Source organism: Cinclus cinclus, chromosome 10 (assembly GCF_963662255.1).
Source record: "Cinclus cinclus chromosome 10, bCinCin1.1, whole genome shotgun sequence".
In the NCBI taxonomy this organism is placed as follows: Eukaryota; Metazoa; Chordata; class Aves; order Passeriformes; family Cinclidae; genus Cinclus; species Cinclus cinclus.
The window spans coordinates 4,178,938-4,250,563 of NC_085055.1; the positions used below are offsets into that span (position 1 = coordinate 4,178,938).

The window sequence follows — 71,626 nt, forward strand, 5'->3', positions numbered from 1 at the left end:
ACCCCTGTTTGTGAACATGTCCCGGGCTGGGCTCTCCTGGCCCAAGACTTCTCAACGCCCACAGCAGTTCAATGAGAACGTGGAATGGGAATATTTGATAATCTCTGTCCTGTGAAAATGGAGAAATCTTTAAGGATGTTAAGCACCAATTACAGCGGTTAGGCTGGGCTAACTCACATGCTCTGACATCAGTATTTTAGTTGATGTGCTGCCAATTCAGTTGTTATTTCACCACTTAAGGCTGTTGAACGACAGAGAAAATATTCCAGGGCACTATGACAGCATCCCTGTAATCTGGTGAGAAGGGATGGCCTTCTCTTCCTAAAAAGCAAATCTTTCCCTTTTTTTTACATCAGTCATGAGGGAAGAGGTAACAACAGGATTATCCCCTCAAAAAACAGGATGACAAGAGTGACGTGGCTGCACTAGACTGTAAACATGAGCAGCACTTTTCAGTAGACTCAGACTGTGCTGTGAACATGTGATATATCATGACAGCCAGGCCCAGCTGTGCCCTGCTAGCTGCTCTGTCCCTCTCTTCCCTGCCACACTTCTGAACAGGTGTCCTGCTCCTGCCTGTCAGAGCCCTGTTTCTGCTTCCTGCAGCATGTCATGGACAGCACAGGGCAGGCTTAGCTTTTGGAGTTTAAAAATAATAGACGCCTTCCCCTTTCTATCCAGTTAAATGGCCTGTGACCATCTGCCGAGTGCTCAGTGTCACACTTGTTTATATCTACCCTTCCCTGGGGCAAGGTTAGGAACAGAACCAATTTTGGAACAAAATAGTTTAAGTTGCATCCCACACAGCATCCATCGGAGAGAGATTAATGTGGATTTTTGGACTTTGCCTCATTGTGACTCCTTAATCCGGCATATATTCCAAAGAAATAATGCCATTAGAGGATTAGTGCCACAAGTTCATTTGAAAAAAAGGATTTGCAAACACTGAAATCCTATATTCTATGTGCTTAACCACTGAGTATCATTTTGGGGATTTCCTCTCCCTTTAGTAGTGTCTCTTTCCATGAAACCCAAACAAATCAGCAACTCTGTTTTGGATGGCCCTTATTATCCACTAAAGGAAAACAAACCCCCAGGCATCTGGTTAAAATAATACAGAGTTTAAACACGCTGGACTAAACCCATCCTTGCTGTCATACAATCGCAGTTACATCAGGGAGGCACTCTGCTCAATATTTATATAAAATGTAATGATTTGGGATATTTATCTCTTAGAGATTTTTGATAATCTGAGTCCTGCAGCACTTAATAACACTGTGACCCCTCCATGGCAGTTCCCTTCCCCAGCTTTGCCTCTGCAGGATTCTCTTGCTTGGCCCAATTTGTTGGGGGCTGTTGCATGGAGCAAGAAATTGGTGGGGCTGGAAAAATGTTCATTGCCCCATGGTTGAGTATGGCAATTCCGGGTGTCACACTCCAGGGCTCAGAACACATGTGCCAGGAGCTGCTGCCAAGGAAGGGTAAAGGAAGAGTGGCCTGGTCCAGCATCAGGTTTGCTGCCCTCATCTTTCCCAGCCACATTCATCAAACCATGCTCTCCACAGCTCTCTCCATCCTCTCTTTCCTGCTCTGTCCCTTCCATTCATCCTCAGACTTTGACCCCTCATAACTGAGGCAGGGGAATTCAGCCTTGCCCACACAGCTGGGAGTCCCTCAGCTGGCACTGATGCTGTGCTGCTTGTTCCAAACATCTGTGTCATCCAAGAATTTGATGTTGACTTTCTTTATAGCCAGGTGATCCACAGAGCTACAGGGATTGGCCTTAGGGCCAGACAAAATCCTGCAGAAGAGACTGCACACACAATGGGCTGGAAGGACCGTTCCCCAGGGAATGCCTGCCTGACCTGGAGGGACTGCATACTTGGAAGGACAAGGCCAGGTTCAAGGCCAGGTTGGATGGGGCTTGGAGCAACCTGGGAGAGTGAAGGGTGTTCCTGTCCATGGCAGGGGGTTGGAACTGAATGAGATTTAAAGTCCATTTAAAGTCCCAAACTATTCTAGGATTCTGTGGCAGTCTTGCAAGGACTAGTGCTGGATGAACTGGTTGTGTGCAGAGCTGTGTGACAGCCCTTGATGTCACTGATTTATTACAGCTGTAAGAATTCCAAATTTTGTATATTCCAGCATGAGCAGCTAAACACAAACTGTAGAATTATAAACCATATTCTTTTTTTTTGAAAGCCAGAATTTACATTACCTCCAATTAAATAGCAGTGACAATAAGTAGATTTCTCGAACTACTAGGTCATATTGAATATGCATTTTGAATTCCATAAAAAGACAGACTTATAGATCTATTGCAGCAAATGTTCATTTATACATACAGTACAGATACTTTTAACACTCAAGATACCAAGTTACTCCTTTTAAAATGGAGCTACACAAATGCAAACTTTCAGTCTCTATTACAACAAACTAGACTGATAGAGAAGATTTTCAGTCTGGAAAATTCTTTTTGGTTGAACTTCTGCCAGGATTAATCCCCTTTCAGTTAATCATTTACATGAATGGGCAATCTGCAGAGTTCATGCAAGGCCTGCAGCAAACTATATTAATTACTAGAAACCTAATTCCAAATCAACAGAGTCATAGGATCAGTGTTACCTCCATACGGTACCATCTGGTACAATGGGGCTGGATATTCCAGCAAAACTCCCCATTTCATTCTGTGGAACCTCAGCCTGAATGTGTGCTACCAGAGAGAGCAAGTTTATGCAGATATAGGAGCTGGTTATAAAGCATTTTTAGGGTCATCCTTAATGACAGCATCCAATCCCTGTACTCTAGCTGCTCTTTCAAAAGTTACTTCAAGAAAGAGTATTTATTCAACATTTTCTTTTTGAATGTGATACCAATGCTGTCATAGCTTGCCTTTCCACATCCAAAAATAACCTAAATCCATACAAAAGGTAATGAAAAAAATCACAAAGCAAGTAAATATGAAAACATGTCTATCGTAAAATGCTTTCATTAAAGGTATTATGTGTATTGTGATTTGCTTCACTACTTATTGCTCCGGTTTAAAAGCTATGTCCAGAAATTCCATAAATTACAGGAACATGGCACCATGCAGCTTCCATTAAAATTTAATCTTACCAATACATTTGCTTTTTCAGCAAATGGCCAGTTTGAAAGTCGCTTTGAAACCTCAACTTGAATAGTTTTAAATCCAGACCTCCTGAACCATTTGGATCCAAGGTCACATAAAACCCAGTATTCTTTCCACAACCAATGTTTGGTTGATTGACTTTTCAAAGGAATTCAAAGGAATTTTCAAGGGTTAGCCATATTTTATCCCTGAGGCTCACTCATTATTTTTTGGAATTGAGATCAGCCACACTAAGCAAAATTGAGTAGCTTCAGTTTTGCTCAAAGTTTGGCTCCAGTTCTCCCTGATAAAGTCCCAGACTTCCCTTGGGAATGTGAGAGCTGCGTAATCCACCTAGTCTCTCCAAATTCTCTCAAGAACAGTAGTAAATGTAATACTTTTCCACTAAACAACCAATCATGTTGCAACCTGTTCCCTTCGCAGTATCTGCTGACCTTGTCAGTATGAATTTAGTACAGGAGAACACCAAAGATGGACACTTTTCAGTGTCCTGCAACTCAGGAAGGAGCAAAATCATCTACCCTGCAACCAAGGGATTGGGGTAAAAATTAATTCCCAAGGAGTGTTCCAGCTTGAAGGACATTCCGCACAGCCAGTCTATTACAGTGACACTCACACAGGCTTGCCTGCTCCCTTCTCTGGATTTTCAGTCTCTTGTGGACCAAGACCCCCTTTCTAAGGCACTATGCCACTGTAAAGTCTGGTGTTTGTTTCTAATCCTAGGACACAGCTTCTGTTCAAGTTCATTCTTAAACTAGTCCCAGACTTCCTAACCTATCCATCAGACCACCTCCTCTTCACTTTGCTTGTGGCAGCTGTGCTCTTCTATATTAAACCTTTCTATGGGAAATGTAGAAGAAAGTGAGATTTAGCTGAAGAATCTGATATATCTGAACACAGATTTCATGCTGGAAAAAGACAAGCTGACCTGTGATAAAAAAGCCATTTATCAAGTTCTGTATCAGTTAATTTCATGATATACCTCCATTAAAGTGGAGATAAGTAGATCTTTATCTTGCTCCAGTAAACATGACAAGAAGAAACAGGGGTTATCACTCTTTCACAGATTCCTCACTTAGGACAGACAGTGTTTAGATAGAATGGATTAAAATCTGCTTAGGCTCTAGTTTAGCAGGTTCTCTACTTCTACAAATCCATTACAGCACTGCATTTTGGTAACCAACAGAATTCTTGAACTATTAATTATTATACAATTATTAATTATTAGACAATAAAATTGTCTAATACAATTTTTACCTTCCTTTTTGAAGACCATAAATCCCATCAGCTGAGCTATGCCTGCCACTGATTTTGTCAAAAGGGAACAAAAGGGTACATCCTAGCACTTCAGGAATTGAGAAAGACAGGTAGCAGTTGACATTTCTTTGGAAATTAATTGAGAAAATATCCTTGTTCTTAATTCACCTTTAGAATAGTACACAAATTGCCCAAAACTCATTAATTTCTTCTGTTAATAACTAGTTTCCTACATGTGTCTCTCTGCCTCCTTTGGTCCTTTGCCATTTTTCCTAAGGTGAAGACACCCAGCAGGAACAGTAATGCTGAGGGACACACAGACCACTGTGTGATACAGAAATGCACTCCTGCCTGATGCCTGCAACATCCAGTCAAGAACAACCTGCTCTTCTCTGGAGAGGGACCAGTGAAGCATCTTTATGAACTGTGCTTGTCACAGTTCACTACAGCACACAGCAACCCTGCTTCTGTGCCAGAATCCAAGGGCTACATGCCAGAGACCTTGCAAAGCAGTGCCTCTCTCCCCAAACTTCCCTCATTAGGTTAAACAGGAAAAAAATAAATATATAACCTTATTAAATTGCTGGGTTTGTTTCTTACTCAGGAAATAATTTTTTCAGATAATAAACTTTTTGTGGTTTTCCTGAAACATGATTCACACAGACTAAAACATCTGATGAAAAACGGATGTTGATGCAAGTTTTTAGTTTTATTTATTTGGGCAACCCCACATCTTACACAGCATTTTCTTCAGCTTCACCCCGACAACCTTGAAAAAATCCCAGTAAAAGAACTTTTTTCCAAGACTATCTACTCATTACATTTCAAATCACAGGCAACTACAGATTGAGTGGATGGAACACAAGGTGAAAATTATCTTTAAGTCTAGAATGCTCCTCTGCTTCCTTGTCTGCCTTCACATGCAAAGATTTGGACAACCACATGAAAATCGTTCTCAGTTTATTTTAACTGGTCTGTAATAATTTAATTTTTTTAAAGGAAGACCTAAAATTCTTTTTTTAAACCCAGTAGTGGATTTTTAAAGCAATATTTCTGGGTGTGATTTTATTCTGTATAAAAAAGCTCTAGGCAGCAACAAAATAATGAAAATGGGATTTACAACAAATATATTTAGAGTTACATTCACTTAAAAATTTTAAATAATTGTTTTTTAAAAACAATATATTTTGTGTTATAGAAAAGAACTTGTTTTCTGTGAGGTTGTGCAGAAGTAGAGCAGAATTACACTTCATTGCTAATGATGACACTTCCCTGAGAGTGATTTTCAATAGGAATAAGCCCATTTTCCCCAGGTTTAGGCACTGTGTGTGTTAGTGTTTTAGATAGAACAAGGGGCAACATTTTGTTGCTGCCCAATGAATTTTAGGCAGGTGATGAAGGATTAATAAACATCCCATCAATTGACACAGATATTGGAAGAAAATAAGCACTCCCTGACATTTCCAAACTTACCATTTCTAGGCATTGGTTGTGAGAGCCAACTCATGGCCAGTGAGAATTAAAGAGTAAATTGCCGGCTTGAGCAGTATAACCATCTGATCCCTGTGTTAGCCTCACAATATGCTTAACAGGATTTCCACCTTGCAGCTCCCCCCAATCCCCTCGGAGGCACAACTCTGGGATACCACACTTCTGGGATAACTCCTTGCCAAGTCAGAAGTGCACCCTCTTTAAAATTCAGTATAAATCAGTAACACAACAGGGGAGAGCCAAGCAATTCCAAGCCTTGTCTTGAATTTCTTGTTGGAACAGGAAGATTTCAAGTGAATGCATCAAGCATCTTAAAAGCTAACAACAGCTTAGCAGGTTAAATGTGAAATAGGTTTATCAGCTCAGTGTAGTGCTCTTCGTGTAATTATGTTTTTACAGCCTGGTTAGGGGATGGTATTGGAGAAGAGCTTGTGATGTCAGAGTGGGGAGGGCTTAGGAGCAGGGATGAGAGCTAATCAAGACAAGTTCAGTTTGTATTTAAAGTAAAGTCAGCGTTAGTTAAGGCAGTTTTTGACATGTTAATCTTGATGTGTTTTAAAAGCTGCCAAACACATTACTGAGGCACCCTGGAAGGAAGGCTCAGAGAAAGGACACACTCTTGGATGTTCATGGTGGATTCATTGTACCCAAAACTAAGGTCTGCACGATAAATGTAAGTATACATTAAACAAAAAGTGCTGGGTTTTTAATGAAAATGCTAATGAAACACCTGTTAAGTTATACCAAAAGATGCATGATTTTTCAGATTAAATAGGAAAGACCTGTCTCACAGCAGAAATGGGGAAGATCAGAGCAAATTTGTTTGTGGCAACTTTAAGAGCAGCACTTGAGTGCACAGAATAAAGTTAGGAATAGGCAGGGTGAGATAGAAAAACGAAGTATATCATTAACTCTATTCTGATTTCTCAGCAATCTGCTATAGGTATTCTTATGGGCAAATAATTCTGCATATTCAGTTGCAAGTAGTGTATTTCTTACGATATAACTTGATCATTTTAGAAATATTTAAAGATCTGTTTTGCAAATGGCGGATTTTACTTTGAGAAGGCTTGTCCTTGCAAACTCAGTATTTTTCTAGAAGACTTTGGATTCCAATTGCATTGCTTGTTATATATGTACAGATGTTTCCCTGTCTTGTCTATCCATAACAAAATGTTCTTAAAAGCTAAGTGGTTAATATATTCATCCTAATCATTTTGCCAATTTATCTTTTAAAGTACGACAGAAAAATCTCAATATTTTATAGTGATTTCCTGGCGCAGTGGATTTCCCAAATCAGCGTGCAATCAGAATTAATCAAGGCCATCATCACAAGATGTATTTGGCTGCTTTAGTCTGATGTATCTACATTAGATTTACCCAGTGAAAATTTGGGCCATATATGTGTAGCCATCATAACAAACCCCAGTGCTGGCAGCCTTACGGAACACCAACGTACACAGTGGGATAACAGTTTTTAAAATAACATAAGGTAATGAGGGTTCCTTACATTTTGTTAGTATCTGACAATATGGGCAGAATTAGCAACAGACTGAGAAAGGCTTGGGCACTATTACATTGTCTTTGGAGAGAAAAATTCAAGTTCCTTAGTTAGACAACCTGTGAATTTCCAGACCTCCACAATGCAGCAGAATATGGAAAGAGTAGGAGAAGGAGGCAATCCTAACTCAAGTAATTCCCTTATGGTCCAATCCTTCAAACTGGAGCTGGAGATGTTCAGTCTGTTTGAGATGCTCATTTCTGAGCCTGTTCACAGAGTCAGGTGTGCAACTTCACATGCTAATCTCACAAGGGGAAGAAGTTTCTATTAAAACCTGTGACTTCATATGTGAATTTGGATAATAATAGTGGCTTTAATATCTGATATTTTGATGTATATATATTCTAACATACCCGCAAATATTTTTTTAAGATGTGTATGTGCTGTATTTTCCTTTGTAATAAAGAAACATGACCTGAAATTATTGAAAACCCACATAATCTTGATTTACCTTAGTGGTGAAAGACTCATCAAATGTAGGATTTTGGAAAATCCCAGGGATACTGCCACAGTATTTAATATTCCAAATGAAAAGGGCAGGTACCAATGATTCAGTAGAAATTTCCTGGATTCAAACTCCTAGTTAGCCAATTAAGTTAAAGAATTGCTAAATTAAAATAGTTTTAAATAGTCTATCTAAAACTCATTCCTCTCCCACTACCTGGTTACTTTTGGCACTGAGAGAGTTGTCATTTGCATTGACATTTCATGTAAAAGCAAGACACAAATCCCACTAAAATTCAACTGCATTTCATTTGGAAATACCAGCCTGGCCCTCCAATGATCAGAAAGCTTCCTGTTCCACGGTTTCCATTTCCAATAATCAAAAATAAAATTAAAAACAACATTTCTTGTTAATGCATTGAGAGTAATAATTATCAAAAAGTAAAAAATACAGTTTAGTTTCCCTTTAACTGATCCTGCTTTTGCCACATTTTGCAATCTCTAGGCTTCTGAAAGTCAAAGAAAGAGGATAATGTTTCAAGTGTCATCCCTAATTATGAAATAAATCCACAAGGAAAACAAATGACATCATGCTTTTATCTCTGTGTATATACCTGATGTAATAGGAAGACCCATCCCTTGTAAACATTTCCCTGTGCCAGTTTGCCAGGATCCAGAGTGGGCGCATAGTGTTCTGTGACTGCATGCACACACTTCCTCCACTATTTTCATTAGTTCTCACTTAGTTATTGCACTTAGTTTTTAACAGGAGTTGTTAAAGGCCTCGAAGTGATCCCAGAGGAACCTTTGGGTGCTGCCACAAACACAAATAAATCTCAGCCGTGTGTCTGTGCGGAGACCAGCCCCGTGGTCACAGCGCGGAGCTGAGAGGGAGAAGCGCCCTGCGCAGTTCCCACCTCAGCTGCTGACCGTCCCGGACTTCTGTGCCACCAGAGCCACATCAAACAGCAGGAATTCAGCTCCTTTCCCCCCCACCTATCTCTGTCTGTCTCTGTCCCCTGGTAAGCTTTGCAGGCCTTCACTGTGTGCTCAGCACAAAGCATCTCCACCTCTGTGTTTAGCCCATGCCTCAGGCTGGGTGCTTGCCTTAGTGGCACACAGGAGCAAGTCTCCCCTTGCCCGCAGCCATTCCAAGCTTTTGTTATGAGCCCACCTTAGTTCCTGAAGGATTGAGTTTGCCAGCACTAAACTGAGAACAGCGTGTTTAAAAAACAGAGTGACTTTCTGCTCACAATTTTGCCAATCAGCTTGGCTCAAGAATGGGCAGATCGGTGTCTCCCTGTCAGTGTGAAGGCATGCAATACAAACTACTGGCTGACACACACAGTATAAATATAGTTATTTTCCTTTCTTTAGGGAATGTATCGTTCTCAATCCAGTTTTAGGATTATACTCTAATCTCAGTCTCTGAGCAGTCTGTGCCCACATATCTAGGATTAGAATTTAGACCCACCCACAGCCTCTCCAATGGCACCTTACTCCAATTAAGAACACATATTCTGTGCTCCTATATGACATAATGCTAGCATAATTGCTTTTTTCCATTCCAAAAGTTATTTATTTTGCTAACTGTGGATTCTGGAACAATTACAATCTCTTTTTCATAATCTTATGACTCTCAGCATAGATTCAGAGCAAGAATCCTTGATCCTATAACTAATAACATTAAGACTATTAATAATATTGGCATATTTACCTATTTTTTATATATTTCTCAAGCAATCAGGACAGCTTTTTCTAAAATGGAATCCAATGGAAATGCAAATGAGATTATATATGTCTTCATTCATATATTTCACTCATAAGCATGAATACATGCACATAATGCTTGACGGATTTAGCTGACACAAATTTACATGAGCATTTTAAACAATACTCAGCTTCTTCCAGTCTGTGGAGACGCTGCAGTAGTTCACTAAACAATGGCTTTAAAGATTGCTAATTCCATGTGTTTGATGCAAATAAAAGCAATATTTGTAAATGAAATCTCAACACATTTAACTTAAAAACAAGTCTTCCAACAAGTCTATATTATATATGACTAAACTGCATTTTGCCATTGCAATTGATAACACCAACACCTAGGCTGCTACAGACATTTTGAAACTGTTGCATGATTAGATTTGCAAATGCTTCTGGTTCATGAAATTCGTGTCTTGCCACTTCTTATCTAATAAATTGAGACAGAATTAGTCCTGGGTGAGTGGTTCTGCCTGCTGCCAAGAAGGGTTTGCTAAGGGTAAGACTCTAAAGGTAGAGATTAACTTGTCTTCATCCCTGTAATGTGCTGTACAGCCAGGATTTGTGCAATAGGATCAGAGCAGAGCCATATATGAATCTAACACTGGACAGCTGGTGTGTATGAATTTATATGAACCCTGATGCCAGATTTTGAGCTACTCTCAAATCCCAGCTAATAAATGTATCAGAAGTGTACTTTCCCTGCTCCCTCACAGATCCTCCTCCACTGGTGTGGTTTCTAATAAGCAAATTGTTATGGAAAATAGTATGAACTTAAACTACCCTAAATTTGACTCACAGGTCGGAACCCCAGCTAAGTAACTGAAAAAGGTGTTTTTCCAAATGGAATAACACGGATTAGTCAGGTTCAGTACCTCCTCCTGACACAGAGTTACATACAAATCTTTACATTAGGTTATTAAGGTATTTACCCCACTTGATCATTTCAACACTAACAGGAAATTCAGGGAAATAAAGAAGTCATTTAATACAGATATCACACACATACAAAACATGTCCTTTAAATTAAGTTTGAACCATACAGATATTTTGCCATTCAACTTGCAGAAAGAGATTAGAATTCTGGTGGAAATATCATCTCAACTTTATATCACAAATACCAGAGTTATTTTTATGTATCTGAGTAGAAATTCAGGGTAAGTTAGATAGGATTGATTGGTACACCAATGAAAAAACCAGAATGATTTCATGAAGCAACTCCACTGAAAACCTCATTAAGGATCAAACCTTCCTTTTGGCTTATGATGATTTAAAAATTGGGTCAGTGGAAGCAGTAAGCTACAGTTTTAATGGAAGAAGATACCAAAAACTTTTGAATCATATTATTCAATGAATTTTTCAATACTGTATCTTTTCCATGTAAAACCAAAAGACTACATTGCCTACCTTTGCAAGGATAAGTTGTTTATCTGATGCCCATTGTCTGAAATGGTGGCCTGTGAATCTTGGTCATCTGGTGGATAAGAATTATGAGTAAATATGGATTACTTTGCTGTGGATGCTGCTGTAATCAGTACCCTACATTCTGGGAAAATGCCAAAATTTAAAATAAACCTTCATATTTACATAGAAGTTTTAAAGGAAGTTCTTACATAGTTTCTGCTTTAGATCTGAAAGGAGGCAGTGTGAGACTGCCTGTCAATAGCCACTGTATCAGTCTTCACATCCAACACAAAATCCAGACTTATTTTGGGAACTGCACAGAATACACGGAGAACACCACAGTGACACTGGTTTCTAACCACTTACTGCTGCTTGCTTTTGGATAGATGTCTGTCAGAATAGGCAGGATATATAGGATCCCACAGGAGAGATTTGGGCCAGAACAGATGGCTCTTTTCCCACCAGGTTTTCCATGATTCTATAATTTAAAGTTGCATCATACAATTTTAGTCACCAGTGTGATTTTAGGGGGAAATGTAGAAGTTCTAGGAAGGTCTGATGAAGAAAGTGTCTTTTACTTGTGTGTCTTTTTCCCACACAGGGACATTTCTCCAGACAAAAAGCAGATTCACAACTTTGATTTAAACAGAAGACTGACATGTTCTAAAACGCAAAAGTGGTACAACTTGTCAGTCATCTGAGAGACAAAAATGTGTCAGTATTAAAACTTGCTTATAATTTTATTTTTTTCCTTGATTTACTAGAATAAAAAGGTTAAAACCTGCTGGGTCTTTTTTCCATTATGTCTATCTAAGGTTTCTTTGCACCTTCATATCACAGAATCACAGAACAGTCTGGAATAGAAGGAACCTTTAAGGCCATCTAGGCCAATGCCCCTGCAATAAGCAATGACATCCTCAGGTTGACCAGGTTTCTCTAGTCAGGCACCAAAGACCAAAGGACAGGCTGTAAGAAGGGCAGCATGAAGCTTAACATTTCCATTTATTTTGCAGAGTATTCAATACAGAGTCTCTATCCAAGAAAGAAAACCACCTAAATGTCTCACTGAACAATATGGTATGGGAAATACCATCATCCCAGTTACCACCTAGTTTTTGAGCTGCTGAAAAGTTTAGTCCAGCACTAAATCGCTTTAGTACTGAGCTTTAAAATGCTTTAGCAGCTCAGAAGCACTTTGGCAGCTCAAATGCTCTTCATGAGGCACCCAGCATCCTAAATCGCTTTAAGTCTAAAGTATCCTAAAAAAAAAAGGCAAATGGAAACATTTCCAGCAGCACATGTTCAGATACAAATGTCAAGAACAAAGGCTGTGGTGCTGGTCTAGGATTTGACAGATTTGTCTGCTGCCAGGAAGACCCTGAATCTTGGACAACACAGAATCCAACATCTACACTTACAAATGTAAAGTACTTTTTATTTTGAGGGAATATCAGTGATATGGTCAATGTTCAGCCTCTACTTTCAGTGTAAATGGCTGAAACGATTCACTTGTTTTACCTTTTGGCAAACTCTTTTGAGATCAAGTATCTCCCTCATACCAAAGAAATGTTAAGTTCCTTAGGCGCATGAATTATATTGATATCTATCACTTAAATTATTTTAAACTCATCAATAGGTCAAAGGCAATAAAAGAAGTTATAATGATAAATCTAATTAATAAATGGCCTGGGTTACAAAACACAGGACTTTGCTTTTATCTCATTTTTGGATAAGGAACAGTGCTCCTGTCTTTGTATTTCCCTCACTGTTGCCTCTACCAAATGCTGGTTGAACTCCTGGAGCTGTAACTCTCCATCTGCAGGATGAAAACACTTCAGCATTACATTTGCTTTCTTTCAGAAGACAGAAAGGATCCATTTCATCAGAGCTAAATGGGGATGGAAATTCAACTCCTTATTTTAAAAAAAATTAAAATCTAATCATTTGCTGTGCAAGTCTAGTGTGAGATAAATTTACAGATGCTCCTGCTGCTGCCTTTGGAGCCAGCCTGCTCCCTCTGCCAACACCTCAACTCAAAGCATTCCATACAGGATAGCTTTTTAATATTCAGGCTCTGGGTTACAGGACTTGCTTTCTTTACAGATATTAATTATGTATATATGAATTACATATATTAATTTATAATTATTCTGAGTCTTACTGGTTTTATCACTGTTTTCATAACTATAAAACATGTTAATTTACCTTTTTTACTTCAATTTGGCAGCCTTAAGGGGCTGATGTAATTCGGAACAGATAATTTCTACCATTTCTTTCCATCTGCTTCACTTCATTTACAGTAGACAGGGCTTCAAACTATTACAATTCTGAAATTAAACCAAAGACACCTGCCTTGCTAAGTATGAGCACATCACTGCTCTCAGATACACCAGGGGTTGAAGGCAAAGGCTCGTGCTTAATTACTTCTTTTTAAGCAGGTGTTATTTTCCAGCATCCCAATTTTCCTTGCATTGTAGGATCCAAGAACACTGAAAACTCAGCATAAGCAAGGACAATAATTGCATTGTCCTGAAAACTGGAAGTTTCTACATGGAAAACACTACAACCAACAAGCATGGAAGGGTCCAGCTGTGACTGGCAGGGAAACAACCTGCATAACCTTCTCTGTTTCTCACTTTTTGATGTCCTATTGCTCTCTTTGGTGCTGCTGCTTCAGTTCTGTACATCAGTATTTGTTGCTGTGTTCCTGCAGCATGACTCCCCGGGAGCACATGAGGAAGATGTCCATCCTGGGGGAACAGGGAACACTGGAGGAAAAACACCTGTACCGGCTGGCAGGTGGCATGGCAGCAGGAGGTGAGCAGCAAGGAGCCCCACTGCACACGTGTTTATAGCACTGCTGGCATCCACAACCTACAAGAAACAGCCAGCAGCAGGTTTGATGTCTTTAAAAGGTGTTTCCAGTTTATCTTAGGAGTAACTGCAGAAACATTTTGCTTAAGGTAATGAAAAATTAACAAAGAAGGCTCTTGGAATTCAGCATTTGATTAAGAGATGCTGAGCATCTGAAAGACAAGTAAATGTTACACAAGAACTCAAACAAAAGCCACAGGTGGACATTATGATATTCTGGCTCACCATTGTGGGCTTTTTCTCTAGAGCTGCTTTCTCATTATAAAGCAGGTTCCACCGACTATGATTTTTCTCAAAATGAAAGTGTATTAGAAATGAAAACCCTCTCAAGCAGAGAACTTAACATCCACAGCTATCTTCTGTTTCACAGTGTTATGTAAATTATTATACATTGTAATCTGTCCTTTGACACACTTGACTGAGCACATCCTATTTATTTTTCCCGAAGTTTGATTGAATAAATTTACATTATTTAAACGAAGTATTTCAGGTGGCAGTGAAAACATGTTTTTAGTTGCTGCTTTTTTAAAAAAAATAAAAAAAGGTGATTAGGTGATTTGCACTAGAGGAAACAAAACAAAACACTTCTTTCTGGCAAGGTCATAGTGCAGCCAGAATCACTTCCTAACTGACCCCTCTGACAGCAGAACTGTGTGTGCTTTGTGTCAGAACTGCGGCAGCGGCAGGAGATGCTAATGAGGAACCAGCTGATGGCAGTAAACCCGCAGCTGATGGGGCCGGGCCAGCAGAGGATGCAGGCGATCCCCGCCCAGTTTGAGCCGCGACTGGTGGACAGGTACCGGACACCATTCTTCTGTTCCAGCACTGCAGTTAATCACTCTGTGTGCGCTGTCCCTGAGGTTGTAAAGACCTTTGGTTGTTCTTAACTTCTTAACTAAGCAACATCCTCTGCGTATCTGATTTTTTTTTTCCCCTCTCAGGGATCTGCTACCTTCAACTGAAATGATGGCCTCAGCTGACCCCAGACAAATCCACATAGCATCCCACCTGGCACCCACAGTCCCACAGCACCCCAACATGCCAAACCTGTTGTCCAACCGTGTCTACCCAGGCCCAGGTAACAAAGCACTCTCTGCATCCTGAAAGTGGAACCATGTGGATCAGAGAGCTAACTGCACCTACTACTAGTTTTCCATAGGTTTATTGGTAGTATCAGTAACAGTTTGGGTTTTTAGTGGGTTTTTTTTTTTTTTTTTGGTGGGTTTTGGTTTTGTTTGGTTTCTGTTTTGTTTTGTTTTGTTTTGTTTTGTTTTAATAAAAGGTCTCACTAAAAGGAGGCAGCTGTGCTGGTTTAGATCTGAGCATGTCCATTCTAGCTTTTGTTAAATACAGTCCTCAGAGTCTTTTGCATATTTTTGTTCCCTTGATTTCTTTTTGTACTTTCCAAGCACTTTCAAACCCAAACAAAAGGATATAGCTAAAAAATAGTTCCTCTACAACACTTTTACACTATATTTTACTCTTCCTCTTACATGAGCATTGGCTGCTTTATAATGATCTTATTCTCTAATGATAATGCCACATGCAATTTAATTCATGTAGGGCAAATACAAGTCCTTTTTAATAAAGGCTCAAAATTACAGGGCACGGCTCCAAGGGGAAGGTTGGACATGACAACTATGGCACTCATGACATGCTGCACACAAATTTGCATATTGCTTTATGCAAAGAGAGCTTAAGAGTCTTTTTTTTTTAGATGAATGAATGTATTTTCAATGTCACATCAATACAACAAGAAAAAAATTTTTGATTTCAGCTTCTTTCCCTACCTTAAAATGGATCTCAAATAAGAGAGTCCCTCAAGGGGAAAAGTAATTTAAAACTACACACCCTCCAGACTGCAAGCAGTCTTGAAAGGAGCAGGTTTGCTTTGCTCAACTGATGGCTATTATTTTCTGAGCAGTTATATGTACTTCAAAGGCATAAGTCACCAAATAAAACCATCCTGCTGTCTCCTTCCTTTGTAGTTAATGGCAGGTATTCCTAACTACAGATCTGATCCTGAAAACACCTGATGATGGACTTCATGTTCTTTCTACACATTCCCACCACAACAATGACAACAAATAGGATTGAACTTGAAATCTTATTACCTTCCTAGTGAAGCCCACAGTTGAAGACTTACAGTTTTTAAAGTTCTCTGCATTGTTTTGGGGATTGTACATTTGCATGGGGAAACAAGTGAATTTTAAAGACTCTTTCCCTCCTTCCTTTTAAGGATACAGCTTTCTGCAACCAGAATCTATGGAAGCTGTGGCCAGAAGACAAGAACTGGTTCAAAAGCAAAATATTGCCAGGTAATCAATAGCAAGCTTTGCTCTGAGCTGCATGCCAGAATTAAAGCAGCAATGTGATTGAAATTGTTTTTCAAAACACCCAGAGAAGCAGAGAGCCCTTGAGTACCAGTTAAGGCCTGAAGCTACTGACTTTTTGCTTGCCCTATTTTGCTTTTATTCTTAAAAAGATGTAACAAAAATAAACAAACCCCTTAGCTTGGTTAAAGAAAAGAACAAGCTACAACCACAACCCTTTAACTGTGGATCCAAACACCCTGAAGTTACAAAAGTTCAGAAACAAATTCAAACTTTACAGCTGTGTGATATCACATACAACACTTTAAGCCTGTAGCTGGGCCCTTGGGATGAGCAGCTGGGTCTCCACCCCACCAGGGTGGGAGCTTTCCTAGTTTGACCAAAGAGTTGGAATATCAGAGTGACTGTACAAAGTCCAGTTATTTGTACCAGTTTCAGTGTAGTCAGTAGCTGCTCAAGAAACCACCAGTGCCCTTCCTCATGACCACACCATTTCCACAGAGGAATTCTAACCTCAGCCACTCCTGCACCAGGCTGCACTACTCAGTGGTAGTGCCCTTCACACAGTGAGACTAAGAGCAAAGAACTAAGTTCTGTATATTCATCTGAAAAGAATTATGATGGAAGCATTTTGATCTCTTAAGTCAGCAAAGCTTGATTACTGAACTCCTCCAAGCACAAGATTTGCACCAGCAATGCATTTCCTGTAGCTCTTGCCACATGGCAAAAACCCTGAAAAAAACAAATGAAATAACTAGCAGCAAACACAGCCATCTCACACACCCGTAGCCGCATCAAAGCTGGTCCTAACTGTTCAGGCTCTTCCCTCAGCCCACCAAACAGCAAAACTCCAGCATGAAACAGCTCACCTACACCTTAAAAACCTCGCACCCCAGGTTAGTGCCACCCTGGCAAGTTCCAGGGTGTTCACACAGCTTTCTGCAACACAGGTCACCTTTAGGGCTGCACTTGCTCCTTTCAGCTGTTTCAGAAATCAGCTCTTGAAAATCTCCTGCACTTGGTGCAGTTGAGCTGCTGAGTACCTGGGCTCAAATCTTTGTCCTCCAAGGGACTCTGCCTCATCCCAGAGCTCTGTTTGCTGGTCCTGACAGGAACAGACTATCTCAGCTGGCAGATGAGGCAGGAATGTAGTGCTTTCTGCTGTTCGTTGCCACCTCAAGAACTAAGTGAAGTAATGACAATCAGGCAAAATGTACAAGGACACGGTACATAGACAAAATACTTCCTTTGTATCTCTGAAAGCAGAAAAATGCTATATTGGAGGTTGTTGCAAAGATGAAAAGAAGGCAGAGAAAAAGCCCTGAATGGTGTGATCAAATAATTCCTCCTCATACCAAAAATCTGTATAGAGAGCTTTTTGCCCAAATTGTTTTCCTAATAATTTTACACTCTCCTGAAGATCATACTCTCTGTGACCTGTTATACTCATTGCAGGGTTAAGAAAGCTATCTTGATGCACTTTAAAGTGATTTACTTCACAGGCTCTTTTCCAAATATGCAGAAATCGCATTGAAAGCTCCTACCTTTCTGTTTGATCACTGGCTTGGTTCCAGAGAAAGCTGATGCCAGCAAAGATTGGTACAGCAGAGACAAATACTTCTACTTGTATTCTCTGTATCCCACTATTCTCCCATCCACTATGACAGGAGCAGGAAGCTGGCATAGACTCTAGAGCATTCATCCAGAAGGAAGGAGAGCAGTTGAACACTTCCCACCAGGACCTCACCCTTTCACACTCTCAGAACCATGCTCAGGTGCCAGGCACTGTGGAGGGTTACTCAAGACACTTAGCATTAACTTACTCTGAATAGATGCACAGATTCCACAGATAATATCATTCTGGTTCTTCATAATTTTCAGTACCATTGGAATTTTGCAGTTTTCAGTACAAATTTCTGAGTTATAATATAAATACATTATTTTCTTTAGTCTTCAACCTTTATTACTCTGGAGACTGTTTTCCAAATGTGAATATAATCCCCATGTCTGGATTGTCAATATGCAAATAACACTTTTTTTGTCTGAAGTATTTTCCAGAGCCATCACATGGAAGAAATGTTTTCCCTTTCTTTTAGCTTACTATCTGTATTTGATAGCACATTAAATACAGCCAGGTTTGCCATTCCATCTGCAGTTTGTACCCTCTCACACACAGCAGTGTAGGGGAGAGAAAAAATGAGCAGTTCTCTTGCCTATTCTTTATCTGAGTTTTATTCTGCTGCTGAAAAAAAAAAAGGTGATGAAGGGACCAAGCTGCCCTAACTGCTCATGCTCTGTGTGTCTCTTAGAATGGAAATGGAGATGAATGCTATTTTTCAGCAAAAAGAAATGGAGAAAGCCCATCGAAAAGGACTCCTGGGCCTGGAAGCCCCTTTCCTTTACCACGGGATGCCAGCGAGTCCCATTGCTTTCCGTGGCAGGCACAGACTCCCTGAAGGGAACCTTGCCAATGACCTGTACGTCCATCGTACCAGCCTGGATGAAATCCATGGCAACACCATGCTCATGGCAAGCAGCCCATATCCAACAGTCACCACACTGCAAAGGGAGAGGGGACGCCGCCCCGGGAGGAGAGCTGGAAATCACAAAACTGCCGAGGGCAGTGCCAACGGCACAAAGAACCAGGCAGATGATAAATCCACGGACTCTGCCTCAGCTGCAGTGGATGATGAGAAAGAAGACAAGAAAGAAGTAGAGGTGGAGACATCAAACAAACATGAGCAGAGCAAAAACCAGACTGAGCCATCTGCAGCTGCCAAGAACTGCAAAGAATTTGAACAAAGCTTGAGAAAAAACTGTGCTACGCATGAAATTCCTACTGAAACCACCGGCTGCAGCAACACAAATGAGAAGGAAGCCAACAGCTCCTGTGCTGCTTTTGACGACAAATACCTGTACCCTTCTGCAATCCCATTCTCAGCATTACCATATGGATTTCCAGTGCCCAACAACCCATTGCTACCTTCAGGTTTGTCTGATTTCCAGATTACAGTTAGAGTGGAATGATGATATAATCTGGTTTTATTGATTTGGTCTCTCAATTCTTCCCACTGTTTTAAGTGAATTTTTGGTATGGTAGAATCATTGCAACTAAAAGTAGAATTCTAATGCTGCAAACAGTAATATCTGTATTCAGTTCTTGTTTTAAAAAGGAATTTCAATTAAAATAAGCAAAATTGTTTAATGAAGTTGTGAGTTAGCTCTCTCTTCAGCCCACAACTTTTCTGTATGTCCTAACTTACAGTAGGCATTATGGACTAGCAAAGTCCTATTTCTACTGAAATATTAGTCAAATTAAAGTAACAGTAAAGTCCAAAGAAGAAAAAGCACTGAATAATGGACTCATTAGAGGAAGTCCTGCAGCATGATTTGTATGTGTAGTGACTGGTAGGTACAGTGCCAGCAGTAAGCAAAAGAAGCCACCAAAAAAAACCCTTCAGAACCAGGTTCTGCTCATTACCTGGTGATTTTGTGTCTAGAACTCCTGTATCTACAAGTGACTGCTGTTAATAGTTCTGAAAGGTTCTGAAAGTTCTGAATTAGTTCAAAAGGTTCTGAAAAGGTGTAAAATTCTCATTATAACAATAATTTCCTCCTGATTTGCCAGCAAAATTCTACCAAGATAACTTCTGTGTTTCCTCCTCAAAGGAGCTCATGGCCTGATCCTGAATGGAGAAGACATTTCTTCCATCGAAGACATTCGCAAGTGGACAGTTGATGATGTGCACAACTTCATTGTCAGCCTCCCAGGCTGCTCAGATTATGCCCAGGTGATTATAAACATTCACTACATTTTCATAAGTTTAGGACCATCTAGATTTAAATGTCAGCAAAGAAATGAAAATGTGGGAGGGTAGTTGATTGTCCCAAAATTACGAGTATAATAGTAATTTTATTTGTGCAGTTAGAAGATAAATACAAAGATAAAACAGTAAAATTATTATTTCTTTTTCTCTATTGTTTATGCCTCAGGGTTAAGCATGAAAAATAACAACCTAAGTCTATTTTTATTAAAATTCTATGATGTGTTTTATCATTTTATCAGATATTTAAAGACCATGCTATTGATGGAGAAACCCTTCCACTGTTAACAGAAGAACATCTCCTTGATACAATGGGATTAAAACTTGGACCAGCATTAAAAATCCGCTCTCAGGTATGATCATTAAATGTATGCCAAGATGGTCAGTCACAGGGATGTGAAAGTGCAGAAGATGACAGGAGGGAATTTTTCCAAGCTCAAGCACTTTCTTTTCACTGGTAAGGTAACTGCCACAATACTAGAAGAAAATAAATTACTCCAGCAAAGTTTTCTTTTGCTTCCCTGTATGTTACCTCAGCACACAAGGAGACAACAAGGAACATGACAGAACATTTTCCAGGAACAGACTATCCCTCTCTGTTTGCAGTTTTCTGCCCTTAATTTCATCTGCTAATATCAACTCTCTGTGTGTTTCTGTTGTTGCTGGTTCTTTTCCTTTCCTTTAACTCCTTGTACTCTCTCACTCTTCTCTCATTCCAACCATTTGCCCCACTCGTGGCTGGCAGTTTGCCTCCCTTCTGTCCCTGGGTGCTGCAGCACCATGGGAGCAGGAGGATTCTGCAGCCAGGCCCAACAGTTCTAAGCTGGGTATTGCCAAGCTTCTTCCACAACCTAGGCCTAGAAAAATGTAAGAGAGTGAAAATGGAAAAGATTTCTTTTTCACAAGAATGTGATAACCCTTTGAGAAGCCTGGGATATCCCTGGTGCTGCTGCACCAGTCAGGCTTGATCTTTAATGGCTTTAACAGCAAGAAGTAATTCCTGCAATTGTGCCTTTGTCTTTAAAGGTGTCCCGACGTCTGGGTAATGTGTTCTACCTGATGAATGTCCCTCTGTCTGTGCCCGTGCCTCCTGCTCCAGGGAAACCCTCGGAGCAACCCTCTGACATGGCCTCCCCTCTGCACTGCAACAGCAGTGGTGACACCCTGGACAGTCCGTGCTCCCAGGACCCAGAAACCTCCCAAGCAGTGGAACAGATCATTTCAGAAAGCAGGGAAAATCCATGTGACACAGTTGGAACCCAGGCTGACTTCCAGATGATTGCTTTCCAGAAGAGTTGAGCTAAGTCCAGGACATAACATGTTTTTAATAATCCAGGAACCTCTAGTTACAAAGTGTTTGAGAAGAAGCTACAGCCTGAAACCTCTGTAAGGCTGGGGCTGAAAGAAATAAGCTTTCAGTGCAGCATGAGGAATTGTTGTATCTGAAAAGCATTCAGAAATGCAGCTACAGGTTAGTGCAATTACTTTGAAGTGCAATTCATTGAAAAGAATACTAATAGAGTCAGCAGGTAAATTGAACCTTTCACTGAAGTCCAGAGTTATCACTGAAAGCTGTCAGAGACTCCAAGTACACTGTGTGTCATACAGTGTGTTCCAGTGGGCAGCTGAGAAACTACATGTAAAACTCACAGCTTCCAAACATAGCTGACTTCTGCTTCTGTTGAACAAAATTTATATAGAACATTCATATGGAATTCATTGGGACAATATGGAACTGCCTACAGAATATAGACAAATGTACCCCAGACTCAGCAATTTGAGTTAATTCATTGCTACTCCAGAACCAAGACTTTCTAAGTGCCTGGACAGAGTATAGAGCCTATAAAGATACACAGACTGACCATGAAAATACGGTGTGTGACAGCAATTTTAATTATTCCAAGACATTCTTATCACCAGGGCTGTAATTCGCTTTTCGTGACTGCAAGCTGAGATGAGTCACCAGCCTCTGCCACGAAGGCCAGTCACTGGGACAGTGACATTCCCTGCAGGCAGCAGGCTCAAAGCCACCTGGCTCCTACCGGCCTCTGCCAGAACACCCTTCCCATCGGCTTACCTGGGCAAGCCATGGAAAGCCCTTCCCTCAGCAGCACGTTCAGTGTTCTTCACTCTGACAGAGGCCATCAGTCTAGCCTGAGAGCTCCGTTTTCTCTGGAAAAATATGGTTTCCCTCACTTCTGCTACTGATGAGTCATTATCTCACAGCAAACAAGGACATGAAATAGAGCTTTTTAGCTAAGGACAAATCCCCAGCATTTATTGTGATTCTTGTGTGACTTATCCTTGTTCCCTTTTCAGGGGTTTGGTCCTGCACTGGTTTTCCATGCAGACTTTGGAAGTCAGTACACTTCCACTCTCCTCCCTCAAGAACTCTTCTTTACTCCAAAGGACATACAAATATCGTTGACAAAATCAGGTTGTGTAAATAGAGGGTTGATAGATTGTGGACCTGCTGTATGTTGCTACTTTAGATTCTCTCCCCTTAGTTTAGTTAGTGTGGCCTCAAGTACTGAAACCTCAAGAGGTATGAAGCTGTTTAGATAGTGAGGGGCTAAACACAAGGAGGGGAAGTATTTCCATATTCTGTTATTTTACCTTAGTCAGAAATAAATTGTTTTATGACTTTGTTATATTTTTGCACTAGATAATGTGTGATTAGATGTTTGCAACAGCAACCTCAGATGTCCATCTTACCATACTGCCCAAACATTGCAGCCTTTGGAAAAATGGCAAATATCTGTATTCTTTTTAGTATATGAACCAATTTCTAACTCATCTTTTGTACAACTGACAATCATGTTGACAACGTCACTTATCTGATTAAACAGAGTTAATGACTTGGTTTTCTAATGGCATGCTACCTCCTCTCCATGTGAAAGTTTCTACTCAGTCCACGTGAGACCTCCTGCACCCTGGAAGAGGAATCTCTGGCACTGTTCAGGGGAGTCAGGCCACGAGATGTCGCTGCAAAGCCACTCGGTCACATGCTGTCCCTGCAAAGAGAAACGCAGCGCACCTGAAGTACAGGGGGCATGTTAAGGGCGACGATATGAGAAACCTTACTTGTTTTTCTACAGTATTTCAAGTCCCATGTGCTAGGGAGGAATGGTTAAAATGTGATTCTGAAGAGTGTGATTATTTTTGTAAATGGGTCAGACGTGAACAATGCCAAAAGCTGAGAAAGTTGGGATGCAACATTTGCAGTCTTGTATTACTTCTGCAAAGTAGAAAAGCCCACCAAGCTTACGATCCTTTACACATACTGGGCTCTTCTTCCCAAAATGACAAAAGGAATTACTTCATACTTCCTGTATTGGGGGAGATGTGCTGCAGCAGCCAAAATGCAATAAGCCCTGAACAGTAAACAGCTGTGAAGTGAAATGGGAAGGAAATGGATTTACCTAAACAGACATAATAGATTCTATTTCTAATGGAGGAAATACCACTGGTAATGAATGTTTCCTCTCCTACAATTACTTCTGAGAAAATGAAAATAAAAGGTAAAATTAGTTAAAAAGTACACAGAATCAGTAGACAGACCAATATTTCCAGAGGTTGATGTTTTCAGGAATTGTTCATATGTAAACATTGAGGCCTTACTGATTCTCATGTTCCTTTTGGACATTTATTATTTATTCCAGCTGCAAGGGGTTCAGGTAGCAATCACAAGCACCTAAGAAAGCTGGCAGAACTCTGCTTCCTAATAACTTTCTGGTGCCTGTGCTACCACTGCATTCATTTTTTCTGCAATGCAACTAAAATCACAATGGGATGCAGATGATGTGTTTAAATATATGTTGCAGCATTAGAAATGTTTAATTTAACATTTATTGCTGTACTAGTCCATAGCAGTGATGCAGTTAATGAAGAGGAGAATTTTTGAATGAGGTGCTGTACAAGTCCCTGATTTTCTCTGTATCTACACTAAATGTGTGTGCTCCTAGGGACGGAGCCTTCCATTGTTTTTTAATAGGGCCAACGTTAGAGAAAATATTAATAAAAAGGTGCAACAAACATATGGCAAAATGATCCTGTATCATAAATAAGAGATACAGGAAAGTCCTGAAGAGAAAGAAATGGCTTGTCTTTCCTACAACAACCTGGGTTTCTGGCCTCATGTAGGCTGCAGAAGATGATGGCGGTGATGCTGTGGAATACAAACTCACCTGAACCTAAAGAGATAATTCTCTGATCAATTTCCCAGCTGAAGAATCTATAAAAAAATGCTATAAACATAAAAGTAATGCAGAATTCCCTCTATGTCCAAGTCAGGCAGTCACTTTAATCCGGCACACAAACAAAAGAACAGAAACATAGGTTCACAAGGTGATGGTATTTCAAACTGACCCATACCCATGCCACCAGCTGCTTTATAAAACCTTATAGTCTAAGACTTTATACAATTGTGAATCCATCACAGAACAGGTTTCAGAATGATAAATTATCATTGAGTGTGAAACAGAAAATATTACCCACTCTGTTTTTTAAAATCACCTCTAGTATTCAAATTCTCTAGAAATTTATCATCATTTCAACTTTCCAATTACCCTCATACAATGTTGATTGGTTGCGCAGTGTTTTGAGTCACCTTTAACATTAGAAACTTTACAGAAAATCATCCAAAACTAGACATAGCTCTTGTTTTGGTACCTTGCCATGGTAATGTTCTACCTAAGCCCTTTATTATTCACTGGAAAATAGCAAGACTACTTTATGAGGCTGAGTGTTTATAGAATTACAGAATGGTTTGAGTTGAAAAGGACCCTAAAGATCATCCAATTCCAAACCCCTGCGTTCATCAGGGTTCAGCTGCCTCTGCTGGTTGGTTTTGATTAGCTCTTCATGCTATCATAAATAGCTGTAGCTTTATTGCTATGGCAATTTCAGTATAATAATACATGCTATATTGAGAGAAAAACTCACCTCTCTTTTCTCATTTGTTTAGGCTTTGGGGGGTTATTGCAGTTGCCAGGCTCCTTTCTTTCTTTGGGAAGGCTTTGCTCCTCCTATCACCTGTACTGAGGCCACAAGAACTACTCTGTTTATTTGGTTCTTATGCTGTTCTTTCCTTTGTCCCATTCCCAAGTTTACCCAAGTCTGGTTTTCCAGACAGACATTAATTTTGCAACTATCTCCATGCTTTTCTTGAACCACCAATTTCCCTGTGGGTAAGGATGAAGATCTTTAATTCAGCCCAGAGTAAAGAAGAATCTGTTGTCTATGTTGTATGGACAATGATGCAATATTTTTTCCTATACCACAGCAAAGACATGAATAGACATTTTGTTTTACTAAAATTTAAAACCACATATAGCATGTGTGTGTGAATTACTGACATAAAGATCAACCAACCAAAATGGCAAAACATAAAAAGCACCACTGACCATGGAAAAGAAGAAAGCACCAAACCCACCTGGTTCTTTGCTGCAGCCTTGGCTCATCAGCCAATCTTTGCTGATTATTTTTCTGTTCCAAGGTTCCAACAGCTTTGCTAGAGGAGCACTGTGCAGCTGGGATTTGTAGGACTCCAGCAGTCCCTGAACACTCAGTGTTGGAAGATGGTCTATAAAGCATTCACTGGCTTCTAGTTCAACCTGTTAAATGGAGGGATGTAAACTCAAGACTTGCATCCTTACATAAAAAATATTTTTAACTCAAACACTTGTAATCATAACAACAAATTTATGATTTTATAAAACAATAATGGGTAGGTTTTTTAAGGCCATACCTTAAATATTTTAATTCTTATAGTCCCCTCCTGCCACTGACAAAAACAGAGATATAAGCAAGCCTTTTTTCTACAGACTTTTCCCCAAAACCTCAACTGGTTCTTCCAGAAAATGTATTGATGTATTTTTCATTCATGTGATGTATTTTTCTTTTATGTGTGTTACATCCTCATTGACTCCAGCATGGTCTGATCGACAGTGGTCTTTAGAAAGAGCAGATGTGCCAGCCCATATCAGGAGAGACATATCCAGTTACTCTCCAGTTACTGCTTAAATGAAATTATAATCTTACAATGAACAAAGTCGGTATTACTAGGTACAAATAATTACAGAAGAACCAGATAAAATATTTTTTAGTTCAATTAGGATTTTTGTCAGTTATATGTACCTAATAATACTGGGTTGTATAGAAATTAAAAGGAACTTTCAAGAGTGGAAGTATTTAAGAACTTTCTTAGTGAAAAATAATTATGGAGATTTGTCTAATAAACCTTTGTTGTTCTGATAAATTAAAAGCTAAGTGGCTAACTAAGTATTTATAAGCTTTTGAGATAGAAATGATTCAGGATATGTCTACATTGGAATATGTTTCTGAGTTGTGACTCATGTATTTGTGGGTGGATTTTATCTGAACCTGTCTTGACAGTATGTGATGCTGTGCAGTACAAGGCCCATATTCTTTATATTCTGAGCCCATTCAGTGCTGAAGCTGACTGGATGAAAAGGAAGGTCACTCCAGAGCCTGCAATGTGCTACCATCTGTAGATAAGTGAGGAAATGGTTCCTAACAGACTGCTGAGGAAATTTCCTTCCTTCTTTCCTTCCTTCCTTCCTTCCTTCCTTCCTTCCTTCTTTCCTTCCTTCCTTCCTTCCTTGTGAAATGTATTCTTCCCTCTCTCCACCCAAATCCAGAAGGATTATCTGTGTGTCCAGAGGAAAAGCTTCTTGCAAGTTTGTTCAGAACTGACTCTTGCTTTGAGTGTCTCTCCAGTCTGTTTAGCAGAAGGCCCTGTGACTCCCCAGGTAATTAGTGACATTCTTGCCAGTAATTCCACTGCCAGCACGTAGCCTTGTCTTTCTGGTGGAGCTGTAGCTGTGATAACCCCACATCATTTTCTGGATCCAGGACGACTGAACCCAAAGCAATGAGACATAGCACAAAGGCCAATAAATTGACAGGAATAAGTGAATACAAGGATATAAGAAAATAAGCACCACAAAGAGTGAAAAACCACCTAACTCAGTGTCCTGTCCCAGGGGTCAAGAGAAGATATCTAAATCAGAACACAGGAACAAAGAAATAATGAATTCAGGATAATTTCTTTATTTCCAGGACCCTATCTCACAGACAAACTGAGGTGATGTCTATATTTAATGGTAGCTCATTATGTATTTTTGTTCCATCAATGGATCCAGCTGGTTTTTGTGCCAAGCTTCCAGCATCCATACTGCTGCATTAGCTCACAGAGCTGAGGTAAAGAGGGAAAAGAAGTTAATGAAATGCTGTTGGTTTGGCTTCAGTTGAAAGAGGAAACCACTCCACTTGTATGCAACATCCTTCTCAACAGTAACTCTGAATCTACAATAATCACAACGGCAGTTGGCCTTTTATGGGCTGTGTCTTCACTGCCTGGTGCTGCAATGCTTCTTTTTGCAGCCTGCCCCACAGCTGACAGACACTAACCTTAAACACAAGCTGTTTGAACCTTCACTTCCACTCCATGGATTTCTTGGAATTCAGCCTTGCTTCTCTCTTGTTTTGCCATTCTGATGACTGAGAATAAACTTGTTCCATGTGTGACTCAGTCATGATCTGCTCTGTATTTCAGAGTGGTAAGAATTCACCATCCAGTGCCTTACACATTCCCTTGCCCATTTTCCATCCCTCAGTCCATTCTTAGAGATCTGCTTGAAGTGATGGGTTTGCTCTCTGTGCTGCTCCATGCCCAGATGTCCTGAGAAGAGCTCCTGCAATTTAGTGTTTCACAAATATGAATTAAAATTTCTGTAGGAAAAAAAAAATTACAAATTATTTAAAAAAAAAAATACATTAGCCAGATATCCAAGATGTTTTTTCTGCCAGCAAATAGCTTGATGTACTGCAGATAACATACCATGCCAAAAAAAAAACAAACCCTGCATAATGAAGAGCTGAGAATTAAAGGTGGGTTTGTGAATCAGCAATAGATTCAAAGAGACAGAGGGCATAGAGGAGTAAGACCTAAGACCTTAAAAGAGCCCAAAAGTAGAAGTATGAGGGAAGATGACCCATCAGGAGGTGATTGCACCCTTCAGGAGGAGGCCAGAGAGCATCTCCCAGGGAGCAGGGAGAGTTTCACAGCTGAAGCTCAGCTTGTGCTTGTGCAGGGAGAGCAGAGGGGTCTGAGCTGCACCATGCCAAAGCCCTTACTGCAGCCACAGTGTATTATTAGCAATCTGCAAGTTACAGATGGCTGAAACTTCTGCAAAAAAGCCTCCATGTCAGATGTGTTTTTATGTTACGGTAAGTCAAGCGCATGAAATAACTGTTAAAATTATTGCCAACTTAGAGCATGTATTTTTTAATAAATGCAGTCTGCCTGCTTTTTACGAGGCATTGTTTTATTGTAACCATAAAAACTTCAATTCCCTCTACCTAGAAGTTCATCTTTTGAATTACGCTTTTCTAGTTCACTCACTCTGCAGTCAGTCAGCTTAATTTATAACTTGTATGGATTTTCTGCCCAGCAACAGCAAAAGGAAAACATTCCACAGAAAAAGATGTCGTACTAGAAAGAGCACAAAGAGTGGCACTGAAACTAAGGGGCCAATACGCTGCTGGAAGTGTTTTTAGGTTCTTAAATGCCCAATTTTCAGTTGTAGAATTCCAAATCGTAGGAACAGAAAGAGCAACAAGATTTGAGGGGACTGGATAAGACAATGCAGCACTGCACATACTTTTCCATCCCAAAGTGCCAGGGTGTGGTTTGGAAACACAGAGCCAGAATAAATGATTATAGCTTTGCTAACTCCAGTGATCTCATAGCACAAGTATGTGGGACAACCTCTGGCAAAAGGCCCTTCTGCTTTATGTAGGTTGCTTTCTGAATCTAATTCTGTAAGTATATGAGGTCTGAGCAATGAGTCTGTTTAAATACCAGTTAACAAAGATGCTGTATTGAGCATCTTTAAGGCCTTACATCCTATTAACTTAAAACACAGACTTTTACAGCCAGAGCTGGAGCAAGGTCAAGGACTGGTCAAGGATTGAGAGGGGAGAGCAGCTGAGGAGCTCCTTTCAGTGGTGCCCTGGACAAGGAGCAACGGCCATAAAGTAAAATGCAGGAACTTCCACCTCAAGGTGAGGATTAGTTTCTTCACACTGAGGGTGGCAGAGCACTCGAACAGGCTGTCCAGGTAGTTTGTGGAGTCTCCCTCTGCAGAGACATTCCAAACTCACGTGGACACGTTCCTGTGTCACCTGCTCTGTGTGACCGTGCCTTGGCAGGGGAGCTGGACTGGATGATCTCCAGAGGTCCCTTCCGGCTCTAACAACTCTGTGATTCTGTGAAGGGAGGGCGGTGAGGGCTGAGGAACCGGGATGAGCCGGTGAGGGCTGAGGGTCTGGGGTGGGCTGAGGGAGCTGGTGGAGGGCTGAGGCGGGATGAAGAGAACGAGGGACCGAGACGGCATGAGGGGACTGAGGGACCGAGTCAGGGCGCTGAGGGGAGGTCATGGACCGAGGCGCTGAGGCGGGATGAGGTGCTCAGAGACTGAGGCGGGGGGCTGAGGCGCTGAGGGACGGAGAGGGGACAGTGGAGGACCGAGGAGGGTCACTGAGGGACGGAGACGGACGGCGAGGGACAGTGAGTGAAGCTGACGGACCGACGGGTCGCTGAGGGGCGGCGATGGGCGGAGGCGCTGCGGGCGGGCGCGCCCCCTCCCCGCCCCTCCGCCCGCTCCCGCCGCCTCTCGCGAGGCCGCTGCCCCCCGCCTCCCCCCCCCCCCACCCCCTCCCGCGCGCGCGTCACCGGCGGAGCGGACGGCGACAACATGGCGGAGCGGCGGCGGCACAGGAAGCGCGTCCAGGTAGCCAAGACTCCCCCTCCTCTCTCTCTCCCTCCCTGCCCGGTGCCTCCCCCTCTCCCTGCTTAGAGCGGCTGCCACCGCGGCCTTCCCGCCCCACGTGAGGCGGCGGCTGAGGGTGGCCCGCGGTGAGCGAGGAGAGCGCCCCAGTCTTGGGGCACCGAGAGCTCCTCAGGCCGGGGCCGGGGCCCGGGCCGGCAGGTTCTACTCAAAATTTTCTAGCAGATTGTTAAGCGCTGTGGAAACAGAGCGAGAAAGCTCAAGTAGGAGCGTTTCGGGGCTGAGGGCGGCCGGCGGGGCCCCCGGCACATCAGAGACGCCCCCGCTTCATCCCCCATGGGCTCTGTGCCCTCAGAAGTTCTTCTGTCTCTCTATGATCATAAAATGACGCTTGGGGCTGTTCCCCGTTTTTAATCGCCGTGTTGTACTCAGAATCTCCCCCGTTATCAGTGTCGAACAATAGCTTAGTGCGGGTAGCACCAAAACACCCAGGAGCTGCACCTTCACGCAGCGCGTCCGGCCCAGGGATCGTAAGCACAAGATGTGGGACAGATGGTAAAAGCATCTTGAAAGCAAACGTGCCCCAGCCAGGAAATGATGCGGGAAGAAAAGGAAATTTGTGTCTGGAAAACATAAACAAACAGGCACACCTATAAATAGACCTAATCAGCTTTGAGATCGTGTTAAAATGTAGTGATAGTTGTGTGGTGGCACTGAGAGGCAGACTGAGGGCTGCTTCGGTGTTTTCACTTACCTGGCGGCCTGGTATGTCGAAGTGTAATTTTTAGAGGGAGTTTTACGGAGTTTTTAATGCTTGTTTTGGGCGTACTTACAGTATCAGTGACCATACCTCTCGTTACTGTTATGTGTTATCAACACTCAGCCTAAAGAGTGTTTGTTTGGGGTTTATTGCTCTGCTGTAAGAGCAGATAATATTCACGGGAGAGATCACAGAGCCATTCAACAATGCATGCTTCATGTCACCGTTCTCCTTGGCTGCCCTCTCTCCTTTCTCATCCTTCCCTTTCCTAGCCCACTTTCCCTTCCCCAGGAAGATGGAGATCTGCCTGTACCTGTAAAGGTTCATTTTTTCCCTTTAATTCAAATTAGTGAGGTGGAGGGAAAGCAAGGAGTAATTAACCAAAATCTCATTGAACTATCCATCACAGCATTCAATGAATTATTGCAAAACATCACAGAATAATTATCTTTTTGAGACTTTCATAGGCTGTCCCTTTCCAAGGATGACAACAGCTCAATAAAGTACCCATCAAAACAAATTTAAACGTAATTTAATGTTTGTATAACACCCAAGGCTGTGGTCCTGCAGGCAGTTAAGCACATACTTAATTTTCAGCCTGTTAGCAGTAAAAGTATTTCCCAGATTGTTAGTAATTAGATCGATGCCTGGGTTTTAACACTTAAGGTTGTGGCCTAAATTTGTGATATAATTATGCAAATAAATGTGTATATTCTTAGGTTCCTAGTGTAGGTCAACAATGGGAAGACATGACAGTGAACAAAGAATACTGGTGAATGACCAAGGGGTGTTCTTAATTGGTCAGTTAATAAAACAACTCATATTTTTCGTGGTAGTTGGTTTTGGGTTTCATTTTTCTTAAGCTTCTTGAACTTTACTGGTATATTTGCAGTATTATTATCACGTTTTTCAGGCTCATGGTACAAATGTCTTCTTTTAAAATGAAGTGTGGGATTTTTATTCGTAGGTGCTTCGGGTGTTTTAGCAGTGTGTATTTAATTTAAAGTGATGTTGGCCCTCTAAAGAGATTATTTGTCATAGTGCATGCAAGTCTGACATCTGAATACCCTGCTGTCATTAAACTGAGCTGTATTTCTTGATAGGAGTGAGGTTCTTGGGAGAAATTGGTGTATTTAGCTGTGGAAGAGGCTGATGTAATGGAGTTTGCTTAGAAAAACCATGGGCAGAGAACCTGGGTTTGGAGTAAATTTTTGTAGGATTTTATGCCTGCCATCAAAATTAGGATTGTGGTAGTTAGGTCAGATACCTAGACATGAGAAAAAGGCTCCAAAATAGTTCCAAGTTCTGTTTAGCCTGTTCCATGTTTCCCATTAGAAGCAGTCACAGGAAGGATCTGTTTTATGGAATGCACTTTCATCAAAAGACAAGTTGCCCACTGTGTGTTGCATAGCTTAGACTCTTCCTCTGAAAGTTACAAAAGTTGCAAAAATTTTAACTTCAGAAGTTTGAGCAAAGATATTTCAGTGGTAATATTCTCCAAGTGTCATTCCTTATGGTAATTTAACTGTAGTCAACACAGATTAATTCAGACATGCTGTAGTGAAGAGAGGCTGGTCTGTAGGATGCAGATTGCTTACCCAGTGGCTCCCATGTGATTCAAATGTCTGAAATCAAGAATGCTTGCTGTGTATAAAGGACTTACTGACAGAAAAACAACACATGTTGTCTAATGGCTAGTTTAATCTTTTTATTTTAGACAAAATACATCTCAAAAGATGAGCAATGGCTTCGAATCCCTGTTAACCTGATCAAAGCCATTTCATGTCTTGGAACTATATTTTTTTCCATATGTTTCCTGAAATATTCACTTAACCACGAAATGTTCAGCGTTGTTTCCTTTGACAGGCATTGGGCCGGGTAACACGTGGCACTGTGCTGGCAGCTCTGCAGTTTGACTGTTAAACAGGCATTAAGTTTTCATTACCTTGGCTGCATTCCACATGCACAGTTTTAGTCTGCCTGTGTCAGGTTTTGGGCTGATCTTTGCTTTGGGATTAACAGCGCTTGCGTTGCACCTTGTTGCTACGTCCTGCACTCCAGAAATGTTAATTAATGCACATAAATACTGCTCCTGAAAAGAGAGAAAACAGCTCCTGGGCAGTTTGGGAGTCAGTGTCTCACTGCAAATGGATGGCTGAGGTGGCATCAGTGCCATTAATGACAGGTACTTTCCTTGTTGACTTTTTTCCTTTGATTCAGGCTCTATGAGATTCTCCTGATGAAGGACGTCTACTAATCATTAACTTTATTAATGACATAACTAATCACTACAACTAACTGTTGTAGTCCACAGTTGAGTTCTGTCATGATTTGAGTTCTGCTGGAAGGAAAATGCAGCAGCTGCATTGCTGCTCCTGTGCTGCAGTTTTGTGTGAGTGACTCTGAAAAGGATCTGCAGAAAGGACAATGCAATAGTTTTCCAGTAATGCATGTTTTAGTCGAGATTGCCCATTTGGCTTTTTTTTCTTCATAAATTCTAGTAAAGATGAGTGGGATGATAACAAAAGAAAATGGTTAAATTATGTCTGTCTTTGAAAGCTGCATGGTATCAGCTGATAGAGGAGGATGAAACAAAGATCAAGGGAACAAAAAAAAAGTGGAAAAGTGTGAATAAAAAGTAGCAGCCTGAGTTGTCATTAAAACAAGATACAGTCTTTAGGAAATCTCGAGTTACATTTTTGGAGGTGGGAAGGGAAAAAGTCAAAACAGCTGGCCTGGAGTTGGAAGGGGAATGAAGCTGGTGTGTTTTGGCTTTAAAATACTGTACATTGCTCCTTGAATCTGTTTTTGAACTCTGTATGTTTACGGAGTTCTGTATGTTATGCTCCAAAAAAATTAGCAATGGTTGAAGAGAAAGAGGGTAGAAAACAGATACTTCTGTTTTCACAGGATATGTACTGGACTGAAAAACATCTGCTAATCTTTTTCTATAAAGAAAAGTTAATGTTTTGTGGCCAGCACATGGCCACAGTAATCCAGAAGAACTGGTTTCTCCACATGGCTCTGCCACAGTTTCTTTTAAGAGACCTGAGGCAGTGCTTGCACTGGTCATCAGTTTGCTAGTCACTGAAGAGAGCAGGGATGTCCTGAGAGCAACTCCTAACACCCTGGTGTGTTTCCCCCGACCCACTCCAGCCATGCCAGTTTGTGTGCTTTGTCTTTGGCACGTTGGTTTATTTTTAGGCTAATTACAGATATCTCAGCAGCACCCAGTCCCCTCCCACAGAACATACAGTCTGAGGTCCTGACAATCAACAGCGAAGGGAAAAAGATAATCCTGCAGTTCTGCCCAAGCTGTGATGTGCTCAGCACTTTCAGAGGAGAGAAGGCTAATGCAGTTGTAGTGTCTTTCTAATGAGGAGAGGTGTGTGGAATGGAACCTGGCCTAACACAGTGTCATTTTTGACGCAGACTCTCAGCTTGAAAAACAGGCACCGCGTGATAAATGTCCTTAAATGTCTTCTTTTCCTTATCTGAAAACTATATAAACTATTAGGCTTCAGCAGTCTGCTTTGAGGGATGGTGTTCTGAAAATCTAAGAGCAAAGAAATCAACTAGATACCTGTTTCACTGAAATAAAAGAATTTTGATGACTTATTTGGAAAAAGAAGAGCATAAATCCTTGTAATGCATTTGGCTGTACACCAAATAACTTGTCTTGCTAGTGGCACTCATAATTTACTCTCTTCTGATTTTCCAGAAACCCTGGTTACGTTACCAGGTTGTGGAAGGAAATTTTCCTGTCTTGGGTCATACCTGTCTTCTTGCAACTGTGATGCACAGAGGGAATAAAATGAGTGCAGTTTTCAAACCAGAAATTAGCTCTGCCCTTTTGTCATCCATTGAGTGTTCCAGGAGTAGGAAAACCTGAATAAGTCATGCTTGGGTAGAGCTGAGGGGGTGAAGGAAGCTCATGGGCACACAAGTTTTAATGGCTCAGTTCAGATGTTATTTGTGATGTGTTCGGGCCTCTCTGGTGCTGCAGTCCCAGCTGGGAGTTGAATTAACTGGGAACTACATCTATGCATTGAAGTCCAGAAGGGACTGTGCTGTATTTAGATTTGAGGGATAATGGTAAATTTGATTAGGACTTCCCCTTCACTTCAGTGAGTCTGGAAGGTCCCTGAGTTTGATTGTCCTTTTATGATTTCATATAGGGCAGAATTGTGATTGAGAATTATTCTTAAAAATTTAAAATGTCATTGCATTTCTAGCAAGTCACTAGGCTGAGCACTGCTTTTCCTGTCAGTAGATGGAGTTCTTCTGTCTAAACAAGTAAAAAATTTGGTTTGATTTTATTTTTAATGGCCCAAATTTGTAAGTTACCAGGTATTGTAAATCTCTAAATTTTACATGCTGTCTAGTGACAACATGGGCTACTTTTAAAACTGAACACAAAATTTGGTTGAAGTGCAGCTTTTAAAAGTTGTGCCCAGGGTAATGAACTTGCCATTGTTTTGGTTGATTTCATTTATTGATGGAATATATTATATTCTGTCAGTAATCTGTTTTCATATTTTAACGGAAGCCTGGCTGTGCAAACAAAGGATTGAAAATAGGATGAAAAATGGGGATTAAATTGCAGGGGACACTTTCTCAGAATGAGCTCAGTTAAACTGTGGCTGTCTCTCTCTCTGGGAAGCTTTTTTTTGTTTGCACTAGGGGTAGTTATGAAACTACCCCTCATGGACAAAGCAATAGAGAGAAAGGAGCAATAAAAAAAAAAAATCTCCTGGTGCTGGCTCCTGCCTGTGTAGTGCATCACATGACCCAGCAGGATCATAAATATTTTAGGAAGAAGGAGAAAAACCACCTTAGCAGAGGAATTAACACTGATGTGAATATCTGCAGTTTCTCTGTTTTAGTCTCCATGCTGTGAAAAACGTTTGCCCCCTGAGTTGTTCCAAATTTCATTTGCTGACAGGAATTAATAGAAAAGCAGCGTTTCACATGCAGTTGCTGCCTGCAGTCCCCAGTCTCCTGGTGCCTTATCCCATGTGGCAATGATGGGACACAGTCACTTGTTTTATTTCAGTGAATTGGAGCCCCTCTTGTTGTTGTTCAATGATTGTGGTACCAAGTTTGGTGTTTTGGTTTGATTTACAGTTACCAGTACAACTGTACCATGTAGGAGGACCTGAAACCACAGAACATATATGTGCACTGTCAGGGAATAGTTTTCTTACCTGATGTTCAATACAGATTTTAAAATTCAAAAATAAAAGGACTGAACATGCAAAAGGAGGTAATATCCATTTGAGGACTGTTAGAATCATCTGGCCTAATTTGGGCAGATGCTTTTGAAACTACCTGGTGAGTGAGCATATTTCTGCTTTCATATGGAAGATAGAGACTTTTTTAAAAAGTCTCAGAACTAACGACTATGGAGTCTTTGGGTCATTTGGACACCCCCTTGTGTTATTCTCTTCAAAATTCTCAGATAGGAAAAGCAACAATGTCCTCTAGAAGGATACTCATTAACCAGTTGGTTTTCAAAGTTAGCTGTTCAAACTGTTGAAAATTAACAAATCTTACCATCTGAAGCTTTTATTCTGGTGTAACACATCTATTTGACCTTGCATTTCCATTTAACATGCTGCTATTATACATCTTAAAAGCAGTAATGGAGGTTATATATGTTTATTGACCTTTAGGAAAATTAGGTCTAAATAGACTCTGAAACTTTTATTCCTGTAAATGACCAGTCTGATTTGTGGTTTATATAATCTGTTTCTTCAGGCAACATGAGAGGAACAGGTACAGAAAAGGCACTGCAGCGTGGAAAGCTGTCCTCGTGTTTCTGTGTTATCGATCCACAAGTAGCAAGGCGGGCTGGACAATTAAACTTTATGGATTAAAAGAATTTACAGGAAAAAAAGTTAGAGGAAGTTAGCATAAGTCAGTTTAATATCCTAACCTATGTTGTTTTTTCAGATATGTTTTTGTGAAGCAGAAACATTGGAAAGTTCTTCAAATTCCCTGCTTGCAAATATTAGATCTTAATTTTACATAACTGAAAATGCCCATTTCCATCCTTCTGCCTTGCACATCTCTGAGTTCTGTTACTTCTCTGCAAGGTGGTAAAAGCACAGAATTTGTGAATGAGTGTAGACTAAGGGCTCCCTTCTCATAAAACATTGGTTTTGGTGTTTATATTTCATCCTGCTGTGCTTTCATCGTGATGTTCTACTCTATAGATTGAAAGAATCTCCTCAAGAGTATTCTGAAGTGTCATTCTGTAGTCATGCAGTGGACAAAGAAATTTTCTAGCCAAATCTTTCAGCTTCTTTTCAACATGGTTTTGTCCTTCTCATGTGAAATCTGAGCTGCTCTGTGTTCTGTCAGAGTGCCTACATTGCTGTCATTTCATACACACTCATTCCTCACCCTGTTTTTCGTTTGCTCCCAGCTTCACAACTGTTTCCATCCCAGCTGTGTGCTTTAAAGCAGTTTCCCATGTGGTGCTTTCCTCTTAGGCCTTTCTTTAGTTTGCTCTTTCTACAGATCTGCTAACCTTCAGTTCATCTAACTTGAGATTTGCTGCTTTTCTGCTTCACGTAGACAGAAAGTTCTCAGGAAAAATGACTTTAACTATTTTCACATCCTTTATAATTTCTTATTTATATATTGCCATGGTATAATGAAGACTTTGAAATATCTGATTTTTTTAAGCCTAAATGGGTGATTTTCTTATGAGTTTAAAACTGTACTAATAACTTTTTACTTTTCCCACTGTAGGAAGTTGGTGAGCCATTCAAGGAGGAGAAGGCTGTTGCCAAATACTTGCGCTTCAACTGTCCAACAAAATCCACCAACATGATGGGCCACCGAGTTGATTATTTTATTGGTAGGGTTGATTTTAACCAGAGAATTCAGGTTTCTTCTAACATTGTGCTTGGAGGGTGGGAGAGGTTGTTTGATTTTTATTAATAGTACTTTATCTAATAAGTACTGATCTTACAGTGTTTTTTTTTGGTACTAGGAAGCCATAAAATTAGTGTCACTAGCCTGGAGTAAATGTAATAAACTTCTCATACTGTGATTTAAAGGTGTGTGATGTCAAGAAGAATATATTTCAGAATAGTGAGTAGTCTTACTTGAAAGATTGAAAGGATGTAGAACATCACCAGAATAGACTGGTCATTGTGGCTTAAGGAACGTAGACTAACTGTTAAAAATAATGTTAATTTTCATGCATTTTTAATTCAATTATTTTCCTCTAGCTTCAAAAGCTGTGGATTGCCTCCTGGATTCTAAATGGGCAAAGGCAAAGAAAGGAGAGGAGGCTCTCTTTACAACCCGAGAGTCTGTAGTTGATTACTGCAACAGGTATGACCCAGGCCACTTCTTCAGGGTCATTAATGGCTGTGGTTGTCCAGATGTCACAGTTATTTAGGAACCAATGTAACTTGGGCTTTGTGCATCCTAAAACTTCAGTGGTTGTATGCAAAAACAATTACATATTTATATTGCTGTGTTTGAGGGTGGAAATGATGTAGTTTCATTATTTTTGTTCTCAAAACTCTCTCAGGCTTTCAGTGCACTGCTTGGGGCAGCAAGGTGAAGCAAAGGAGTTTCCTGAATTTTGACAATATTTGAAATCGGTAGGGTCAGAGCACTCAAATCTCTCTGTCCCTGCTGTCTGAGGAACAGGATTCTGTACTGGTCTCCCTGTTGGGAATCCAGCTGTGCTCCTTTCAAGGATATTTCTAGTTGGTGACGACCTTAAGAATACCAAATACTACATGCTGGTGCTCTGCTGGCCATATATTTATATCTTTAAATCTCCATACATAAATAGATAATATATGCACTTGCAATAAGGCCTGTTTGTAGCTGACAGGAAGGGAATGCTTGGCATAGGTACCACAGTCTCAACAGAGCAGTTCTGTCCATTGTGCATCACTTACCAGTGATCTTGATGAGCTCTATGTCCACTTCCTTATTTTTGCTATGAAATACACTGACATGAACTTGAAAATAAATATTGCAGGAATTGCATAAATGGGAAAGATGATTAAATGGATCTGGTGGCTTGCCATATCCTACATCTTGTGTGTTCATTTATATCTGCAAAATGCTGCCTCAGAAAAGTACAGTTTAGCAGTTTTGAACAGATGAAAAAAAAAAGATGCAAAAAAAGCAAAGAAACAGCCAAGATATGGGATAAGTAGTTCTGGTGTGTGTAGCTGTAAATAGAGCAGATGATGGTGACCTTGCCTTTCAGTCATGCTGGTCATGATTATGTTAGAGAGATGATCTAGAATGGTGTCTAAGATCATAATTGAGTGTAAATGTTGTTCTCACAGCTGCACTTAAATGAATCATTTAACTTTTTTCATTTTAAGACTCCTGAAAAAGCAGTTCTTTCATCGAGCATTGAAAGTGATGAAAATGAAACCTGACAAAGATACAAAGAAAGAAAAGGAAAAAGGAAAGGCTGAGAGTGGGAAAGAAGAGGAGAAAAAGAGCAAGAAGGAAAGTGGCAAAGATGAAAAAACTAAGAAAGAGAAAGAAAAGGAAAAGAAAAAGGATGGTGAAAAAGATGAGTGTAAGAAGGTAAGTACTGTGTGTAAGAGAAGACAAACCTCTAGCAAATACAACAGTGAGATTGTTAAGATTGCACTGGCTCAAAAGTTAGTTATTCTAAAATATGCTTTGCTTTTTTTCCTGTTTTCATCTCTAAAATATGCTGCTTTTCTGGTTACCTTTTGAATTGTTTGGTCTAGATCAAAAAAGAAGCTTCCGTTGGCCTTTGTGTATGTACCTTGTAATCTTTTGATGTGGGCTGAGTTAATCAAATCCTGTTTCTCTCCAGTGGCAACAGACAGGGAGGCTGTGTACATCAGTTACTGTAGAATGACACATGTGCATGTGACCAAACATCCAAACCAGTGCAGCTGCAGCAGTGAAACAAACAGTTTTGCAGTGTTTGGTAACAGGAATGTTTGGAATGTCACATTTGCTATGTGGGGCCTGTAGCTGGCTGTGTAACAGCACTCCATGACTGCCCACATCCTGCTTCCTTGCACTTGAGCTTCCAAGTTTAAACTACTATTGCTGAAGGTTTTAATGTGGTTTGGGTTTGTTTTCACAAATGGTTTTATTACTTATTTATTATTAGCAGAATGAAATTTCTAAAATCTTGGGAAACTGCAGGAGAAACCTAATGAGTTAATATGGTGTTTCTTCTACATGTAGTGGTCTGAATTAGTGAGACTTAGTAGGATAGTGGTCCAAAATTATTCCCATTCAGACATCCCTAAGTGAAAGAATGGCATATCTAGTAAGAGTTACAGTCTTGTCTACAAAGGTCTGGGTGTCAGAAGAAACCTAAATGGAGAATAAAACAATTATGAACAGAACAATTCCACTGCAGTCCCGCCCAGTGTAAGATTACCCAACCCCTGAGGTACTGAAAAATGCTGATTATGAAAGTAACAAACTCCTCCAATACCCTGTCAGGGGAGGTACATTATTAAATGTATGTTAATTTTTAAACTAATCATTATTGAACAGATATTTAGTAGATTATATAAGCCAGTGGGTGGGAACTTGAATGAAACGCAGGACCAAAATCACAAAGTTAATTTCTCATAACGAAATAAACAAAGAGAAGCAAACAGGAGACAGAGAAGAGAAAGCACGAGATCCAAAAAGAGATTGAGAGGACAAAGAACAAATGGGCAGAAACTGATTCTGCCAGGATGTTCATTTGGTAAACATGGCACTAAAATAGCAAATAATTCTAACAAAGTCAGTGATGGTGAAGTGTTGTTCCCTGTTTTGATCCCTGTACAGACTTCCTGTTAACACCAGCCCAGCTTTGCTAGGCATTTGATGACAGTGTAATCCTGAAGTCATAGTCTAGTCCTGAGACACTAAAAATGAGATTTCTCTTTATAATTTTCCTTGATTTTTCAGGCACCCAATTGGTAATAAATAAGAACAGGAGGAAATAAAGTATCTTTACTTTTGAAAAAAACAAAAAAAGTGTGAACAAGATGTTAAGTTTGTGAAAAGTTATCAGATTAATTATATTAGCAGATACTATAAATCAAATAAAATATATAATAAAAATAGTGTACAATGTTAAATATAGAAACTAAACCATTAATTTTTAAAAATTTTATATATAATGATTTGTATATGTGTTTTTAATATATAATAATTTTATATATAATATATTAGGTATTGATAAAATATTTATGTTTGTCCTCAGGATGACACCCCAGGAACACCCAAGAAAAAGGAAACTAAGAGGAAATTTAAACTTGAGCCACATGAAGACCAAGTTTTCTTGGATGGAAATGAGGTAAGATTTATAGGTGCTTTTCACCTTCGGGTGTCACTGTGCTATTGTCAGACAATAGTTTAATTTACTGGATTTTTGCAAGCTCCTTCTTGACATGTTGAAAGAAAAATTAATGGCAATGTGATGGCTGATCTTGAAACCAGATTTTCAGATATTTCAGGGAGGCTAAAGACAGGTAAATAGACGACTGTAACTTTAAAAAACTCCCAAAGAAAACTTCCTTACCAGTGGTTGAGGTGTTGGTGGCTGTGAGGTGAAATGTTTTTTCTCAGGGTGGATTCAGGGGCTGGTGGAGCTGACCCTGCCTGGGACAGGAGGGTGGGACAGAGACTCCCGAGGTCCCTCCAGCCCAACTTATCCCACAGCCACTGCCATGCCAAAATTGTTCTAAGCCAAACAAGCCTTCCAGGACACCATGTTCAGTTGCAGGAGTGGAAATAAAAAATATCTGCCTGGCTTTGTGATCTGAACAGATAGGTGAGCCTGTGGCATTCCTGAATGCTCATCCTGTCTTTATCACTGAAATTGTGGCCTTAAATACTTCTTTGTGCTTTGCTGTTCTGGAAGACAAAGAATTTAATTATTTACCAGCTCTGTAATGTACAGAGGGTCACATTTGTGCTTCTCAAGTTTGGGATAAGTGGTAAGTTTTACTGTACTGTGTTGATGCTGTGTGTGGCTGTACTGGAGTTTCCTCCAGGATTCTTGTGTTCCTTTGGTGATAAAACATACATGGCAGCAAATTCTGTACATAAATCACTTGTGCAGAAAATGTTTCCCCTTTGTATCTTTGACTTTACCTTTCTCAGTTCCTCTATGCTTGCTTTGCTGTGTTTCATCCCATCTCATGTGGAATCACACCCAGCTCTGATCCTACCTGTCATCTTTACATGATGTGCCCATTCCAAATGAAGCTGCAGCACAGTATTTATACAGTATCACAGTATTTATTGCTTGTCTTAACACCAGTTACTTCTCTGTTTATTAATGAGCTGACATTTTCTAACTGTAATTCACAAGAGCTTTTTTTAAGTAGTAGCTAATTTAGAGCCAATTCTTGTGTATTTGCATGAGAGCTGGGTTTTTTTCCTTTCCTTCATTATTTTGCACTTACAAGCACTGGATATCACACACTTATTGCCCAGTCACCATCTTCAGCTTGCTTGGGTCCACAGAACAGCTGAGTGGCAGCAGCTGCACCTGAATACAGTTAACTTTGGCACCTTGTGAAAAGCAGAGTGTTAAATATTTATTGCATCACATGGAATCACCACTGCCTTCCAGGTGCCCTTCTGGTAGTTGGTATCGACACCTCTGCAATGAGGGTTGCTGGTTTTTAGTAACCAGCAGCTTCTTTTCATAGTTAGAACTTCACATTCTAACTGTTTCTTTGCTAAGGAAAAAAAAAAAAGAAAAAAGACCCACAGATTTTTCTAGTTCAGAAAATCCTGCACTTTATCAAGAAGTTTTTCATTTATGGCTGAGCAGTTCAGATTCAAATGGATCCACAGTTCTCACACAAACATTTGGCTCTGAGAGTTGCAACTGTAGACATAGAGATAACAGTGCTGTGAGACAGAGGGTACAGTGCCACTGATCTGAGCCAGCACAGGGCCTGCAGTGAATGCTCCAGCTGCATCCTTTGTTCCAGCTGTTCAGTTTGGGTGTTTTCTCTTCAAAACTCACATGACTTTTGTTTCCACTTAGTGGACTTGGGAAACTTTAAATTTTTATTTTCTTCATGCTATACAACATTAATGAATAAAGAAAGATAAAACCAACCCTTGATTCTGTGATATTTCAGAATCTTTCATTTTCCCATCGGTTCTGCTGTCTGATTGTTTTCCTCAGGATTGCATCACCTGTCAGTTACCCTTCCTAGGAATCAGGACCCCTTGCCCTGCCCCGGTGCTGATCAGAAGGCCTTTTGTTCAGCACCAAGCATTGCAGCCTGGCAGTGAGTGTTTGGGTGAGGGAATACAGGAGATGTTTATCAGAGAGCTTGTTCTGAGTGTAAACCATGTCGTTTCTGTTATAGGTCTATGTATGGATCTATGACCCCGTTCACTTTAAAACTTTTGCCATGGGACTTGTACTTGGTAAGTCAGAATAGACACAAGTTGTTTATTTCTGTTGCCTTAAGCTAAACAGTGAGTTGTTCAGTGGGCACATGTGGGTTATGTAAAAATATGAAATATGAGTGATACATTTCTGACCCTAGAACTTGTATTTGTGTAGAGTAAGACTAATCAGTTAATTTTATTGTTTTAATCTAAAATAGCATAGATGTTAACTGAATCTAAGGCAGTATGAATGAGCAGTAAGCCTGGAACCTCTGTACATGTACCAGGAAAAACTAACGATACTTCTCGTGCCTGTGTCCTGCCCTCCCTGCTCAGTGATTGCCGTTATAGCCGCCACCCTGTTCCCGCTCTGGCCAGCCGAGATGCGCGTCGGTGTTTATTACCTCAGCGTGGGCGCCGGCTGCTTTGTCGCCAGTATTCTGCTCCTTGCAGTCGGTGAGTGTCGGCTGAGGCGGGGTCCGAGAGGCCGCAGGCACAGCCCGGCTCTTCCCGAGCTCGGAGCTGGGCGGTGCCACTTCCCAGGACGTTGTTCGGCCGCTGCCGGGTGGATCCTGTGTGCGCTTCCCTCCGGCCAGCGGGTGTCAGAGTTGTGCCACGGGAAGAGGGTGAGCTCAGGCTCGTGTCACCTGTTGGCGTTTCCAGTGTAGTGCAGATTATTTTACTGCCCGTGTTCAAACAAAAAAGTGCAGAACAAACCCAGAACTTCACACAGAAACATATTTAGAGGCGAGAATGTTGTCACCCCTGTGGCAGAGGGGTTAAGAGCTAAATCAGACATAAGATCCATGGTTAGTGGGGTGGAGGAGACATGCTAAGAACAAACTATGCCACAGGACTACTGTGGAATGAGGGGTTTCCCCCCCAGTATCCCCCAGTCCCTGGCGGGGGGTGGGCATGAGCAGTGAACATCTCTTACAGCATGGTTGTACGCTGTGTGTATCTATAACAAAATCCAAACTTTCCCTTGTTTTCACACAGCTCGCTGCATCCTTTTCCTTATTATCTGGCTCATCACTGGAGGAAGGCATCACTTCTGGTTCCTGCCAAACCTTACAGCAGATGTGGGATTCATTGACTCCTTCAGGCCCCTGTACACACATGAATACAAAGGACCAAAAGCAGACTTAAAGAAAGAGGAAAAAGCAGAATCCAAAAAGCAGCAAAAATATGACAGCGAGGAGAAATCAGATAGTGAGAAGAAGGAAGAGGAGGATGGAAAAACAGAAGCCACAAGGAACTCGGGAACAGACGGCTCAGGAGGAGAGCGACATTCAGACACTGACAGTGACAGGCGTGAAGATGACAGGTCCCAGCACAGTAGTGGCAATGGAAACGACTTTGAAATGATCACAAAAGAGGAACTGGAACAGCAAACAGATGAAGGGGATTGTGAGGAGGAAGAGGAGGAAGATACCGAAAGTGGGCCTTCACATGGAAAATCATAACTCACTGTGGTTTGGGACTAAGTATGTGCAAATGGTTGGATTTTCTTTGTTGGCTGATCACCAAAACATAGACCATACAGTAGCATCTTTGTTTGCTGAAATATCTGTGTTACCAAACAGTTTTATATCTAGTTCCTTCATTTTTTTTAACCATTAACTTGATTACTTGGTACTGTGTTAATCATTAATATCCATTTACGGAAGTTTTATCAATTTGACAAGTTTTTTATTGATTGATAGATTGCCCAGATTGTCCTCAAACATACCGAAAGACATCATTTTCTGGTACTTGCATAACTGGTCAATTAGTTTAGCTTCTCAAACTTGCTTCTGTAAACCAGGTAAAAGTTGAATGACCAAATCTCAGATTATTCCTAGTTATCCTCATCTGATAGTTAGGTAAAGCCCTTCTTAGCCCACAGCCTTCTTGATACTTTTCTTGATTTTGTTTCCAAAAGATTGTAAGAACTTTCCTGAGAAAACTAGTTTTAGCAGAAGTATTTTGCTGACAGTAGGGGAGCTGGTAGTACTGAATTTGGCTGCAGTGTTCTCTGTTTCTTCAGCCTGTGTGCCAGCAACTGAGGAAATCCAAATGGTTTTGTGCATCCAGTGCAGAGAGAGATGTCATCTCCAGCAGGTGAAGGAAGCAGCATGGTTTGGAAATGATGGCTGTTTTCTTTCTCCTGCTCCATCATAATTTAAAAAAAAAATGTATTCTGTACATAATTTACAAATAAAGCAAACCATTTACGTTAACTGCTACTTATTATTTAGAGATTTGATCCAGCATTCAGTTTGTATTATTGAAGCCATGTTGTGGTGTATCTATCAGAGAAATGCAAGTCGAGAGGACCTCATGGAGTATTTGTGTATGATTGGTAGCTGTTCCACAGAAGCTTTAGTTTTGTGCCAACATTCCATGTATTTGAGTAAATTGATCTTTATTAAATGAAAGCAAACACCAGAGCTGTATGGATGCCTTAATGTTAAACCTCTCTATACTCTGGACCTGGAGTAGTTTTAAGCTGAAGAGGCAGCAGAGTGTTGGTGTGCTCCCAAAGCTGCTGGCTCAGAGCTGATGTGAAGTGACCATTAATAACTTCTTGTAAATCCGTCGGAGAAGCCGGTGCCGTGTCTCCTGCGCGTCCCTTCCCGCTGCCTCTGTGGAGGATGGACTGGAGGTCTTGGCTGACTGAGCATGGAAGGAGTTACAGCTCAGCCTCTTTCCTCTCAAGGACTTTATAGATTTGATTGTCTTCCCAGCCCACTCAGAGAATATGAGGGTAAGAGAATTTTTTTTCCTATCCTAAATTGCTTCCCATCCTTCCAGTGTCAGCATTTTGGATGAAGACACCAGTTTTTCAGATTGTGCAAATATATACATCATCATGGGTGCATTGATAAACAATTCATGGATATGGTGTATTTGCTTCTTAAATCCTGAATAGTTACTCCATAAGGAAACAGATAAATTGGATCCCTTTTTTATTAATATAGCAAAAAAATTAAAGGACCCATTAACTAAACAGATTGACTCCTGGCCACTTGTGTGTTATCAGTAATTAAAAGAGCTAATGAAGTCCTGTTGTACCTGAGTGGGGTGTGTTCAATGTGATGGGGAGAGCAGAGCCTGCACTGGGGCATCACACGGCAGCCAAGTTCTGCACAGGATTTTAAAAAGTTAATGCAGTGATTTTCAGTTACTTCAACTACGTTTCCTCCTCCAAGTGAAATAACATCTCCAGGACCATGCTGAGCAAATCAAGTGGAAATGGTCAAATAAAAACTAATGTTGCCATCTGCTCCCTATTCAGGGGCTGTGTGCCACGTGCCAGCACTGCCCAACTGGGGACGGGTGTCTGGGTGTCAGAATTAACCATCAGACACTTGTGCTGTCACCTTGACAGAGTTCGAGGCTCCTGCAGCTTAGAAATTGAATTGGCCTTAACTCCTCACTTGATCTGCTGTGAACAGTTCTGATCTCAGGTGGGGTAAACAAAGACCTGGTCAGTGCTTAAGGAAAGAACTTCATGACTCATTACTGTAAACTTGTTTTCCTAGAAATATCCCCCAAATACTTATGAAGCATTTTGGAATAATGTAATGAAAGAAATGGTTACAACATGCCAGTAATAGTAAAACTGTGAGTGGACTTAAGGTATCACAACAAACACTTCCAGTCCAAAAGGAGATCACAAAAGGACTTGGTCACCTTTAGATTTTCGTATCAGGCATTTCAAAGTTCTTAATTATTTTGATTTTTAACTTTGAGAGTCTAGGGTAACCTCATGAGAACAAATGTACGTACATTTAGTGAAAAATTATTAAAATAGCCACACTACTAAAATGTCCTTCCTGCAATACAATTTTATAGTGGTCTTACTGATATTCCTCCCAGTATAATTTTCTGGGTTTTTTTTTTTCTTTGCAGGAAGATATGATTACTTCTATATATTTTTAAAATTAAATAATTACTGGTAAAACAGAAATGAGTATTAATGCAGATCATTATTTAGCAGAGATGTTACCAGTGCTCTGCCCTGGTACAGGTACAGTAACCTCAGGTCACCTGTTGGGTTCTGAGGTCCTTAGGCAGATCTTTCTCTAGTAATTAAGAAACAAGTAAAAATTATTATTTTATGAGCTTGCTTATTTCTCTATCTGTAGAAAAGTTACAATAGCAGGGGATGGTAAGCAATTTTCAAACAGTAAAGTTTGTTCATAGCAGCAGATTAGGGGAAGCATTTATGTTCCCCTACTGTGGATCATGCAGCAGACTTTTCTGGTGTTTTATATAAAAAATAGGTGATAGCTAGCTAGCTAGAGGATAGTTAATTTAGGCCTTTTTCTGTTTGAAATAACACTGACTGAAGTTCACTGAGCATTGCACTGCAGGAAGAAGGGCAGATAAAGACAGCTGGAGGTCTCAGTTCCTCAGTTCATCCTGATTACACTTTCCCAGGACTCAGGAATGGTGGCAGAAGCATCTGCCCCATGTAAACACTAAATGTAGACAACGTAAACATGAAGTGTAGAAATGGAAAACACCTGCCAGGCTCAGCTTTTGTGTTCCTGCCTGCAACCCCCAGCAGTTCTCACTGTGGCACTGAGCCCTCAGAGCCTTGCCAGCTTCTCTGCAACTCCTCTGAGGATGTAATTCTTTCCTAACAGGGTCACAGGGACAGCAAAGTAATGTTCCAGCCTCACAGCTGGCATGAAAAGCTCTGGACAACAGAGAAACATCTTCTTCCAGCTGCAGGTGATTGACTGGCAGCAGTTGGAAGTCCTGCCAGAATCCCTCCTGGACCTGTTGGCAGAATCAGTTCAAGTAAGCTCATTTTACAGAACAATCCCATTTCCTCTCCTGTGCCCTGCCCTGTGCATCCTTCAGGCAGCTGCTGAGCTGGGCACCCCTTGCAGTGTCCTTGCCAAAATTTCTGTATCCCATTCCAAACATAAGCACTTTACAAAATAAAATACACTTAAAAAACACCTGGAAAAAATACCACTGTGGAAAATATAAGTCTCAGCTTGTGCATACCTGTTTCCTTCCCTGGAGAGGCTGTGGTGAGGACAAAGAGCAGCTTTACCTTCTCTGGGCATCCCAGAGCCTAAATGAGCTCTTGGTCCCTATGGGCCTGACTGTAGATGACACAACCCAGCTGTTTGCAACAGGGACTGATCCTTCCCTTCCCTCTCATCCCCAAAACTTGCCCTATCCTGACTTAGATCAAATTTTCCAGTAAGAAAGTTCTATATGTATTATTTCCTCGAGTTCTATAAAGCTTGTGTTTGCCTTACTTACATTGGAGTGTAAACTCTGCAAGGAGTTGTACTGCATTAAATTCAGAGGAGATCCACAAATTTGAGCCACTACGAAACCAGAGCAGGAGACAGATTCTGGAGATCATTCCTGCTCACACTCAGTGCTCAGGACCTGAATGTCTTCCCACTGCTCCTTCTACCCTTTCCCAGCTATTCCTTTCCCAGCTACTGGGGAAAGGGAGGGCTGTATCCCAAATTTCATCCAGCTACTTATACATTTTTAAAACCTAGACTTGAATCAGGCATGTTTGAACACCATTCTTTGTTACACACTTTGCACAAGAAAAGTCTGTACCAAACATTTCCCAAGATCCAAAAGCAGTTGAGATGGAACTTCTCAGTGGTTTTCATGCAAGGCTTAGCACAGACAATAGTGCTGGACTCACCTTTTCTTAAGAATGAGGCCACTCTCCTTAGGAATTACAGTCAGTCCTGGTTAGGAGTCTCCAGCTACTCACCAGCAGTGCTGTGATAGAGGTGTTGACTTTTAAATACAGCAGAAATGGATCAATTCTCTTGGAGACCTTTAGTGAAGGAGTTGGTGACATTTAACTCTGCTGAGGCAGGCTGACCCCCAGCTTGCTCTAGGGCATTCCTCAGGCTGCTGAGATATCTTGTCTAATGAGAAGGACTCACTGATTTGATTCTCAGCCTTTTTGATCAACCCCTCTCTACAGAATCAGAATAAAACAGGAGATTTTTAGCTGTTTTATTACTGTCAGGATAAGGTGATGTTTGCAAAACACTCAGATGCAAGACCTGGGACACTTCTACAAGTCCAAAGTACTTAATTTTTGAGCATTATTTATTACTGATTCTGACCAGATCCTCCCCAGGGAGCAAGAGCAGAGTGGTGTGAGGTGGTCCAAGGCACTGTGCCCTTCTCATGCAGAGCACAAGGAGAAGGGTGAAACAATCCTGTCAGTGTAAGTGAACTGAGACTGAAGCAGCTGCTGAATGTTTTCAATAGACTTCCTGGTAATGGCTGGTACTATTTCATTAGGGCTTCTCATTTTATTTAATAAAGCATTGGATTATTTTATTTGTAATTCAGCAACAGGTGCAGGAAAACAAAAGGCACATTTCCTGGTAGTATCCACAAAGAGTCCATTACTGCTTGGCTGACAGAGGCATTCTCTTTGCCATGTGTACTTTTTTTCTGTATGTAAAAATAATGATCACAGAAAAAAAATTGTTTTGTGATAAAAGACTTCTGAGAGAAGAATTGCTTTAGAGTTAGCAACAGCACTGTGCAAACAGTTTCAGTGCAAGTTGAAGTGAAGAGCCAACGGTACTGGGTAAACACAGATCCTGCTTCTGATAAAGATCAAAGATTTTCTGCAGGTGGTAACAACCATTAATCCTCATCATGTACAACAGAAGGCAAACACAGGAAAGGCTCAGCTTGTGATCCCTGGAAGTCCCCTGGAGCCTAGATCTAGTGAGGGATGAAGGTGCTTAGGAAAGAGACACTCTGGCAGTTTATCTCTGCTAATCAATAAAAACACAGAGCAGAGCTCCAGGTGACTCTCACTGGCCCTCACAGTAAATGATTATTTTCTCTTTCTGACATGTGAGTGTTCAACCAGCAATTAGGCTGTTTGTAGGGAATCAGAAGATGGAGTTTTGAAATATTCCCACTGAAGGTGATATTGAAATTGCATTTCCCCCCACTTTTAGCTTCCTTTTAAATAAAAGTGCCACAACAGAATTTGCTTAAATAGAAGTCTAGCAAGAAGTAGTAAGATATTAAAAGGCTACAAAAGATTTTTAGCTCTGCTTTGGTGTTTGTGAGCAACACAAAGAGAGTCACACCCTGCACTCCACGTTGGCTTCAGTCTTAGTTTTGTGTTACAATGACCAGTAAACTATGAACTGAGTTTTCAAATTACTGGTTCATGTAATGCAGTTTTTAGGACTTTGCTTGTACCAACTTTCTTCCAGTTCCTTGAAAAATTATTTGTGTCAAAGACAAAAACTCATTAACACTGCAGTGACATGATGAGCAGCAGGAGAGGTTACAACTTTCCTGGCTTACACGCTGCAGTGACAGCAAACAGCAGGGATACAAAGCAAGGAAACATCACTCCTGAAAATCCAGCACGGCTGACACCAGCTCTGTACTGCATTTTCTGGATTTTCACTGAAAAACGCAGAATTAAAATTCTGCAAAAACATGCCTTCAAGTAAAAATAATGATGGAAATGTGTTTCTTCTCCACAAGATCTTCCTAAGAAAAAAAACTTGTTACTTTTAAGATGAGCACCTCAAGTGATTGAAATTAAGATCCACCACATACTGTCTGTGCTTTTAAAAGGTTCTTGAAAAATAAAACATCTTGCAAATGGGACATTGGTCAAGCATTTTCTTCTTTAAAAGTAAAGTTAGTTAAAAATAAAGTTGGTTAAATATTTTACTGGTTATACATACTGTTAGTTAAATATTCTATTAAAATTATAAAATCTTCTTAAACTCTGTCCTTCTGAGCCATGCAGCCTTTCAGGACCAGCAGCTCCACAACCACTGGCCATTGCAAAACTCGGGTTGTTAATGCAGTGCTGACAAGGCACAGTCCCTAACAGGGCATTAAACAGGCTCAGCTGGGCTACACCCAGTTAAAGGCACAGCCAGGGAAAGGGGAGGATGCTGGCAAGGCTGTCAGACTGGCACTCACCCCACAGACAAACGTGTTCCAGAGGAAACTCCATAGGGACATTCCACTGCCTCTGGTGACCATCCTCCTCCAGAGTCACCCCCAGCCCCTCGCTGGGAGTGGTAATGCTCATAATCATTTCTGCACGAGTTCACAGTGTGCAACTTTCCCCACACACGACACCAAAATGCATAAAGAGGCATTTATCTTCCTGTCATTGCCCACGTGGCTGGAGGTGTCCAAGATGCCAACATAAATTGCTCAAAACACACAGAGGTGAAGTTTAAATTTACTCCTCTGCTCAACACGATAAAGGGACAGGTGGCAATGAACTTCTACAGCAGAGCACATCTCAGACAGGAAGAGCAGGGGCAGAGTAAAGACTCAGCTCTAACTGCACAGGAAGCACAGCCCACACTCCTTGTAAAGGAGTTGTATTCATGATCTGCACCTGCCCTGTCTGAAGGAAACCTCCTGCCCTAATTCAGGCAGCAGCAACGAGCAGGGACTCTGCTGGTCCCTCCTGCTGTTCCTCAGTGACTTCAGAGGCTGCCGTGACCCATGGGGCTGCAGTGCTGAGCTCCAGCACAGCAGGGAGGACAGGTTAGAGCCCAACACCTGTCCAGTGAGGACACTTTGTTCAGTCACTGCTTCTTTCAGAAAATTATCAAGTCAGATTTGGAATTACAGTTGGTCTTTTTCATTTGTTCCTTTCCCCTGCAAAGCTACCCTTTCCATGAAGTTCAACAACAGAACCCAAAATATGAGCAACCATCAGCAGGAAGCAGCCCTGAAGAAGGAAGGAAGGAAGCCTCCATGCAAATATCTTAGACAACACAGAACCACTGCATGATCTTTTAACATACAAACAGTTTTTAGAAGAGATTCTCAGTGTTATTTTATATACCCCTCTCCTCGAGGAGTCTCCTGTCTTGTTTTTAAACACAGCTGATTCATGCAAATATAAATTAATTCCTTAAATCTTTCTATTGCTGCTCATGGGCATAAATGCAGCCTCTTTAACCAAGCAGGATGGGCTCAAGATATTATTTAGCACATGGTGCTTGTCAAGTACCTGCAAGTTTTCCTGTGAAGGAAGAGGCAGCCCTTATCCAATATGGAGTGAGCAGCTCTTGACTCAGCAAGGACTTGTCAGCACCAAGCCCTGCATTTGATTTCCAGGATATCCCATCTTGTACCATCATTTCTCTGGGATGGAAGATGAGATACAGCACTCAGGAGTGGAAAACAAGAGTAATCAGTGAGTTAAAGCCAAACTTTCAAACAAGCACAAGGTGGTGGGGGGAAAGGGAAGCTGAGAAGTAGCCACAGCACGAACAGGGGATGTAATATGGGCAGAACTGTGTGCTGTGGGCCCCAGGACTGTGCTCTGAGGAACACCCCCAGAAGGCTCACTGAGCACAGAGCTGACACAGTCTGGAGGTCACACACTCATTGGAATTTTTATCAGCAGAAAAAGTGTCTAAACTGTCCCTGTCCCTTCCTGGTTCCTCATTCCCAGCATCCAGGTATCTCCTCACACAGCAGTTTCTGCAAAGAGAGACATGAACAGAAACAAACCCAGACATCCAAACAGTTCACTTGCTCCCACTGGGAAAATTACTTCCATTGCTTTGCCCTGGGTTAGAACTAAGAAGAAAACTACTATGAAAGCATCAGATACTTGTGGGTGGACTGGGTGTTCAGAAGGTGCAATACCTCTGTCAGGTGTAAATATTTTCTTATTATACTCCAATTTGTGCAACAGTCCTGTTGCACATAAACACTGTGCATAAACACTGTGTGGATAAGTAACTGTGGTCAATATGAGTGCTGCGTAAGATTACTTTAAGCTGTCCAGTTTTACAGAGTACTGATCATCTTGTTTTTTCCATAAAAATACCCCAAAGCTAACAAACCTCAGAACTTTTTATTTCCCCCCCCCCCCCCCCCCCCAAGTTCTTTAATCCCTAAGACAAATCATGGAAAGAGGAGAAGGAATGGGGGAGGAGAGGGGCAAATAAAAATAGAGGGGAGAAAGATCACAATTTGCATGTGAATTTCATTCCAGAGTTGCTTTCAGAAGTCCTGCCAGCCACTTGATACTTTTGTACACACAGAAACATCAAACAATACTCATGTGGGAGCAGGGCTTCCCAGAGGGAGCGTCCTGTGTTTCCTGCTATGCAGCCAAGACCTGCGGGACCCCAGGGCTCCTCCTGAAGCACCGTCATGTCCCACCATCGCCTTTTTTCTGCATATCACACGTTTAGAACCCAAAATATTTATCTGCCACTTTTATAAGGATGTGAGCATCCCACCGTGCTGCACTTGGTGCTGCGGCACAATGAGGCTGCTTCAGCTCCCATGCTAGGGGATCAAACACAACACACGGAACCTGTTCCCCAGGGCACTTATTTTGTGTTATATGTACTGTGTGTCATGCGTGCTGTGTGTGTTACATTGTTGTTCATGTTTATGTGCGCTAAATGTTATATGTGTTATATGTTAATGCGTCATGTGTGTTGTACGTTTCCTTACCAGCTGTTATATGTTATATACCTTCTATTCCATGTGTTTCAAGTGCTTTATGTGTTATATACCTTATGTGGTACCTGTGTTTAGCCCTTTTTCCCCTGACACGAGCCCTCACCGCCGTTCCCCGCCCGCCCGGTCCCGCCCGGTCCCGCCCGGTCCCGCGTTGGGGCGGGCGGAGGTGGCGGCCCCGCCGGGCAGGAGCGCGGAGCAGCGGCCGCAGGTGGGTGCCGGGGCCGGGCCGGGGGATCCCGGGCGTCCCCTCGGAGCCCCCACGGGCCGCCTCCCTCCCTCTGGCTCCGGAGAGGAGCGGGAACCCGCCGGGAGCGCCGGGGGCAGCGGCGGAGCCCGGCCGGGAGCGGCCGGGACGAGGAGCGGGAGGCGCCGGCAGCCGCGGGGTCCTCTGTGCGCAGGATGGGGACTGTGCCCGCACGGCCCAGGACAGGTGATTCCGCCTCACAAGAATTATTATTATCATTATCATTATCATTATCATTATCATTATCATTATCATTATTATCTTACTGAACGGGACGCTGTTTGCCTGCAGGCTTCCTCCTTTCTGCGTACACAAGTGCCGCGTTCAGAACATGAAGACAAAACACACCGGAATTCAGCCGAACTGCGAAGACAGATCAGGTTTCAGAGGATGCACTCGTGCAGATGAAGAGTGAAGCAGCCAGCCCAGGTAGGCTTTGTAAACCAACTCCATGGATGCTTCTCAGGTTGTGCTGCCAAGGACTTGCAGTTGCTCTAACTCTGCTCTCAGGACACACAAACTCAAATGTGCACTAACACAAATGTTGACTGGCTGTGGCAAACCGGTCACAAAATTCAGGTGCCTGCTTAAATCGAAGCAATTCGCTGTTAACACAGAGCCCAAGAGTCAGTTCCTCTTTACAGCTGCCTTGGCTCCTCAACTCTTCTTTGCTCTCATGGGATCACAGACACCATCTTCCTTCTTTAAGGAGAGAAGAAATCTGATAAAACTGTCCATGCTGTCTTGCTGACATACACAGAGCCACCCTATGTTTGTTTTCCTTAGGAACTGACACTTGGAAAAGTTATCATAAAGAAACTTGTGGAAGTCTGAAGGGAAAACCAGCTGTTCTGAGGTCTCAGTCATTGTAGTACTTAGAGATGAACAAAAAAAGCCCAATTCACTAACGAGGCCCTTGTGCTTTGGATTGCCTTGGAGTTCCAAGATTTTTGCACCAAAAAAGGAGGTGATGCTTGATGCTTTTTCTGCTTTCAGGATATTTGTGCAGTCTCAAATCCCTAGAGATTCTATGAGCATAATGAACTGTGAGGCCATGCTGCAGCACCTCCTACAGTGTCTTGTACAATTTCTGTCCTGCAATTTTTTTCAGAATATGCAGGAGCTCTGAAACCTCCATCCCTCTGCCCAACTGGACAGAAGGACCCGTCCATGCCTTCTACAGGAAAGGAACATAGTCAGCCTTATTTCCTAAACCTTTCCTTGGGTCATTAGCTAGAATAAATAAATTATGTTAACCTTTTAACTCTCAAGAATGTAATTCAAAGAAAACAAAATATAAGCAGTTGTTGATAATTTAATGATGAGTTAGTGAGGCTCTTTACTCTTCATTAAGGAGCATGAAAAATTCAGACAAATTGGATAGTTGCCATGATGGAACTAATTGGTAGAGCTACACAGAAATACATTTTTACAAATGGTTTTTATTTTTCTTTTCAGAGATGAAGCACTGCACCCTGTGACTGGGTTTTTTTTTTTGTTTTGTTTTTTTTTCTGTTTTCACCACTGGAAGATGGCTGCCAGACTCTGTGAAAATGATTCTGGTCAGTACCATGGCACCCACGCCAGGCAACCTGTTGAAATCAGCTACATGTTGGTCTTGATTATGTTTGGAAAAGTCTTCCTGGATTTCTTTATGTTGCAAATTAAGCCGAAGCCAGTGAAAGTCAGTTTCATGGGATACTTTTGCATTTCAGTGGCACTTCTCGATTTCACAGTGCTGCTGAGTATCTGTTTCATTTTCTGTTTTGAGGATTTTGCGCTCTGGGGCATGCGATTCACAGAGTACCACATCTGCCTCTTCACTCAGATCACTTCTCTGACCTACGGGATTTTGCCTTACCCAGTGTATCTTGTGGCTGCTCTGGATTATTACACCACTGTCTCCCAAACATCCCAATTCCCTACAAGAGCTCGGAAGTTACTTTATGTATTTGCTGTGGTGGTTATATGGATTTCCACGGTTTTTTGCACTCTCCAAGTTCCTGCTGTCTCTCGAGAGCTGGAAGTGCAAAACAGTGTTTCCCCTTCCCAGTGTCCTCTCTCCGGCAGCCTGCAGAGCCACTCGGTGTCGTGTGCCATGCTGCTGCTGCTGGTCACGGCTCTCCTGGCTCGCTGGAAGGAGGTGACAACCATGCTGCTGTCTGCCAGGCTCCTCTCCTTTTCCAGCCAGCCTGTGCTGATGTTCCCCTACGTGCCTAACAACAACAACAACAACACCACTTGCCTTAAGCGGCAGCTCCTGAGCAGGCTCCTCCTGTGTTTCCTCGGCACTTGGGCACCTTTTGTTGTTCTCCAGGTCGTGGTTCTGCTCCTGGGTGTACAAATCCCAGCCTACGTGGAGATGAACGTGCCCTGGCTGTACTTCATCAACAGCTTTCTCCTGGCTGCAGCCTACTGGTGCCGGTGCCACGATGTGGAGCTGACAGAGGAGGGGTGGTGCACAGACCCCTTTGTCAGCTGGAAATTCTGCTTTATGCCGTTCAACAATGAAAGCACAGAGCCAGCTGATAAGCCAGGCACAGTAATTGTCATTTGATAATGAACTGCCCACTGAAAAGGCTGCAGAGAAGCAGAACTCTGATGATGGGTGGCTGGGTCCTTACAGGAAATACAAGGAAACATCTCCAGAACTTCACTCCATGGACACAAGTCCAGTGTCCAGCAGCTCTTGAGTGAATATTGCACTGGAGTGCAGGAGACCGAGTCCCAGTGGGCAGCAAGCACTGCTAGGCCAGGGAATTCAACTTCAAATTACACGTTTCAAAAAACACTGCTTACATCGGACAAGTTTTCAGCTGAACTTCATGTTTCTGATTGTAATTCTACACTTCCTTTAAATGGAATTACCTCAGGTTTTACAGTACGAAATGCAATAAAGTCTTCAAGGCTGGAGTTACATATAGATGTTGACCTAAGGTTCAAATGACTTTTTGAAGTGTATTTTGTTATTAAAATGTGGATTGTCGGCTTGATGAAGGTAAGGATTGCTGTCTGTTTAACAAGAAATGACTTGTTTTAGTTCAACTCCTACAGAAATAAAACTTTATACAGTACAAACCCAGTGCAAAACGTGCAAATCCCACAACTACACGAGAGGTGCTGTTCCATTGTTTCTTTGCTCCTGCTCCTCAAAGGTACATGAACATATTAAAAATTAAATAATCAGAGCAACAAGCATCAAGGCTAGCTGCTATACATAAATACATGCCCAAGGTTAAAGAACAGTTTAAATTAAAATACAGCTTATTTTGAAGCCAAAATTACTTTAAAACAGTGGGACTACTATTAGGACTACTTTAGCAGGGAAAGAATTAGTCAGTTTTCTAGCAAAAATACTCTCAATTTTCAAATTCTTAAGGGTTTTACAATGGACTTAATATGATTTTGTATAAGAGAAATAAATGATACACAACCATAGCAGACAAATGAAATTAACATTTATTTCTGAAGCACTAAACTCACAATACAATATTGTATTGGAAGAGAAACTAAGTAAATGATGCTGTAGGTTGGTTAATTGTCCCCCAGACCCACAGGGAACAACGATTTCACACAAGAATACCCATTAAGAAAACTCTGCAGATAACAAAAGGTGCAATTACAAGCAAGTTTAAGCAGCATAGTATAAGGTGCTTTGTTTCAGCATTTGTAGGATGGATTTACCCATTAACAGACAGATTGAAGAAATCTCACTTTTACATATCATAACAAATGAGAGAACCTAAAATTCATTCACATGCTAGTTGGTAATGGGAAAGTGCTTCTTAAAAAGTTTACTCACAAAGTAAAGATCATACTTTTATATAGTTAATTGTGTGCTCTTCAACCGCAAAATTTAAATTTTGGGTAATAATTTATTATATATCAATTATAGAGATAGATTTAATTGCAGAATTTAATACTACATGGGTTAAATTTTCTTATAAAAGAATATTCCAGTATTTCACTCCATAAGAATACACAATCACAACTCAATCATAAATTAATCTTTGATTTCTGAAACATATCAAAATCCAATTATTTTTATTTGTTACTTCACCCCACATAGTGCTTCTTTCACCCACAGTCTGTGGTAAATTTCTTTGAGGTTTCTGTGATGTAATCAAAAGGGGACAAGCATTTTTCAGCAGTAGAAAATGGTTTGGGGGGAAAACCTGTTTAAAAGGCCATCAAAAGGACAGTAAATGATTGAAAACTGAATTTTAAAACTAGTGCAATAAGAGGAGGCAATGCTTAGCAACATAGTTTGAAGAGTTTGGCACCACAAATTATTTCATTTTTTATGCTGGAAAATGTACTTGGGGGAAATTCTACTTCCATGTTAAAAGTAGGAAAGCACATGCAATGTAACTGGAAAAACAACCCTAAGCAATCACTCCCTGCTCTCTCAAACTGTAATTGCTGTTATTTAGTGCTGGAGATGCTATAGAATAAACCATGGCTAAACACTGGGCTTTGACACAGCATTTCTTCAGGTTTTATAGAAACTGGACACCCACTCAAATGGGGCTGACAAAATATTTACAAAACCTAATTCCATTTAAAAATCAGCAAATACATCAAATATAGGAATGCACCAGGCATTTCAGAATCATGAAATAACTAATCTATAAAGACTCAGCAGGCAGGGGGATATTATTTTTAAAGTTTGTTCCACACCAGATGAAGGCAAAGCTCTTTTCAAGTTCATTTCAGGTGTGTTTTGCATGGTAAATCTCACCCTTCTGAATCACTAACATGCAAAGAACTGGAACTGCAACCAGTTGGGTGAGGCTGCTGACATGTTTTATTTATCAGTGTGGTTCAGGTTCCCAAGCCCTAATTAAAGTTTACACAACCCTGTCTGCCCTAACGTGCCAGCATTCCTGTAGCTGCTGCAGTGCTCCTAAAGTCACTTGAAGTTTTTAACATTTTTTACAGGGAATCCACATCAGGCAGCCAAAGCAAGTATTAATGGATGGATGTTACATCACTGTATTACTTGTCAAATTTATTCTTTCTTACTTTTTGTGCAAAGGTGCCAAAGAGCATCAACTTTTAGGCTGTGACCTCCATCGAGGGGGCAACAGTGGCACTGCAGGTCTCTACCAACACCCAAATGTGGTGCAGGAGCCTGCCAAGGGACTATTTTAAAATGCATTAATGGTAACTCTCTTTGCAAGCCCACTTTTATCCTTGGCATTCATGGAAGAAGACACCAGCTGTGCAATGATCTCCATCCTCCTGCCTTCCTAACAACTGTATGTATCTTTTTTTTTTTTTAACCTGGTGCTTCTGGGCAGTCCCAACACTGGTGCCTGGACCATCCCTCTCTAGAACAGGGTGACAATTTCACTGCCAAAGGGGACAGAAGCTGTGCCAGGAGAGTGGAAATACCTGAAATGAAAGAACTACAGATAACCACTGTTACATCTCCTCTGTACAGCATTTCTTGGGCTGTGCCAGTAACTTAATGGCCTTACACCATTCAAATACCTTATGGTCCTTAATTCTTATAAGATTATTTGAGATTAATGCTAACAACAGCTAAGGTGTTAACCCTTTATGGGAGACTTGTGTGCTTATTTAAAGAATGTCTTACAAATCAACATTGATTTTAATGAGATATTCTATGTGTTTTCAACTCTAAACAGAATATTTGGCACTCAGTGATAAAACCCTTCATCTTTACAAACATCTCTCCTGGTCAGTACTGGCTTGCTCATTCTATAACACAAAGACTATTTGGAAAGGAAGCTGGGTGTGCAGAATCCCTCATTGTTCTTTCCAAAAATGAATCTGCCAAAAGCTGCCAGAGGATGGAAGCAACCTGGCTGGGTAATAAAGGACAACACAAGCCTTCCACAGGGCTTCACCTACAAAGCAGATCTACCTCATGAATCAAAGACATTTGTGCTTCAATGCTAATCCCATAATCAGCACAGATACCCTGGTTATTACCTAGCAACAACACCACAAGCATGTCAACAACCCTATGTACCAAAGCAATGCTTCATAAACACAAGTAGAATGCTCCTTCAGTGTTATGTATTGCACTTCAACAGCACTTATGATCACAATTCTAAGAATGCACAATTGTGCTCAAGTTACAATTACTTCTATATGGAAAAAAAAAATCTTTTAAAATCTCATTTTTCTAGCTCCTTACTGTGCAGAGTAATTTGGATAATTCAACATGAATATTTGCTGGAAGTTTAAAAAATTTTAACTTGAAATCTGTTCATAACACTGGCTCCCAGAACTGTGCTCCAGAAAAGTTAAATCCATGGTTACAAAAGCTGGACTATGATCTTACTCTATATCTGAAATTACCAGCATATTCACATCTCTGAACTTTGCTTTTTCCCTTCCACTTTGCTATAAGAGATCAAAAAATACTATGCAACCTTCAAGTGAATTTGCAGGTGTCTGTTTTCATGCAGAGGTTACACAAATCTACACAGCAGTTTAGGATGGGGCCTTGAGCACATGTGGAAGTGCTGACCACGAGACCCAGGGATAAAGCAGGACACAAAATGCTCCAGCCCCCAGAGCTGACACCCAAGAGAAAATGCCACACTCAGAAATTGAGTGGGGAAGGAAATGTCAGATTTCTAAAGAGATGAAGATGGTAAAAACAAACCAGACTGATTCCAATGGATTAATGTGTGCTCACTGCCTTGGTGCTCAGTCAGTGTCCCAGGCCCTGACACCATCAGCTCAGACCAGGGATAGTTTCCTGAAAAAGCTTCCTGAAAAACCCACACAGCTGGCACCTGTCTGGAACACCACTACTGTCTCTTTTTCAAATGTCACCATTTGCAAAGCCATCCAGGGGAATGTAACTGCATAGAATCTTTCAGATCTAAATAAACTCTCATGACTAAAGACAAATTTTTTAAAAATTAATTTAATTTAGGCTCATCTTAAATGAACTAAGTATTAAATGAATTTAAAATTTCTTTCTCCTTACAGTATTTCCTGTCTGAAACTACAGCTCACTATGCAAGAGTGACTTGAAAATTGATTCTCTATGAGCCATTAACACTTCACACTGAAATTATTCATTGATAGCTCTGCTTATACCTGTTCCATTTAGAACTGAACAGGAACAGTGAATTTAAAACAAAATACTCTAAAATATTAGCTTCTCTCCACCTCTAATAAACTAATTTAGGTGAATATTAAAAAAACTACCCTAGATTGATTGTTTTGCACAGTCATTATCTGCAGCCTAAAACAATCAATGAGGAAATATCTGGGTAATGATGACAAATATATTTCTAAGTGTATGCTAACAGGACATCTCTATACAATACTGGTGAGAAAATAACCCTGCAAGCTTTTATACATGCTGAGTTTTAAGATGAGCAGTCTCAGTACAGTCAGAACTACTTATGCTATAAATTATGGGGATATCTAATTATTTGCAAAACCAGGACTCACAGCTGTCACTGAATTCGTTGATCACTCAGAGCTGTATATTTGTCACTGTGCAAGAAATCTGTTGAGCTTCTGAGCTGGAAGTTTCTGCATGGATATTGTGATATTAGAATGAGAACATCTATCTGAAACTGGCATTAGTTGTAGCTGCCATGCCAGGCAGTGACACATCACACCCAGCCCAGTCTCACAACGACCTGCCATTCAAATTACACTTCAGTAGTTTTCTACCTGAACATTTCCTTAACCTTCCAGATACAGAAATGATGCAAAAGCTATCGCAGATCTGCCCAAACACTTGGTTTTATCCCATCCTTTCCTCTTCCTGCCACATTTGCAGTTACAAAGGATACCATCTGTTCTATCCAAAAGGCTGGATTCCTTTTTGGACAAAGCACAGGTGGAAGTCAGGGGTTAAATACCTGCTTTCACAGGAAAGAAATGAGGAAATGGATGCTTGCAGGTCATAAATCTTCTATTTGAAATGTCTTGTTGACAAAAATCTAGCAAAGGCTTTACCCTGCATCAAGAACTTCATTTCTAGAACAAATATGATGGGTTAATGGGTAAAGAATGGATTTACAATGCAGCCTGTTTAAAACCCTTCAGACACTCTGGTGAGCCAAAACAACTGGCACTTTAAGTCAGTGGAGGTAGCCAAGCTTCCTCAGGGGAGTGCCCTGCTCCTGCTGCAAAGCAAGGATGCTGAGTGATATGAGCCAGATGGATCAGGGGAGGCTGCACATCCATCTTGATCATTCATGTGCAATTCTTTAAAACCCCAAAGGAACCCTGAAACTGAGAAAAATGTCACAGTTCTATTCTATTGGGTGAAATCTTGACAGCCACCTTCAGCCCAATGATGTGCAAAGGGCCTTGCCCTGAGCTAATGCTGAAGTTTCCACTAAGGAGCAGGGTAGGATGGAGAGTGATAGAGAAAAAGGAAGGGAAAAAGCCATGGAATGTATCTCCCTTCTGAGCTATTCCTATAGAAGCTGAAATACTCCAAGCATTACTGTGAGGGGTAGTCTGAAACAGTGTAAGTCTGAATACAGAAAGCAAATCACAGGAAATAAAGAGAATAAAAATATTCCTTGTAGACACATCCTGTAAGAACAAGTTTTAAAACACAATTAAAATCTTTAATACTATTTATTTTGCAAGAGGGCACAGCCTAACATATGGGAAAGCCATGGAAAATGGTAGTATAAGCCTGGGAAAACCTCCCCTATCTGATCAGCAAGTGGTCAGTACATAAAATGATTCTGGAGGACTGTTACTCTAAGTATTATATTGCTTTTTGGAGCAAATTTATAAACTTCCCAAGTAGACTTCAGTTGTACTTGGAAATTTTCCAGCCCACTTTCACATACAAGTGTGAATTTTTAAAAAATGGATTTTATTGACAAAGCTACATTGGCAAACACTCCCATACAAGTGCACTTCTATCTGTATAGGTATAGCTGTATCTGCTTTTAAGTTCCAGTTAATTGCCAAAATCACTGAAGAAGGAAAAAAACTTTCAATATGCACAAGGCCCACATTCTAAGCTGTTGCACACATGAATATTTAAAGCACAATTCATTACCTGTGGCTCTCCCAGACTCACAGGGAATGTTACATACCAGACGAACAGGACCAGATGTGCCTTGCTGGGGTCTGCTCTGAGCTCCTGGCACCTGGCTGTGATTATGGCTGAGCTGGACACAAACACTAGCTGGAGAAGCTCTCCTGAAAGCTGTCTAATAAAGCAAAATTAAAGCAGCCATGAAATTCTCATGCATGTAACACTGATTAACTACAGGTCTAAATAAGACCCCTAAGTCCACATTTTCTAGTACACCTTAAGCCATTATCAAACCACATTTATGTATCCCTACTTTTTACATTGCCTAAGAACAGTACAATCAGAAGACAGATTAAAAATTAGCCAGTGAGATTTCTGTATAAAAATAATAAAACTTTAAGACAAAAGCCAAAGGATAAATATCTAAGATATCTTTAGTCTTCAGTTAGCTCATCAAAACAGAACATATCCTTTAGAACATATGTTACAGATATGCTACACTGTGTATCTTACAGAAATGCTACAAATGGGAACTGTCTCCATCATTTGAATGTCTTTTAAATGAACATTAGCAAATGTAACTTCAACCAAGAAGTTTATTTTACAACAGTAACTGAAAACAGAAAAAAAAAAATAAAAAATTAGAAAGTGCTTAGCGACTTCCCTCCAAAATAAACCCAGGCATCAATTCATCCTCTAAAGCTTTGGTGCCATTTGGATGAGGGCTCTCACCACATACCAGCGTGCAACTGCAATGTGCTGTCCTAACTTGCAGCTTCAGTGGTTAATGAAAACATTAATAACATCTGCTATTAGCAAGCTCAAACAGTTGTAATTAAGAACAATGATTCATTCTAACATTGATCTCAAGAAGGTAATGGTAGAAAATCTGTTAGTGGAAACAAAGCAATAGTCTAATTAAAGGAAAATGAAGCACAGATTTTTCTGTAATCCATATTTACTCTTTAAGGTTATCAGCTAAATAATATACATATTAATCTGTCTGTCACAAACCTGCCTTTTAGCCAGTGTATGTGCATTGACTCCTTTTCATCTAGGGCAGCAGTTCTCAAACTTTAGGTCAGTTCCTCTCCTCTCTAGGAATACTGGACAGCCCCCTGAATACCTCCCTACACAATCATATATTATGCACTAATTGCATAAAATAAAAAAAAATACATTCTTTGCAGACACATACACATATTTAATTCAAATATACACACTGACTATCAGCACACGTACCCTTCTTTCCCTAAACAAGAGCTTAGGGATCCAGGTCTGTACGTAAAGGGGAGTTGCAAAAGGGAGGGAACAGAAGGACAAAATACATCCATGAGCATCTGTGCACAGGTGGTGGGGAAGCAAAGGCCAAGAAGGTGCTGCTGCCTCAGGGCACAGGCAGCTTCCAAGAGCATCAGTACCTGGGGAAATGTATTTGTCCCACAGCGTGTGAGAAAGGGAAGATGGAGGGGGACACTAAAATCCCACCATGTGGGTCTGCAGCATCCAAGACAGTATCTCCTGCCAGAGGGACAAAGCAGGACCCCTGGATATTCCTCCCAGAGTTGCCAACGTTGGCATTCCTCCTGCTGACCTGCAGCTCCAGGCTCCCTCATGGCAGCAGCAGCTGCTCCTGCACAAGCCCTGAGGGGGCTCACTGCTCCTTCCTCAGAGTACTGCAAGTACAGCTCACACTGGCCACTGGACAAGGAAAAGGTGCTTGGAAGCTTCCAGTGAGGCAATGGGAATGCACTACAGGGAAAGACATATCAGAAGAGGTATCAAGAAAAAGAACATCTGAGCTATGGTGTCCCTTCTCTGCTCCCAGTCTCTAAAGCAACTTGTCTCAACATGAGCTGGTCCTGGCTGCAGTTTTCAGCCCCTCACACCCAGGCATTTAGGAACCTGAACCCCGAGTACTCACATAACTTCCTCAGGGTCCACTGTGAACCCCCATTTGAGAACTGCTGGTCTAGCTTAACTAGCAGCATGTGAAACTACAAACCTAACACTTAATGCCCCCGTAGTGCATAGCAGCATTCAAAGAGTAAAGTAACATGTGCTTCAGTTACCTCTGGCAGGAGTGTCAGTAGCCTGATCATGAGGATTTTGATGACACATCTACATGGTTTATAGAATTTTACAGACTTCAAGAAAATAGTACAGTGGCAGAGATGAAGGTAAGCCTACATGAGGAAAACCAGCTGCCAACCCACCCCTTACAAACAATTTGATCAAGATTAAAACAAACTCAGCACAACTAAATGCATAGCATTTTACTGGTACTAGTGCTTCCACAGGGCCTGTGGACACTTCTGTTAGTTCAGTCCAAACACTGCTGTATGTGGGAAAAATCTTTCAGAATACAGCAACACAATTTAAATGGTGTCTAGATTGAGGTGGGGACTGGGGTGTTAACCGTAACTCATAAGATGAAGTACACGTTGGAGAATATCTAACCTATCACAGCATATTTCACTCCATGTTTTCCCATGAAAAATTTTAACTCAAAGCATTACTCAGGCTTTACTATAAACCTATTAGTTGTTGAAAACTACAGAGGACTCCTGGTATAATCAAAGGAACATTTTAAAGTCTTTATGTGGGCAGAGCTCCACCTACTTAACAAAACATCACAGTAACACTCATGCCACAGTGAATATGTTGGCATATTACTGTCAGTTCTGTCACTGAGAAACTGTTGTTTAAACCTTCATGTTCACCTCCTAGGATTCTTTCAAGGAATTGATACGTGCACAGATTTTCAATGCAGGTCCAAGCTTAATATTCATTGCACTCATAAGGTGATCCTCCTTCAACAAGAGGAGAGCTTGTCCATCAATTTCTTGTGCTCTAAATTCATCTGCAATATCTTGACAACCTGAAGGCAATAAAAAAAATGATTATTGGTTTAGAAATGTCCATTCTTAGATCAAATTATTTTGTCGACACCAGAGCTTTTCAGCTACACATTTTCCAGTGCTCATCCCTTTAGCTTGTTGAGCCTAAATTACATAAAAGAGTTCAATATTATGATGGGAATTCTGAAGTAATATGAAAGTAATTTTTACTACAGCCTCTAATTTCATTTTATATATTGTAGAAGTACTCATTGGGAATTTCAAGTCCAAGTAAAGACAGAATTTTCATTTCATTAAGAGGAACAACCTCTCATCATTGGAAGAGATTGGGAAAACAGCACTGAAATAGCAATCAGGAACATAATTCAAGCAAGTTCTTTCCAGCAATAAAAAGATACTATTATCTAATTCTATAAAAGACAACTATATTATACTGCTGTGTGCAGTGAGAACATCCAAATAGCTACCATTTCCAAAAGGAGTTAATTCCATCTGTGTGTTACACCACTAAGCTAAGGAAACAAACTTCTGATGCATGGGTTTTGGCACAACCATCTCATGAAGGTATTTATCATTAGTTATCAGAGTGAATATTCTACACACAGCAGTAGCTCACTTCACGAGTGCAACTTTAAACTGGTTTATTATTTTCCATGTTAAACTTATTTTCTCAACATGAAATACCAATCTCAGGTCACTGAATATCACAACATAAAAAAAGACTCTACATGGATTGGACTGTCCCAAGTAACTGAGGGCCCCTTTCCACTGAAGAACCCTGTGGAAATAAAGGTTCCTCCAAAGATGTTCTGGACATGGGCTGAGCAGAATCAGCCAGTCATGCCTGGCTCTGTGGCAGCTCTGCTGGACGGATAAATGTCTTCTAACAACATCCAGGAGAGCACTCACTGTCAGTTGTTTATTTGAAGTTTCTTTCCCCCAGCCATGTTTTTAATGGGGTTTTTTATTACATTTGTGTTCTCAATCCAGCGGTCTCTCCATCTGTCTCACAGCCTTTCAGACACACTTAAATTTGTGCTTCACCTTCCATTCCTGATTTCAATTATTCCTCAAGTAAGCTTATTTTTTTGGCATTTTTAAATTTTCCCTTTTTAAAAGTACACTATTACAGAGATACGAATTTACTGTGAAGTACTTTTCTACCTAGATGAAAGCAATTTAGTATTCTCCTGTGTATTCAGATTTAAATTCCATAAAGAATATATAGCCTAATTTCCTGATGGATTTACAAATGTGCACAAGGCAAATAGAAAGGAAACATGGAAGGAAGTATCAACATCCAAACCTGAATTCATCTGGATTATTACTGTGTGAAGGTTATAACATTCAAGGTTGGAAAAAGCTAGCTTTTCACAAAGAATGAAGCATTATTTTTTTCTTAATGATTTGTTAAACAGACCTCATGCAACAATTAGCTCTGATATCATCACAAAGGTTTTCCTATTAAAGTGCTGACAACAGATAAAACATCTGTAAGTCAAGTATTGAGTATTTCTAGGAAAGGTATCATGGCATGTCTGATTTGAGACCTGAACATTGTGATCTTCAGCCCACACCATTTACAAAGAATATGAGAGGCCAGGAGAAGTTCTTACATTTAGGAACAAAACTGATCCTACTGGAACAGGAAACTGGCTATTTGTTGTTGCCAACTTTTTTTTACTTTAAGCAATTTCCATGCAACTTCTTAAATATTTTTTTGTCAAATTCATTTTCGGAAAAACAGAGAATGAAAGTTGAAGGTATTGCAGTTCTCTCATGTAAGCACATCTGGGTATACTCTCAAGCACTTTTGCAATTGCTTATTGTGCAATAACTTGGCCAAAAAAAAAGGGTGGGAAACGGGCAAAAGGTCATTTATCTTGCAACTGAGGAAAGAAAGCAGAACAATTCTGCTCATCTTGACTTGTTCTGTCTCTTCCCCCAGAAGAAGCAGCTAACAGTGCAAGTGTCCTGGACACTGACTTCTCCAAAAGACTCCAGAGGAACTCAGGAAAAGCCTGACAAGGACACAAGTCCACTTCAGCTACAGACTTCAGAAAGCTGTAAGTGAAAACGGATGTCCCTAATGTTTATGGAGAAGTGACAAATCACCATCTCGTACAGCACGGCAGATGGCTTGCACAGAATAGATATATAAGTCTGCACCAAGTAGAATATATAATATAAAATACCATATGAAAACCATCTATATTACTTTCCTGCATTAACCAAACTTGGAAGTATATGAAAAAATATTTTTTCAAGAGCGTGACTTGAGACTATACTGAAAAGAATAAACCCCAAAATTACCAAAAAACCCACATGCAGCAATGTAGCAATAAAAATTCTGGCACATTGTGAATATAATGTTAAATATCTTTTTTTAAAAAAAGTATTTGAGAAACTAGGCATCCAAATTGAGAGGAATGAATAATTATAATAAATTTTCATTACATATAAATAAATGTAAGTTTGTTTAAAATCAAAGATCACCTTGTTTATGGAATAGAAAAAACTAAACCAGATCCAGCAGCTAGTGAAATATTGCAAAAGTAATGGTTTCAATACAGAAACCCACATTTTAAGAATCAAATTCTTGGTTTCATACTTGCAAGTAAATTGTGTTTCTGTGGCACTTCAATTATTCTAGCACAGAACTACCATTTACTAAGAGCCTAGGATTAGTTATTGAATTTGAACTAGAGTCTCAAATCCATAAAAACAGTAAGTGAAAGCAGGAGTGATAGAGCTACACTCCATAACACAGCTCAAGTAGAGAAACAGCAACAACCACATCCCAAACCTAAGGAGCTTTGCTTGTTTCTACAGCCATCACTGCAGATTCCCAAAGACAGTGTCACTGAATTGCAATAAACTACCAGAAAAAAGGTACTTCAAGGATGACTTTTGCTGATTTTAGATATCTCTTACTCAATTCTTTGCCTGACCTACTACAAAAGACTGTCTGTCATAATGTATATGACTTAGCAGTGAAAATATATTCCTTAGAGGTTAATGGTCAAATGGGTTTAAGAAAATAAGGTTTAGCCTTCCAGAAAAAGCAGAAAATTAGGAACAAACGTAGCCTGGGTTTTAGTGAGTAAGCAACAAAAATTCTGGTATGACTGCTACTGTGGAGATCTGCCTTGTTATCTGTAGGGATTACAGTGTCTGATCAGATAAAATGGATCCTTGGGAAAAGGTAGGGAGTGAAGCTTTAAAGGTTACGATAGTTAGGAAACAATAAATGTCAAATAACCTGATGATGCCATAAAGGTAACTGAATATCAAGCTAAAGGAAATGTTTGGGAACAAGGAAAAAAAGGATTATTTTTTCCTGAGAACAAACTGAGACTAGCAGTATGCAGAGTTTCTAGGCAGAAGACCTCTGAGCAAAGCTATGCGAAATAAATTTTAACTTTATAGCAGAAATTTGCTTATTCTTTTTTAATGACTTGTATCATGACAGGTCTTTCAACCTTTTCAGTTGCATAAAGGGAAGTAATACTGCTCTTGCTTTTTCTACTGAATAAGCAGCAAGGGAGGAAGGAAGAGAACAAGGAACAAGTGAGGAGGGAAGAGAAGAAAGCAGTGTAACAGGGAGAAACTGTGTCTGATCTCTCTACTGACCTCTTGAGAGAAGTCAGACTGAAGGAAGGAACAGCTCTAATCTCCATCAGCTGGGATGCAACAGCAGAAGTGGGACTAGTTCTATCAACATGGGATTTGTGCTGAAGGAACAAGCAAGAGGAAACAAATCACATTCCAGTCTCTATCACCAGCTAACATTGCTGCTGTTACCACACTATCTCCTCATCACAGTGCTGCTATAAAGCAATGAACTTCACTGTTAAAACCAACTGAGAACAAGTTATTGCCCATTCCATACCAGGCAGAGAATGTATAAAGGCCCAAACTTCATCGACAGTCCATACTGAGGGGTCAGTTTGCACCACTGGTAGCATGTCGATGCTCTCTGGCATCTTCCTCATCCTCAGCTCCCGAAGCTCCCGCTCCCTCTCGCTCTGCCTCCGCAGGCGCGTGGTCATGGCCGTAGGAACTGCGTCTTCACGAGGAGCCAGATCTTCTTCTGCAGATGGATACGTAATTGGAAGCTGGAAAATGCAGTAACTACAGTATTAGGCTTTATTTGCAATTCCCAAAGGAGTGCCATAGTTTTAAGCAAATATTCCACAGACCTGTCTAAGAAAATGATCTCGTGATGCCCCCTCAGGGCCGCTCGGCCGACGCCCGCGTCGCCCAAGACTTTGGCTATCTGATTTCCGATTCCAACGACTGGTCTTGTCTGATGGAAACAGCCCAAATTTCTTAGTGCAACTAAGGCTGTGCCTAAAGAAGTAAGATATATTCAATAATGCACTAGTAGTTTTTTGGACTGAACTCAATCAAGTAACCATAAAATCACAGTGTTGTAGAAATGCTGCTTAATTACAACAACAGCTGTCACAGAAATACAAGAGAAAGGTATCTCCAAGGCCATTTAATCAAAACCCTCATCTCGTTGTGGGATCAAGTACATCCACATTACCCCTGGAAGATGTCTCTCCTTCCCATTCTTAAAATTTTTCCATGACAGAAATACCTTTGCATTTTATCACAGTTCTGCTCTGAAATGTCCACTAAAAACCTAAAATCACATTGTATTTTCTGGTCCCATTTTCTCTACCTAGCTGATACCAACCCAGTCAAGGGAGGTTAGAGGCAAAAATCCCATGCTAAGATTAAAGGACTAAATATCTTTAAGATTATTTTGCTGCTGGTGTCCCAAGAAGTACCAAATAAAAAATATATATTCCTACTACCTAAATGGGAATGCAGAAGACGTATGAAAAAGGTCGTGTCCAGACACTGATGCCAAAAAAGAGCTAAGTGACAACTAGAAATGGGAAACTATTCCCCATTTCTAAAACTTTGGTATTACACATCAACTTTCTAGTTGTTATAATGGAAGACTTTGCATTCAGATGTTGAATGTGAATTCTTGCTCTCTTAACCAGGGGAGATTAATCCGTTAACCAGATAATAATAAACAATAACTACATAGAGTTACCTTTTGGCACAGGATGTGGAGCAGAATCTTTTTGACCGCAGAAACTTACTGGGATATCCCATTTTTCCACAAAATTCACACTTCAGAAGATCATTTTCAATTTCATCCAGTCCCTCTAAAGAAGGAATAAGGAATAAAGTCAGTTTCAATAACAAAAAAATTATGTTCACATCTCTCACCTCAAGCAGGCAAAAGATCTTCAAATATTTAACACATTCAATTAAATATTTTGATTAACAGACAATTATGCAAAGCTAAGCAAGACATAGATTTAATTCTGTCTAGAAAAGATCTTGAGCAAACTGAACCTTAATGAAACTTCAATTAAGTTATTCAATGAACTTAACCAGGTTTTTGTTGAATTTCAAGCCATCCACAAGCAGATCTGCCCCCAAACATAGCAAGCAATTAAAAAAGAAGGGGCTACATTCCTCATGAATTGCTTCATAAAGAACTAATTAAGAGAACCAGGCCTTCCACAATGTAAATGCACTCTCCTGTAATGACATAATGAATTAACCTTTTGAAGTACTTTATTTGAATAAGTAACTGCTACAAACAAAGGGACATGTGAAAGTGAAGAAAACATTGAATCCTGAATGTATATAACATTCAATCTATGAAAAAGATAAACTGCATGCAATAAAGAAAAGGATTATGATATCTACTGATTTACAGCTTACTGTTATAGAGCACTTTTCTGTTATTGGTTAGGTGAGGTGAGATGGCCTTTTCCTGCTCTACAAAAAGCACTAGTGCAGCAAAGAGCTGGAAATACTGAGAAGGGTATTTGAAGGGTGTTTCTACCACACACACAATCACACCCTGGTTTACTATCAGAAAATCTCCTCTACTCAACTTCTGTGTATGCTGATGTGTCTCAATGTTGG

The 71,626-nt window shown here is 40.7% G+C and overlaps 4 protein-coding genes across 4 annotated transcripts in view; 3 read left to right on the forward strand and 1 right to left on the reverse strand.

The window, feature by feature from the left end:
* The first annotated feature begins 13,762 nt into the window (after positions 1-13,762).
* SAMD7 (sterile alpha motif domain containing 7) lies at positions 13,763-21,378 on the forward strand. Its single transcript, XM_062499497.1, has 8 exons — positions 13,763-13,865; positions 14,592-14,718; positions 14,864-15,000; positions 16,162-16,240; positions 18,565-19,244; positions 19,925-20,046; positions 20,322-20,432; positions 21,106-21,378. The coding sequence occupies exons 1-8, from the start codon at positions 13,763-13,765 to the stop codon at positions 21,376-21,378; spliced, it is 1,632 nt and encodes a 543-aa protein (XP_062355481.1).
* An 8,467-nt stretch (positions 21,379-29,845) lies between these two features.
* Positions 29,846-45,294, forward strand: SEC62 (SEC62 homolog, preprotein translocation factor). Its single transcript, XM_062499342.1, has 8 exons — positions 29,846-29,897; positions 37,414-37,522; positions 37,899-38,004; positions 39,024-39,234; positions 40,898-40,990; positions 43,029-43,089; positions 43,390-43,509; positions 44,053-45,294. The coding sequence occupies exons 1-8, from the start codon at positions 29,862-29,864 to the stop codon at positions 44,517-44,519; spliced, it is 1,203 nt and encodes a 400-aa protein (XP_062355326.1). The 5' UTR covers positions 29,846-29,861; the 3' UTR covers positions 44,520-45,294.
* An 8,451-nt stretch (positions 45,295-53,745) lies between these two features.
* GPR160 (G protein-coupled receptor 160) lies at positions 53,746-56,790 on the forward strand. The gene is made up of 3 exons (XM_062499172.1): positions 53,746-53,977; positions 54,083-54,220; positions 55,250-56,790. Exon 3 carries the CDS (start codon positions 55,323-55,325, stop codon positions 56,346-56,348), a length of 1,026 nt encoding a protein of 341 aa, XP_062355156.1. The 5' UTR covers positions 53,746-53,977; positions 54,083-54,220; positions 55,250-55,322; the 3' UTR covers positions 56,349-56,790.
* Positions 56,791-65,505: 8,715 nt separating this feature from the next.
* PHC3 (polyhomeotic homolog 3) overlaps positions 65,506-71,626 on the reverse strand; it is an 18,111-nt gene continuing 11,990 nt past the window's right edge. Inside the window, exons 11-14 of the mRNA XM_062499111.1 lie at positions 70,737-70,851; positions 69,865-70,015; positions 69,555-69,780; positions 65,506-65,682 (exon numbers count right to left, since the gene is read on the reverse strand). Coding sequence (XP_062355095.1) covers positions 65,528-65,682; positions 69,555-69,780; positions 69,865-70,015; positions 70,737-70,851 — 647 coding nt within the window. The 3' untranslated portion in view covers positions 65,506-65,527. The remainder of the gene's footprint in view (positions 65,683-69,554; positions 69,781-69,864; positions 70,016-70,736; positions 70,852-71,626) is intronic.

Coding starts and splice junctions, on each gene's coding strand:
- SEC62 (XM_062499342.1), top strand. CDS start 29,862: ATGGCGGAGCGGCGGCGGCACAGGAAGCGCGTCCAG. Junction 38,005..39,023: donor GTAGTTGATTACTGCAACAG/GTATGACCCAGG, acceptor TTTCATTTTAAG/ACTCCTGAAAAAGCAGTTCT. Junction 43,510..44,052: donor TATTCTGCTCCTTGCAGTCG/GTGAGTGTCGGC, acceptor GTTTTCACACAG/CTCGCTGCATCCTTTTCCTT.
- SAMD7 (XM_062499497.1), top strand. CDS start 13,763: ATGACTCCCCGGGAGCACATGAGGAAGATGTCCATCCTGGGGGAACAG. Junction 14,719..14,863: donor GAGCCGCGACTGGTGGACAG/GTACCGGACACC, acceptor TTCCCCTCTCAG/GGATCTGCTACCTTCAACTG. Junction 19,245..19,924: donor CAACCCATTGCTACCTTCAG/GTTTGTCTGATT, acceptor TCCTCCTCAAAG/GAGCTCATGGCCTGATCCTG.
- GPR160 (XM_062499172.1), top strand. CDS start 55,323: ATGGCTGCCAGACTCTGTGAAAATGATTCTGGTCAGTACCATGGCACC.